Source organism: Alligator mississippiensis, chromosome 1, assembly GCF_030867095.1.
Source record: "Alligator mississippiensis isolate rAllMis1 chromosome 1, rAllMis1, whole genome shotgun sequence".
Taxonomy (NCBI): Eukaryota; Metazoa; Chordata; order Crocodylia; family Alligatoridae; genus Alligator; species Alligator mississippiensis.
In genome coordinates, this window is record NC_081824.1 from 177249435 (window position 1) to 177320778 (window position 71344).

A 71344-nucleotide genomic window follows, 5' to 3' on the forward strand; every position below is an offset into this window, starting at 1 on the left:
AATATTTTCCAGATTCAAGAAGCATAAATCAAAACATGAGTCTCTGTTAAACCGATTAAAACAAACCCTATCCCTGAGCATGTTGATGTGCACCCATTGCTGTTTCCTTACCTTTGCTCTTCACAGAGCCATTTTTAATGGTAAAAGAAAAAGACCAGGCAAGAAGCAGCAGCTTGAAAACCAGCAGGCCACAGGATTTGGCACCCAACTCTGAATACTCGCAATTGCATCCCTTTACTTTTGATCTAAAATTTAAGTGAATTCTGCTGTGTCATTCCTTCATTCCAGTACTGCAGCTATGCTTGAGGACTGATGTACAACATGGTGAGGGATAATAATCTGCCTGTTTGGAACCTAAGTTTAATATCTATGCTAATGTGGATGCAGCTCTGTCAAAATAAAAATGCTTGTAATGGTTTAACTTGTTCCCTTTTGAGAAGAATCATAGACTAGTAGGATTGGAAAGGACCTCAGGAAATAAATTAGTCTAACCCCCTATACAAGGCAGGATTATTTCTGACTAAACCATCCCAGATAACTGGCCTATACTGGTACTATAACGTGTCTTTATCATTGTGAAAGTTGGAATTTAGTTAGAAGATTTAATTAAAAAGAGGAGTTAGACTTCAGAAGAGAGGCATGTTTACTACTGGGTGAATTGTAAAGCCAGTGAGCGTTATGCTTTTTGTGCACAAGGGACAAAAAATATAAAGAGGCAGACATGCAAGATTTTTTTAAAGTGTGCGTTTTAAAATTTGGAGTTTTTTCCAGGAACATTCAAATACCCTTGAAAATTCACACACCCTTCAGTGGCACTTTTCACTTCTCATTATTTAAAATAATCTGCTGTTTCAGGTGCAGAGAGCTGCTAAGGTCCTATCAAAGGCAAATACCTGTGGTAACATTAACCATGAATCCCTTAACTGTGCCTTTACAATAGTATATCAAACCAAGGGCATGTAGAGCCTCAGAGTTGTTGCTGTGCTGTACACTGTGGCTGCTAAGAACTTTTATGAGCTCATGGGAGGTAATTGTGATCAGAGACTTTCTTTTAACAGCATAGGAGGTCATATTTTGGTTCTATGCAGGGCAGTGCCAGACATGCAGCTAGTTACAAAATAGTGCACTGCTTCCTGCCCCTCTGCATTGCTGTGCTCTGCTGCTTTACTTTCATGCCATGGGCAGAACTGGGGGTGGGAGTGGGGAGCACATAGCAATTCTTTGGCCCAGAGGCTATACTGCACACCAAGTACTGACCCAGGATTTGATCGTACAAAGAAGGCCGAACACCTAAAGCGCATCCTTGCCTCGGTCTGCCCAGGGGTTACAGTTTAGGAGAGATGCCAAAATCTTAATCTGCCTTCCCTAAAATGTTATTAGAAAGACATGTCACCATTTCACTCTGCTGATGTGCTGTGGATGGGGCTGATGGTACTACCTCACCAGCTTGATCTTGCAAGGCTTTGCACAGTGCATAGCCAGAAGTTCAAGTTTCTAAAGCTCCAGTGGAAATATGTGTAGTTTTATCATTGAAATATAATTGAAGTTCAGCACTAGGCTGATTCTTCTCCAGTGAGCAGTAATAAATATCAAATCATTCACTACCAATTCTCATATTTGCAGGTATGAGGAATAAAATGTTACAGGGTGCCAGGAAAAAATGAGTGTGTCTGAGAAAGCGTGGATTTAAGTGTCATCTTTGTCATAGTGAGGCCCTGAGACGTATGCTTTCCTCCAGAGAATCATTTCTGTTCACAGCAGTAGTCACCTGGTGACCACTGCTTGCATTAATGTGGGCTAGGTTCCCCGGAGTGCTGTATGTTGCTCTGATTTTTAATTTATGTGCATCACTCTTTAGTTGTGCCTAACACGATGAATGTGAGAGGCAAGAATTTTTTAGAGTTATTTATTTTATTGGACCAACTATGTAGCTGGGAGAAAGTTAGACAAGTTTTCAAATGCAAGATATTCTTCCTCTGGTCTCTGATTATAGGAAACTAGGCACAGCAAGTGAAGCACAGCATGGGGGTGGGGGTTGAGAGAGATTTTCAGGTGCAGCAGACACACAATTAGCAAAAGAAAAGAATGTGATTACTGGGAGATTGATCCCCCCCCCCCCCCTCCATTCCTGCTTTTGATAGGGCTTAATCTCATAGTCCTTGTATAGAAAGTATTCAGAAGCTGGATAAATGATAATGGACCATAAATTCAATATCCGTGTTTAGTCCTTGGTTCTTAGCGTCCAGCCAGCTTGTGATTTTTTGTTCCCAAGTTCACCTTTTAAAGGTGTTAGGTAGATTTCCCTTGAGCATGTGGATAGTGAGGTCAGGGAGGGGTGGTTGTTCTGTGAGAAATATGCTTCTAATGGTTTAAGTGTGTCTTCATCCTTTATATTTTTTCTGTGAGAGTTCACTCTGGTGTGTAGTTACTGTTCAGTTTCACCCACATAGTTGCCAGGAGGCCACTTAGTGCATTCGATCAGATACATCACAAGCTGGGAAAGGCGTGTGTGGGAATCATGGATTCTGATGGTTTCTTTAGCAGGGGGAGTAAAGAGCGGGTGAAGTCAGTTCTGGAGTGGCCCCATTACCCACACAGGACCTCCTTTTGGGGAAGTATACAAGGCACACGCATCACTACAGCTGACCTCCTGGGGTTTTCAAAATCACTCTAATTTTGGTTTTTTTTTCAGTTTAGCAATTAACTAAACCTACTGCGAAGTTTACCACTTTCTTTGAAAGAAAAATGGACTGATCAGCTTTGAAAATCATGGATATTTCTCAGACAAGCTGTGCAGGGTAGCACTCACACCCACGCTGCTCTACAGCCCTGCACCTAGACTGCACTAAGCGCCAAGGCGCTACTTTCTCCCAGTGCCCCAGTAGCTCCTTTACATAGCTTTTGTACTTAAGTAGCTCCCTCCACTAGCAATGCCCCTGTGTGGTTGCCACAACCTTGCTTAGGACCCATGTGGGTGGAGGCTATTCCTACCAGCCTCTGGGGTCAGGCATAAGTGGGCCCCCCACTACAAAAAGGATGTGGACAAACTGGAGAGAGTCCAGTGGAGGGCAGTGAAAATGGTTCAGGGGCTGGGGGACATGACTTACGAGGAGAGGCTGAGGGAACTGGATTTATTTAGTTTATCGGAGAGAAGACTGAGATGAGATTTAAGAGCAGCCAACAACTACCTGAAGGGGGATTTGAAAGAAAATGGAGCTGGGCTGCTCTCAGTGGTGGCAGATGATGGAACAAGGAGCAATGGTCTCAAGATGCAGCAAGGGAAGTTTAGATTAGATATCAGGAACAATTTTCTCACTAGGAGGAAGGGTAGTAAAACACTAGAACAAGTTATCCAGAGAGGTGGTGGTGGAATCTCCATCCTTTGAGTTTTTTAAGACTTGGCTAGACAAAGTCTTGGCTGGGTGATCTAGCTGGGGATGGTGCTGCTTTGAGCAGGGGTGGGTCTAGATGACCTCCTGAGGTCCCTTCCAACCCTCCTTTTCTATGATAAGGCTTCTCAACACCAATGCAACCCAGGCTCTTGGAGAGCTGCCCTTCCCTCAGCAACATGGCTGGACTGTGGGGAGCAGCTGGGTTACCATGCTGCACCCGCCCTGGCTTTCCAAGCGCAGAGCTGCCTGTTCCTGTCAAGCAGTATAGGGAGAGGTGGCTGAGGGCAGCTGCAGGCAGAGGCAGCAGCCCTAGAGTAAAGCACATGCAAGGCTCCCCACACTTAAAGTTACCATATTTCCAGCTCCAAAAAAGAAGACACCTGTTGCACAGGGGAGAAGGGGGCATATGATTGTGGGGGGCAGTGATGTGCTGGTGTCCTGCCCCTGCCCATTCTGTTGCCCCTCACTCCCAAGCCACAGGCCACCTAGGCCCTGCTGCTGCCCCCCTCACTCCCCACCTGGAGACTGCTGGCCCTGCCAGAGCCCCTCATTCCCAACCTGCAGTACCCTGCCCCCTGGGCCATGCTGGTGCCCCTCATTCCTAAGCCACAGCCCCCTGCTCCCTCCAGCCCTGCATCTCCCAGGTGCCCCTCTCACCCACACAAGCACAGGCACCAACCCGTGCTGCCGGCCCAGCCACACAGCTCCCTGCTGCCTCTAAAGGACCTCCCTGCCCCCTTCCCCCACTGGAGAGGCAGGCACATCCCCTGCCTTCCCTACCCTGCTGCAGCCCCCCTGCCCAGACAGCTCCCCCCAGCACCAGGAGCCCCCCCCCCCATACCCTTTCTCTCTGGCCCCACTATGCCCTGGGAGCTGCTCCCACCTACCTGCCTGGCTCCATGCCCAGCATGTATGTACCCCCTGCCTGCAATTCCTCCCTACTACCCCCAGCCGCAAGCAGCGCCTTGCTAGGGTGAGCCAGAAAAAACTTGGAAGCTGAGCTGACCAAAATCCCGGACATTTGATCATATTTAAAAAAAAACAATACATAGGACAACCCAAAAAGAAGGCACCTGCAGAAAACCCAGATAACCCCCTGCTGGAGGAGCCCCAGGGACTTTCTCAAGCGAGGGATTTAGGAGAGGCCCGCGGAAATCAGCTCCACCCAGCACCCCCACCCCGGGGTGGGAGAAGCCCCCAGGGCTGCGGGCAAGACAGGGCCAGAGCAAGCTGATACACATACAGCTGATTGGTGGGCGGGGCAAGAGGCGGGGCCCATGGGAACGGGGCGGGGCCACAGCACACAGGCGATGACTGACAGAGATAGGGGCGGGGCCTACGAAGGGGGCCCCGCGATGACTGGCAGAAAAACGGGGCGTGGTCTGTGCTTGCGGGGGCGGGGCCACAAAAATCTCACAGGCGATGACTGACAGAGATAGGTGCGTGGCCTTCGAAGGGGGCGGGGCCACAGAGCGACCCGATGGCGACGGACAGGGAAAGGGGGAGCGGCCTGCGCGGGCGGGGGCGGGGCTACCGAGCGCCCAGCGACTGCTGAGCGGAAAAGAGGGCGGGGCCTCGGGGCGGAGCAGACAGAGCCCGAGCGTCTCAGCTGGGGCCTGGCAGAGCCGACGAGACTCGCTGTGGCCGTTTCAGGTAACTGCCGCTCCGCCGGGCGGGCCCCGCCACAGCGGGCTCCCGCGGAGGAAACGGCTCTGCGACCCCCACCCCACCAAGCCCCAGCCCGGGCCCTCCCGCAGGGCGCTCGTGCGTCCCTTTGCGGTGGCGGCGCTGGGGGAGGGGCACCCCTCCCCCCGCGAGGTAGTGGGCGGTGGGGGTTCGTGAGGCCGTGACGGGGGTGGGGGACGGAGGGGTGGGGCGAGCCGGGCTCAGCTGTTTCCTCGTATTTGTTGTCCAGCCGCTGGGGTTGCTGGGAGAACCTCGTTCTGGGAGCGCCCAGCTGCCTTCCGATTGGCCGCCGCCGGGCACGTGACCAGCACCAGCTGTCGGGCTGCCTCCCCTTCCCTCCCGCGCTGCTGCTGCCTTTGTGCCCCCCCCCCCCTCCCCCCCTTAGGCTGCAGAGTCGCTCCCTCTGGCTGATGCCTGAGTGGAGGGGGTAGGGGAGGCCTTGCTGATGGGGTCTCTGAACCCCACAGGGCCGTAATACCACTTCCCCCCTCAGAGAGCGGCACAGCTACATGGGGCCAAGTCGTTATCCCCACAACCCCTGCCTCCAAGGATGGCTGTGGGGCCATGGAAGGAGCCGGGAAGCAACAAAGCAATTGAGTGGCGTTAGGAATGAATTGGCCCAGGATTTGTTTGGCAAGGGGGGATGCTGGCTGGGGCAGGGGGCTGCACTAGGTGGCTGCCCTTCCGGCCTTGCTTTCCTGTGAAAATGGGCTTGAAAACGGGTCCCCTCTCCACCACTGGCTGGTCTGTAAGCGAAAGAGGTGGCAGGGCCCTGGGAAGCAGAGGGCTTTCTAAACCTTTCCTTGGCTGTTTGCAAACTAAAGCAAGGGCTTGACAGTCCTGCCAGCTGGACCTGCTGTTAGTGCTTACTTCCCTTTTTCTAACCCACTGAGGGCTGAGTGGATAATTTTAAACAGCAAAATTGGTTGGAGAATCTGTTATTTTCTGTCCTTTTATTTTGATGGCTTGCGCATTAGGACCACAGGAGAGGAAGCTAGTTTAAGGATACTTGGGAAGTCATTGTTCCTGTGTGCAGAAAGTAGGAATACAGGCAGGCCTTCTAAAAATGGCAGATGGGGAAAACATACTTTCTACTACATAGTTGACAACTATCACTTCAGTGATACTTGGTCTTAAGTTTTAAAACAACTCAATTTTTTATTTTATTTTTTTAAACAAACATTTATGCTTCTTTCTGTCTTACCTTAAAGTCTAACCAGTTAGTCTCTAAGGTGCTACTCTGGCCTACCTGCTGCTTGACTTCAGACTAACACAGTTAACCACCTTTCTGTGCCCCCCACCTTTTCTGATTACAGTGATGGCAGGTATTTTGCTATATACTTGTATGCTCTCCTTTTTTCTTTTTCCCACCCCTCCCATACTTACCAGCTCTATTTATAACCCTGCTCTAGTACTATAGGTAGTAGCACATGTCTGTCATGTAGCTGTCACTTGCAGAAGTTAATGGAAGGATGTTACAAAAATGTTGAAATAAAGTGCAGTCTTCCAAGCAAATATCTTTTGCCATTTTGAACTTAAAATGTCCTAGGGATACAGGAGGTCTCAACCCCCCACCCCCACCCCAGTGATCCTGCAATGGATTCAATATGGATGAGATCTCACTTCTGTCTAGAAATTAGTGCAACTCCATATTGGTGCAGAGGTCTGCATGCACAGAGCTGGTTATAGGGCAGTAGTTTTCAACCTACTTAGATGCAAGGCACCCCTCTGTAACTTGTGGCTTGAACAGCCCTCCATTTCAAAAACTAGTTTACTTATTACAGGGCTTATCTCCTTGTAGAAGGGTCAGGCAGTAGCAGGGTGGGGGAAGGAGCATCAGCCTGAGCCTGACCTTATCTGCTCACATCTGGAGCCTGAGTCTGCCCTTATCTGCTCACACTTGATCTCATGGCCCCCAGGGTGACCAGGTACTCTGGTCGAGAATCACTGTTACAGGGCCTCAGAGATTCTTCCAGGGCTGTTAGTTGGGTGTTTTATATTCCTGCTTTTCAACTCTTCATTTAAATATTAATAATTCATGTCTTCTTGAAGATTTGTTCCATCTGTCATGAGATGTTGAAACAGCCTTAAATAAACCCTGTGTCCGTGTTTGATAGGTAACTTCTATAGTTGAAGTATTTGCTCTGTTTGCTATTGGAATGATCTCAACCATCTGATTATGATGACTTACTGCAGTAATATCATCTAGCTTTGTCTAATGGATCTGAATAACAAAAAAATCTACTTTATTGTGGATTCTTGGGGCATTAAATTGGTTATGCTGGTTGTTTATCATTACAGGAAGGGGGGTGTGTGGGGAGGGAGGCTATAGTTGTATAGTGTATTGTGCTGTATCACAAGTTATGCTAGACACGAATAAGGAAGCCAATATGGTTTCAAGTAATATGTTATGCATGGTTTTTCCTTAAGAGAGACACTTTATTTTAGAATGGCATAATTGACCAAATGTTTTTATCTTTCATCTATGAAACAGAATACAATGGTATTGTATTTGACTTAGTTCAAATTATACTTGTTACAGAACATCTTGCAACTAACACGAATTAAGGTTAATATTGGATTAACCATTTATATAACTAACATTTTGCAGGTAAGCTATAACAGTGGATAGGTAAAGGGGCTCATTTTGTAATTGAGGGAACAGCATGTAGGAATCTTACTAACCATTACATAGCTACGATCTCTTTAGTCCTGACAGAAAAATATAAATTGTTAGCCCATATAGTGGTTTACAAATGGCAGTCATCAAAATGTCACTTATAATCTTAACCTCTTTTTTTCTCATATTGTCTCCTAAAAAATCTGTACAGACTTGTCATCTTTGTTACCTTCCCTTTCTTATTTTTCAGAGTGTTTAACATATGTCTACAAGTCTAATTTTCCATAGATCTGATTCTTTGTTACTAAATGGGCTGTGGTCACTGCCTTTAGGTGTGGCTTAGCAGAAGGAAAGATTCGCATGATGGAGTTCTGAGGTATATGTGAATAGCACAAACTAGAAACGTTACAGGCTGTCTCTGACAGGCTTATCAAGTCCTCATCTGTCCTCACTTTACTAGGAGTCCCCACAATGTTATAGCAATACTTCTGAAGTTAATAATGTTTTTCTCCTCTAAAATTATCAGTTAGCAGTTGAACCTTTTTTGGACCCAGATGTTCAATTGTATTTTGGTACCAAAGTCTTAATAAATGCCCAACTCCTATCCAAAGAGCCCGTCTCTTTTTTTTTTTTTTGTCTCTCTCTCTCTTTTCAATCTATAAACTTAAGGCATCCTAAAATTATTCTAAGACCTTCTCTGCACTGGTGTGACTGAATCAGGGCAGTCTCCTATGGTGTAGTGTATTCTCAGTAGCTCTCCTATTCAGGTGGCTGTTGTACACTACAGGCATTGTAGATTTTTATGGATCCATGAATCTCTTTGTGCAGGTCAAAGCAAAAGAGAAAGATCCCTGAATACGGGAGAAATGCCAGGGACTATGCTCTGCTGTACTTGGACTCTTGGCAACCTTCTCCCGTGATATTTGTTTAAATTCTGTATCTGCTGTCAGACAGCCTGAGCCTGAAGTTCATTTTGATGAGCGCTGGTGGCAGTGTCTTGGAAAGTAAGAAATAGGCTTTATTATTTATCTAAGAATTCTTGAATTGGGGGTTTCTTTACTGTGTTGTTTTGCTTTGTAGCTTAACTAACTTTCCTTTTCTCTTACCTTCTCTAGGATGGTCTGGACTTAGTTCCACAGTGAGTATGTCATCTGAGCCTCTCTGTGGTTGTGTGAGCTTCACCCCTACCTAGGTAGGATGAGGCCCTTAGGGTATGTTTCACTTCTCAAGGGAGTAATGTCTGGAGTGACATAACATACGAAGATAAATTTAATATAGTTGGAGATATGAAGAGACAGCATCTATCTTTGCTGCAGGTCCTTCATTTGGCAAACCTCTCTTGTTTCCACTCAACTTCAGGAGAGTGGTAGATAGGGCTGAAGCAACATGCAGATTTGCAGGGACAGTCCTCTGTAGTAGTAGGGTGACTAACCTTTGCTTGTTTATAGGTATAGTCCCACAGTATATTTCCTGAAAAAATTGTTAATGGACTTAAAAAATGTTAATAAAGCTTTATTTGGCATTATCTTTTCCTGTTGTCTGTTGCTTGCAAGGGTGAACATTGATGGGAGGTATGGTCAGAGCAAGTACCTCCAAATTACAACCTGGGTGGTGTTGATGTCATCGTAAACATTGTTACCCAAAGGACAGTGAACAATGGAGTAAAGCTTTGTAGGATTGCTTAGAGAAGACTCATTGTACCATGCTGCTATCATGTTTGTACTTCCTCTGGATGCTGGCACAGCACCTGTGTAGAGTGGTGAGGTAGTGAAAGAATGGGGCTTAGGAATACTGTCCTGTGAACACCTAAAAGCCACATGTACCAGAAGTGCTTTTACAAAATTGGGAGTGAGTAATGTCTCCATAACATCCTGTAACCAAGTCCAAATAGTTAGATGGTATTACATAATGATCTGTAATAGGTATCCCAAAATTGCCAACCAGGGCAATGATTGTGATGGTGTTCTTTATGATGCTGACTACAAAACGGAAGCATGTGCAGTCAATCCATTTCATAAGTCACTGTCACTACCAAATGTGTGGATTGGACAAGAAATTAAAAGCTTTATTTTCCATTAATGGCTAAGTAACCAGCCGCTTCTCTTCTGTTTAAAGCAACAATTTAATGTTTGATCTCTATTTTAAAAATGCATATATGTTGCACGAGGACAGGCCAGTTGGGATTTGCTGTCTTGCACTCACTGGAGGGCAAAGAACAACTGGAGGCCATTAGGCTGCTTTGAGGAAAGGATGAGGGAGTGAGATGTCTTTACCCATTCTCCAGCATCTGTTTTTTTGTTGTTGTTTGTTTGGGTTTTTTGGGGGGTCCTGCCCTGTGAATACCACAAATATCTACATCTCCCACTCTCTACGGCTTGCTCAACCCACTGTTTACCCATATGCTTGATTTCTGACAGTTGTGCTGCTGCCCCCAGGGCTCTGAATATCAACAGAAAACTTGAACAGCTTTCAGAGACCAGTTATAATCATTGGCACTGTTTCTTTGTAGATGTGGGGAGACAGTGTTGCTTTGGTTCATGGTCATCTTGTATTGGAAAAGTTTTTTGGTAACTGGAGGGTTCAAACTTTTAATGAAGGTTTGAATTCTTGAGAAACCAAACTCTCATTCACCATTGTTATCTGATGAAGTAGGTTGCCACCTGTGAAAGCTTGTGCCTTTCTGAACTAGCTAAAGCAGGATGAAACCCTAGAGCAGTGCTTCCTAAATTTTTCCTCATTATGACCCCATTTCCTCAGCATGGCACCTCACTCTTAACCCACAGCCCCCTACCTCCACAACCCCATCTGCTGATTTTTGTGACACACTTCCCCCCCACAATTGGGGTTGCAGCCCACAGTTTGGGAACCGCTGCCCTAAAGATTCCAGCTTCTGTCATTTAAGTTTCCCAATAGCTCTTCAGAAAGACAGTCTGTCCTGACTTAATGCAGCCCATAAGGGTCAAAACGTGGGCCTTGGGGCTTGTCTACATCTGTGCTGGTCTGGAGCCCTGCCCCTGCTGCTGTCATAGGTAAGTTGTCTGACCTGCCAGAAGTCCTTTGAGCCAGATCTGGTCTGAGGGGCCAGATAAATAGGACAGCCCTGTTTTAAGAGAGAGAATCCAGTGTGTCCTACAATGAGTTGTTTCAGTGTCCAACACGGAGGATAATGAACTCTTCTTTTTTACCTTAGTTTTACTCTCATTTTTTTCTAGTTTCAGCTTTCATACATGGATTTATATCTTTTAGTTTTTTGCTGTAGTAAAGAGACTTTTATTGTGAAAGTTTCCCTATAAAGGTACTTGAGTCACTTTTAAAACCTCTTGGATCCACTAAATGATGCCTTTCTGCAATCTTGCTATAAGTTACCATATTTATTTGATTCCAAGATGAGGATTTTGTTCCCCATTTAACATGGGGAGGGGGAAGCCCCTTATCTTGGAATCAAGTATGTGGCAGGGGGGTGGGGGACAGGTGCTGCAGCTCTGGTCCCAACCCTGAGTCGGGACTGGAGCCATAGCTGCTTCCTGCCAACCTTCCACCCACCTCCTGACCTCCCTCTCCCCCCGGCTTTACCATTGCTTTGGTGCCAGCAGGCTTTGTCCCCACTGCAGCACAGGGCATGAAGCATAGCCCCAGCCTGGCACTAGCAGTGGTGCCAGCTCCTGTGGAAGGGTAAGCGGGGCAGGGGTGAGGAGAAACAGGGGCTTGAGGCTGCAGGGGAGTAGACACAAGGCTTAGTAAGCGTGTATGCAGGGGAACAGGCAGTAGGAGGCAAGCTGCCTGCTTCTACCCTTACTGCCTTCCCTCACCTCCTGCCCGTCCCCTACCGCTGTTTCCTCTGCAGTGGTGGGCACAAATATAAGATTATTCTCCAATAACGAAATTCTATACATGGAAAATTATAAGGAATGTATGACTTTTCTATGTATGCAATCTAATTATTGGAGGGGGTCCATCTTAAATTTGGCATCATCTTGGATTTGGGTAAATAAGGTATGTTTTCTAGAACTTGAATCACTCTCTTAATCCTTTGCTGAGCCCTTTTTATATTTTCATAATATTTTGGGCACAATATTTCAGTAATAGTTTCTGTAAATACTGTATGCAGAAGTATTGCTGCCTCCTCTACTTCAACTTCATATTCCTGTCATTGATTTGTGTTTCATCTCAGCTACACAGTTGTTTGAATGTGAGCCTTCAGCTGATTATTCACCCTTAAGTCTTGACATCATAGGTAACAGCATCCTGGAAAGCAGGCCATCTTACAGTGTAGGCTTCTAGAAGTTTAATTTGCTTTTGGCTATGTTCAAATGCATGTTTCTCAAATGAGCACACCTTATCAAGTGATCCTGCTAGATCTATACAACTGACCTGTTTCCATCTTTATTTTCCTTGCTTCCAATTCCAGTCACATACAAACTTCACTAGCAATGATTTTGTATGTTCTTTCAGTTCATTGATAACAATCCAGAGTAATGCTAGAAGTATCCCATTAAATGAGTATTCCCCATTTAAAGGCTTTTCATGAGCTTTTGGTTAACAGGTTTGTAATCTATCTAGTATTGGTCACCCTTTAAAAGATGAATGCTACTTAGGATCTATGAGAATTTCATGTGGGAATAAGTCAGCTCACCTTTATCACCCATATTTGTGACATCTTCAAAAAGAAGTTTACCAGTTCCTTTTTACCAGAACTTTTCCCATGTGACCATATTTGGACGTTTAGTTATGCTATCATCTTTTTTAACTGATTGTGTATGGTATCTCCCTCTTCATGGTTTTTGCCCAGGGTCAATTCCAGGCTAACTAGCCCTTGGATTCCAAGGTCATCTTGATTATGCTAGTTAAATATTGACAGGATATTAGCTTTTTTTCCTAGTACTCTGGAACATCCTTGTTGTAAGAAGTTTAGTGGAAATGCAACAGGAAGGCTTGAGAGAGCCTATTGGCCTTTTCCATTCTCTTGGCTGCAAGTTAGCCAGTACCTGCAAATTTCAAAATGTTCAGCTTCAATTGTTCTGTAACATCCTCCTGAATGACTGACTGAGTAGAAAGTGTCTTGTCTTATCACTGCCAGAGACATGAATATCTAATCCTGCTTATTTCCATAAAGATAACAAACAGTACTCATCAAATATTTCTACCTGTTGTACATTCTTATTAATACATTTACCATTCTTGCATGGTATCTGGCCTAAGCCGTTGTTATATTTTGTTTGTTCTGTATAGTTAAACATATTGCAAGAATTCAATCTTATCCTTCAACCCTGCCAGCCATAGATTTAATTAATACCTTTTAGCATCCATTAGCAGTTTATTTGAATTTCATCATTGCTTCATGCCGTTAGGTTTGGCACCCTTTTTCCATTTTGTTTAAAAATGACTTAATCTTTTATTGCTTTCCTGTTCCGTCTTAGCTAGGAAAGAGGGTATCTCGCTGCCTAAATTAAATCACAATGTTGAACTACTCGATCAAGGTAGAGAGTGGTTTTGATTTTTCTTGAAAGAAGCTCAGCATATATGGAATCTGAAGATGCACAAATCTGTCCTTTTTGTTGCCTAGAGTTACGTGCACTTAAATAGAAGATAAAGGACTTTGAAAGGGTGTGTTGGATTCAGAGAACATATATTAACATGTTTTATTTAGATACTAAAATCATGTGCAATGTGTGCTGCTTTATTTTATCAAATCTTACCATACAAATTAGCATTACAAGGCAACTTGCCTTTACTTCCTACTACAGTGATTCTTGTAGATGGGAGTGGGTCTCCTGCATATTGTTTGTTTGGTCTTGGCACCCTGGGGTGCCTTGAAATTCTTTCAGGGGTGCTGAGGGGTACCATGCAATGTTAGATCTGGTAGGTGTACAAACATGATTCACAAAATAGACTCAGATTTCAAATAGGAATTCATAGGGTTAAAAACATTCTGACCTGTTGAGTAATTGTGACAAAAGAATTGCTCCCTTATTTTTCTGCATTCAAAAACACAAGCGTGAATTTAAGAGTTGGCATTTTCCAAGGGGTGCCTTGTGTCCGAAAAGCTTGAGAACCACTGTCCTAATCACCCTCTGTCTGTGGAAGCATATTCATTCAGTTAGCGATTGCACCCTTGAGAAACTGAAATAGAAAAATATTGAACTTAAATCTTTCTGTGTACATTCAACATAAGATTCACAGTGTGAAGTCAGACTATGGGCCAGATCCTTCTCCACTTACTAGACATCAGAGTCTCTAACTGGATTGCTATTTTTGCAACTTAATTGTAACCCTTCCCAAAAAAGGCTCAGAGCAGCAAGAGAACAAAACAGCATAAGAGGAATTAGCATATCCAAATAAAACAGAGACCACTAAATAACATCTCAGATTAGCTTTGTTTGCTAAATGCCTGCCCTAATAAAAAGGTCTTGTAGCACTTCTGAAAGATGTCCAGGCTTGGGCACTCGTGGGTCTCAAGGGAGGGAGTGCCAGAGCTGAGGAGAAACTCCTGAGAACAAGCTCCCACATCTTTTTGCCAAGTAGATGAAACATACTGAAGGCACTTGCAAGAGGTTGTTCCTCGCTAACACAAGGGATTGCAATAGGGTAGAAGGGAGAAGGCAATCCCTTAGGTATGTAGGATCTAGGGCCTAATAAGTCCAAACTGGCACCTTGAATTTTGCCCAGAAAGCTATTGGGAGTGCAGAAACTCTAGAACTGGAGTTATGTGGTCCTGCTAGAGTTCCCTGAAAAAAATTAATGCAAAAAAGTGGGTGGGTCTTCTTCCTCCATGCTTTTATCTGCAATTTAGTTTTAAAGCTAAAATGAAGGTTCACTACAAAACAAGACACCATTTAGCAAGATGGAAGAGGGTTGCTCTTCATTGCTTAAGTATCATTTAGATGCCTAATAAGTGAAATGGGATCAAGCGGCAGCATGTGTCCATCAAATTAAAGTGGTAATAATCAGTCTTTGCTTTAGTAGAAAATGAAACAGCCTTCCTTGCACCTAATGCATCAAGTTTATTATACTGTGCTTTACATAGAAGGAGAAAGATATTCCTTTTGGATATGAAGCACAAAGCTATATTGATCTGAACTTCTATAAGTGTAGTAATAAATCTTTCTTAAAGGAGAAATCAAAATTGGACAACTTAAATACCTTGCACAAGAAAGACTATCTTTCTTATGGGACATGATCCGATTTGATTGTATTTTTGCTGTCATTTTAAATATGAAAATATCTTGGTAATTTCAATTGGCTTGCTTTTTTTAACCCGCAAAAAGGACCTTAAATTAAAAGAATTGATCAGATGCTTCAGTAACAGTGCCCTAGAAATTCCCAAGGTTGATCTGTATAAATATTTAAAGTTATTTTAAATGGAAAGTTTTTATACCATCCGTCTCCTTGTAAAACCTCTGGAGAAATGAGTTGTTTATATGAAAGAGCATCTGAATTTTAACTTGGTATGTGAAACGTAGATGGTGCTGCGTTCTGCAACAGCCAGTAAAGTCTATTGTGTTATAGCAGTGGTTTTTGACCTGCGGTCCATAGACCTGTGCGGGTCCACAGACTATGTCCAAGGGGTCTGTGAAAGATGACTGTGATCCATCAAAAGTATGCGAATGCCCACATTTACAATTCAAAAGGGTCTGCACCTTCATTCTAAACTTCCAAAGGGGTCCACACCTCCATTCAAAATATTTTAGGGGTTTGCAAATGAAAAAGTCTCTGTAATGCTGTGGGTTTCAACCTAAAAAATGACCTGGAGGGTGCTTTTGAGACCACTTATAATAGCAGTGTGTTAGTATGTGGTCACACATGATGAGCTTGGGGAGATGACAAAATAAGTATTGAAAAACAAAAGGTGACTCAGAGAAATTTAAACTGTAATTCATTTTATGATCTCGAGTTAGGTACAGGCATTCAAAAAGCCCGAGGCAGAATCAGTTTAAGTTGCATGATTTTCTGTAAGCAGCATAGTTTGGATTTGTGGCAAACAGAACACACGTTGACCCTTTTGGGGTGGGGCAGGGCAAATCTTAGACTGGGTTCTGCCATTTTAAACCAGTTTGTGTGCTGAACTTCTGTTTAAGGTATAGACCAGTTTCCAATCACTTATGCCAGTAAAAGCATTGGTCTCCAACCTTTATAAGTAAGAGATCATCTTTTGGCATTTAAAAGCAACCCAAGATCTACCATGCACTGCCACCACGCTTCCCTCCACCCAGCAGATAAGTCTGTGGGGAGGGAAGCGGGGGCAGATCGAGGCAAAGGGAGAAAACATTATTTGGGGGCGTGCCACCCCAGCAGGTAAGTCCTACCCGGCTGGTGCCCCACTCAAGTTACCCCTGCTCCAGCTTCTGCGGCACTGTCCCTCACGGCGCGGGCCTCTGTCTAGCCCCTGCCCCTTCCCTCCCCTGCAGACTGACCTGCTAGGCTAGGGTGTGTGCATGCATGCATGTGGGCACTCAGCTCCCAACCCAGCCTTGGATCGACTCCAAAAGGCTCCGAGATCTACCAGTGGATCGAGAGGCACTGGTTGGTGACCACTGAGTAAAAATATAATGTCTGTACTTGGCCTCGGTGGTGTAGCTTCTAATGTTGACTAAAATGAGTCTCATGGATTATGTTGGAATGGAGTTTGGGGGCTTTGCTAACAAGAATGAATTCCTGGGGAAGGAGAACAGACTTTTGAATACATAAGCCATGGTATCATAAAGCTGTGGTTGCAGTCTGTATATGTCTGAGTTACTGCTCTTTTCTTGGCATATTGCCTGCTGATGTACTTCATTTGTCATAATGTACTTCTCATCTTGTGCATCCTGTCTCTTCCCCCTGCCCCCCTTGCAGTTGTTCAGAACATTCCAGCTTTTTGCCTGGCTTATATCTTGTCCTGTGGCAGCAATATAAGGAAATGACCATCGACAATTACGTGCGCACAGGCTATGCTGTAAAATAGCTGGTTTAAAGAAGACAACGACTGTCTAGAACTGCTGGAGGGCCATGTTGAATTTCCTTTGTGTTTATATCAATTTGAGGAGACTTACCAGCAGTGTGTTGCAAGTCACATTCCCCTTCTTGGCATGCCTTGTGTGTGTGTGTACTTAAAATATCATACTAGTAGGATGAACGTTTGTAGAAGAGAACCTTTTCATTTTGGTGAGGCTTGTAATCTCTCTTTCCATCAAGGTTGAAGAATAAAGAGTGAATGCCAACTGTAACTGAGTGCAGTAATTCATATGTACATTTATTTATATGTTCACTAACTTGAATTGCCCTGCAGAATGCTTTGGCCTCCTGTCAGAAAGGAAGCCTTCTGTGAATTTTTTTGCATGAATGAAATATTTCTTCTCTTGCTTTTAGGTTCTGAGTCTAGATTTAAAGAAGCTTAATAAAATGGGCAGAATCTTCCTGGATCACATTGGTGGCACTCGCCTGTTCTCCTGTGCAAATTGTGACACAATCTTGACCAATCGCTCAGAGCTCATATCCACACGCTTTACAGGGGCCACAGGAAGAGCCTTCCTGTTCAACAAGGTCGGTAAGAAGTCAGATGCCTAGAAAACCCAATCTGTCAAATATTAAAGCTCACTGTGATTTAAGGATTCCTGTTTCTTAGTTAAAATTGAACACCAGGAGATCAGAGGTTTTTTGGACTGTCTTCAGATTCCCATTGGAAAGTTGCTGTAAACTGTTGAAGTGTTTTTGTTACCTGCAGTACTGAAATGCTGGGGGAACAGGGGGTTTGTAAAGTTAGCATCATCTTGCCAGAGTGCATGCAATTAAACTTTACTCCGAGTTCTCTAATGTATGGGTATGTTAATACACTTGAATTTCACTTGTCTTTATGTAAGGGACTGCACTCAATCTGACTTCCTACTAGCTCAGTATATTTTGGCACTATTATCCAAATTCCCTGTGGAAGAAACCAGTTGTGGCTTTGACCTGCAACCCCAATTTGAATTGCTTAATGTATCAAGCTCTTTAAATTTAAGAATCTCTAATCAAATTGTCATAAGTATTGTTCCTCTTCAGCAAATTATGTACACTGATTTCACCTGCCTGGTTGTTGTAAAAAGTTGAGATAGAGGTACCTCTTTTGGTTCTTGCTCAGATAAGACATGACACACGTGTAATAATCCTAATAGGTATGCTATCAAGTTTGGCTTTTTCAAGATGTTATTGATCACTAATCTCTTTCAAAGGTGAGATTTTTCAAAAGCACTTAGATGTTTACCTTGTCCCCGTAAATTTCCTAGATGGTTTTGCAAGAGGCAAGGGTTTTTGTGGGTGATGTCTTTTATTGGACCAATTGCATAGCTGAGATACAGTCAGACAAGCATTTCAATACAAGGCATTCTTTATCAGATCTTCATTAGGTGCTTTTGGAAATCCCATTTTTGAGTATTTTTATGTACATTTTCTAATTCATAATCCAATGACTAGATGTTTGCCCGATTTTAAAGGAGGCAGCCATCCAATTTTACATGCAAAGTATGGGGGCCAGCTGCTATTCTTAAGGGATTAGTGTGGTGTGGGGCCCCCCCATGCCTCTGGCTGAAAGGCCCTAGTGGCCCTGCCCCTTGCTGCTGATTTGGAAGAGGGCTCTGTCATGAGTCCTCATCCCTCACTGCTGATTTGTGGAGCAGAGTGGGGCTGCGTGACTGCCAGCACTCAGCCCATCATCAGCAAGGGGCAGGGGCGATGGCCATCTTGCCTGCTTGCTTTTGTGCTGACAGCCCTGTTCATGGTGGGCTGCACGGCCAAGAAGACTGCTGGCTCCCAGTGGAGAGCTAGCAGTTTATTTTTAGTAAGGCACGTGTCTTCCCCTCCCCCCATGGATTTTGTGGCAATCCCAATTTTGTGATTTCTGCACAATCGTGATTTGGGTAGGTCCCTACCAATGACCAAAGTCATCCATTTGCTGTGACCACCTCTATTATGAAAAATGGGTTTGGTAACTCAAAAGGTGACTGGACATCAAGGATGGTTCCATTAATAAGCTGTCACATTGTGTATTGTTGTGATCCAACTGGTAAGCCTTAGCTGGGCTAACCAAGCTGCACTCCTGGTGCCTCTTGTGTAAGTATCATATTTGTGTTTGACAAATACTAAAGCCTTAAAACATCTATCCAAGATAAGTCCTAAACAGCTCTCCATTCAGGCAACAGAATCGCAGCCTGTTGGTATAATTACGGCCTGTTGCATTTTGGCTGTTAGTGTACATAGTGCTATAGGATTTTTGCTTAAACTAATTTCATTTTTGATGGGTACCTATAATGTTCCTAGCAATTGCAAAACAGTTTAAAGGTTCTTGCCTTGGTTAGGCTAAACCTTTCTATTCTTCATGCCCTCAATTTTTCCATAGGTAGTGAATCTGCAGTACAGTGAAGTTCAGGACCGCGTCATGCTTACTGGCCGCCACATGGTTCGGGACGTGAGCTGCAAGAACTGCAACAGTAAACTGGGCTGGATCTATGAATTTGCCACTGAAGACAGCCAGCGCTATAAGGAAGGTCGTGTCATCCTGGAAAGGGCTTTGGTCCGAGAGAGCGAGGGATTTGAGGAGCATGTTCCGTCTGATAATTCCTGAAGAGATTTCTGTCTTTCTGGGTTTTCTTCACTGAAACTTAAAAAAAATTAAAAAAAAAAAATCAAACAAAAAAAAATCTACTTGCATACACTGTCACCTTAGCATCAGAGTCGGATTCATGAACTGCGGAGTGGGAAAGATGTGAGAATTTCAGATGGAACTTTCCTTTCTTTATTCCATTTACTTTGGTTTTTTACTTTCCCTCCAACAGCTGTTTGTAGAGAGAATGTTATGCAGATGCTGCAACTTTTTTTTCCTCTTTACATATACATCTCTTAGATCCAAGACCTGTCTGCAGATATGAAAGGGCTGAAAGGAAAATAATTGGGGATATTTCTTTTGTTAGAGATTGGTGGGTTTCTTTTTTAGCTTGCATAAACTCTGATATGTCACCAGAAAATATGTTAATCCTCAAGGTGACTTTTAATTTATTTTCTAGCGTTTGAGTTATCTTGAAACTTTTTCTTTACCCAGTCCTTTCATCTGACTTGCTAGTTTAAGATAAGATCCAAATTTATGATCGAGTGCTAAAGGTTCAGTGTTGGTATGGCTTGTGCTGGCCATTGTGCCATATTCTTGTTGAAGTTGATTGGTAGCACAGAGCCCATTCTTTCTTGTCATTCTTGACCCAAAGATGTTACCATTCCTCATTTAATCGTAAGGTCCCTTTCACCACATAACTGGTGTTGATTGGAAACTATCTTTGAAATAGGGCAAAACTGCTTGGCTCTCTTTCTTTTAACTAATGTAACTTATAAGCATAGTAATAATTTAAAGTAATAGTTGTATGTTTTAGTCTTGTGTTGCTTTAACAATCAGAAGCTGTGTTTGTAATTAGAGGGGTCCTCTGAGTAATTACTGTTGCAGCAGTAATTTTTTTTTTCCCCCTCCATCTCTTAACTAATTTTGTTCAAATAGACAAAGCTGTAGCAAGCTCTTGGTCAGGTAGCCTTTGTTTTTAACCCAAGACTTTGTATTTAAAACACAGCTGCTGGGGTGAAGGAGGAGAATGCCAGCATGTGCATTCATGCATATGATCTGCATCTCCCTAAATGACTAAACTTTGTTTTCAGATGCTGCTTCTGGTATCAAAACTCTTAACTCTCTCTGTGTCTCTACTTTTGCACCTTGCCATTGTCATGTTTAAACCTTTTTATCTTTTGGAGCAGCAGAACATGCTTGCCTGGTAGTAATTACTGACTATTCTGGCTTTCTCATTGTAGAGGTCAGTGGTGTCTAAACAGTGAGATTTTGCTTATGCAGTGGCAAAAATGTTGTCTATTTAACTTAACTCAGGGGTGGCCAAACATCGTGACTTAGGATTTCGCTGACAACTTGCTAAGAGTCCAAGGACTGCACCTAAATTTAATGTTGCAATTACGTACAGTTCTTTATTGGATTTGGTGTCTGCCTGAATTTTGACTTTTCTTTATAGACAAATCAGTTGCTAGTAGCTCCCCTAACAGACCACGCAAGTGAAACGTGGTATTTATTTCCTGGAGCTGCCACAGAAAAGTGGAGAGGGGAGGAATGGCAGATATAGGCCCCAGCCTTTCGTAATCATCGTTTCCCCTTGGCCATGCTTCCATATCAAACACAGTAGAGTGGAGATGGCCAATATCCTGCATGGATGTCCTGATATCCTTCTTTTGGCTGCTGGGCTGTATTTTGGACACCCCTGTCTTAAAGCTGTCATCTACTAACTTAAAAGTATCTTTATTTGAGAACCATGCCACTTTTGAAAGAGGACAGTGTCAACAGTGTACCAGAGCTATGTTTGAATCAAGTTTCATAAACAGTAGTGTACTTGTGTCTCAAATGAGTCAACTCTTACATGATTATGGTAGAATCCTCCTGTATTGTAACTTCAGTCCTTCACAAATCCAAATGCTGCCATTAGCATGGTCTTCTGCAGTACTCTTCATGTACTTCTGGTGTTATAGTACAATAAAGTATGTTTTGTCCTGAAATGTCTCTTGCCGCTTTTTGTTCTTTAGATCTTTGTGTATTTGCAAAACTGAGTATTTTGGAGCATTCAGTAGTTGAGCTCATGTCTGAGATTCCACAACCTGAGACAAAAAATAAATCCTAACTGCTCTTATCAGCTGCTCATGATACTAGCACTATGCGTGGTGTAGGAGATACAAAGCACAACTGCAGAAATAGTAGAAAATTAAAATAAAATAGAAATAAAACAAGCAGGATGTGATCTTTTTAATGAGAGGACTGCATACCACATTTCTTCTGTCTTCTGGGAGACAGGATGCCAAGGAACAGACAGGCTCAGTTCCCACCCTTTCCCACTGTTAGATTTTTAAATGGTGTGAGAGAGAGAGGGATATATCTTGAGCACGTGCGTGCGCGCACACACACACACACACACACACACACACGTATATGCACATTTGTATTAGATATATAATAAAAATATGGGATTCCAAGAAAATTCTTGCTTGCATGTATGAGCTATTTTGTGCAGAAACATTCTGTAGTACCTGAGTATATAGCAGGGGTAGGCAAAATGGTAGATCCAGCTGGCAGCCAGACTCCATTTCCCAGCAGCCCCTGCCTGCATCTCTGTAGCCAGTTTCCATGGAGATCCCAGGAGGGGTGGGGCCATGACAGTGGGGCTAGGGTTTCCAAGGAGACCAGCCCAAGCAGCACTGGCAGCGAGCTGCTTCACGGCTGGTGCCAGGATTTTGCAGTGGTGAAAGTGTGGTCTGGAGCCAAGGTAGAGCTGCGATGAACTGCTCACACCCTGCTGGAGCAGAGCCCTGATTCACTTTCAGCATGCCTGTACTCGGGGCATGAGGGCAGCAGATCACGGCTCTGCCCTAGCTCTGGATCATGCTGTCAACACCACAAAATCTCAGCCCCAGCCCTGGAACAGCTCCCATCTAGCCACATGTCCGGCCAGCACTGCTTGGGCTGGTCTCCATGGAATCCCTGGCCCTGCACTGTTATGGCTCTGCCCCTTCTGGGGTCTCCATGGAAACCAGCTACAGTGACATGGGCCAGGGCTGCTGGGAAGTGGAGTCAGCTGCAGGCCAAATCTGGCCGACAAGCCAAACTTTGCTCGCTCCTGGTGTATAGCCTCTTCATCCAGGCATAAGACTTGTGAAATACAAGACTTGTAAAATGGAAGTCAGCGCATTTCCCTATGCACTGTGATGAGACCCTTATTAGAATGAAGGGATTAAGGCTAAGTACAGACAGTCCAAAATCCCAAGGCTGAGTCAATCCAATCTTTGCACTTTAGTCTAAACTGCAAAAATTAAACTGAGAAACAGTTGGACACACATTTACCTTCGATTCAGGAAATGCAGCCACATGCCTGCAGTGGCTCAGGCCAGAAGCTAGGAGATGCTCAAGCATGGCTCTCTGGCACTTCCTCTTCCTGCTGCTCCTGAGGTCTCTGGGATTTGCAGTCCAGCATCACAGCAGCAGGACACTGCAGGGTTGCTCATCACTACTTCTGCTTCCAGGTGCCTCTGGGATTTGTAGTCCACAGTTGCAGCCAGCAGTGACTTTCAGTAGGTTTAGCAGGGCAGCTCTGTACACAGGGAAGGAGGGTTTAACCCCTGGCCCCAGACCCCAGCCAGGGTTTGCCTGGGAGGGGGGGAGGGCTGTCACTTCTCTTCCCCTTCACCACACCCCACCTCCTTCTCTGCTGGAGCAGACAGCACAGCCTAGCCCAGGGCCAGAAAGCATGCTGGGGGACTGTGATTTAACTTGAACTAGGAAGGGATCTGGGACTGAAGTTTCATAACCTGGTTTGACCCAAATCAGTTAAGTCTGATACTACATTCAACCAGGTTTATCTTAAACTAGTTTCAGCCATTTTGAAACTGGTTTATATGCACTGAACTTGTGTTTTAGGTTTAAACCAGTTTCTGATCACTTAAACCAGTTTATGTGAAACTTCTGTCCCTAGCTTAAGAGTCTTCAAGTCTCAAGCAGGATTAAAATTGTATTCCATGTATTTTGATTTACTCTTTGACTCTACATGTTACGTCTTCTACTTCAATAGTGCTGTGATAGTATTGTTGTCTGCAAAGACGGTGAGTTTGTGCCCGGTGCGCTTTTGCCAACAAACACACAGGGGTGGAGGATCCAACTTAATCTTTATTATTCCAAGTCTGCGCAGAAAGGGGGTACTTGGCGATTGTTCGCAAAGCAAGCACCCACCCAACCTAGTTGGCGTTAGCCTTATATAGTTTTCTCTCACCCAACACGCTGTGCAGTTACTATTGGTTGCTTCTTTTAGCCCATGCGCACATTACCTTAGCCACAGAACATGCCCGTACTTGCCTACGTGGCATCTTTTCTCAGCAAGCAATCTCTTATCTTACATACACCACACCCCGCCCAGTGTCAGCAAACTGCTTCATGCATTTAGCTAGATAGAATTAGAAAAAGCGTACATCTTGCGTACATCAGTCTTGAGGGAGTATTTTTGTTTCTTCAATGTTGGCTCTTCCTCCTCATGATGGTGACATTCATGTGCATAAGAACATTTCTACAGAGAATTCCACCAGTGAGTAAGGGTCAAGAGTTAGTATTTTTTCTTTGGCATGCGGAGTTTGTGTACAGTCTCACTGTACAGTATCTAGGCTATTAATAAAGGCAATAGTTTGCCACAGATTTAATACAATATATTACTCTAGATGTTAACATTTAAAACCCAGGTTGTGCCCACAGAGCAAAAAGATATGTGATTGGGAACCTTAACTCATGCTTGTTAGCAAATGGCTTGTACTCTGGATGCTAGCATGTATTGAAGCCCACGCTGTTATGTCTTCTGTGCTCATTATCCGTGTTAGCTGAATTTTTTTAGCTAGTACATGCTACAATCTGCATTTCATTTTGCTGTAAACCTATACCCTTAAAATAGTAGTTCTCAACAATTTCAAACTCAAGGTAACCTCTCAGAAACCCCTCTTTGTTTTTACTTGATTTTTTGACTGCAGAAAAATAAGAGACCATTTATCTGTTGCAATGAACTCAGAAAGACCATACCAGGGCAGAGCATTTTTAACACTGGTTCCTATTTGAAATCTTTGAGTTTATCTTGTAAATCATGTTTGTGCACCTAACAGTGCTATTGTTGCATGGAACCCTGTGTCACCCTTGAAAGGATCTCAAGGCAGCCCAGGGTGCTGCTGTACCCTGGCTGATAATCACTATTCTAAAACATCGCTGTAACTCTATTTGAATTGCTACATACTGGGCATGTCTCCATGTGCACATTTACTGCTCAGTAACTTAAATTATTGTGTAATACAGGTGCATGTCTACACATGCACACCTGTACTGCATAGTAAATATGGTGATTTACACCGACTTGAGTGTAAATTTGATACCTGCATCAAGCGGGTACCAAATTTATGCCCAATGAGTTACTGTATGCCTTGCTGTACGCCACTATACACCTTACTGCACAGTAACACTGTGTGTGGACTGACTTCGGACTAACTTTAGTCCCAAGCCAGTCCACACACAGCATTAATGCACTTTAATGCCTGCATGTGTAGATGCTGGCCTATTCCCATTTACTGCACAGTAATTTACTGCACAGTAAATTTAAGATGGCATAAATGCATGTGTAGACAAGCCTTCTGTCTTTGGCAAAACACGGCCTTGTCCAGGAGGGTTAGAAAAACAGCATGCTGTGCTGTAGTGAGTGACGGTGCTAACATTTGAATTCAATCTTTTCAGTGGGCATTCAAAACAGGATTTTTTTCCAGTTTACCCCACAAATGATGTGCAATCCAGTGGCTTGTTCCTCAATCTAAGCATTGAAAACAAACATAGTAAAACAGGAAGGAAAAAGTCCATGTACAGCTGACTTCTTGAGCAAGAATCAGTGCAGATACTGTACAGTTTGCAGAACTGCTCCTAGCTATAATCCTGTCCCTCACTTCTCCTTCAAGAAAGGATTCTTACCTGAACTCTAACCTACCTCGCTAGTTGCAAACCTATGAGCAGCTGGTTGTCCCTTATCTAGTAAATGTGAACTGAGATGATGTCAGCCAGATGGCTTGTGTACTGCAGTCTTGTCCAGTTTGATGTTGGATGTCATTTTAGGCCACTAATGTAGTAGACATTTTTCTGTTGCTGTGACTTAGCATAACAGCTTTTACTCGGATGTGAACTGCATGTGCTCAATAGCTTGAAACTCAGCAGCTGGCTGGTGCCATTGCATCTGCAAGCTGTCCCCCCCCCCACCCCACCCCTCCCCCCCCCCCAAAAAAAAAAGTTTCAGCAAGGAAACTGCAAGGAAACTACAGAGAGGAAGAGATTAGTTCTTTTGCTGTGCCTGTTTGCTTCAGCTTTCCTGGTGGCATTGGCCTGATAATAGCTGTTCAGTGGAAACAGGGCTAAGACTGCAGTCATTTCACAGAAGCTGCTCAGCAGCCTGGAGCTGGTTGCTGATTTGTCTTTTGTCAGTATTGCTTTAGCTTATATATATCCTTTGAGGGTTTTGTGCATCTGCTTCTATATCACTTTGAATTCTGACTTTTTTGAAGCAGATTCAAACCAGAATGAAGACCTGTAGAACAAGCAAGCCTCTACTATACAGTAAAGTTATACAATGCGTCTGGTTCCTGGGAGGGTCACAGCAAATGGGACTGTCTGCATAGGACAAAATAACCCATTCTTTTAAACAATCTCAGCAAGGGTTAAATAGCTGATAAATCATTTAAGCTGGAGTTGTTTAGGGCACCCCTACCAGGGAAGAAGAGGAGGAATCTGACTGGGTAAGTGCTGGTCCTGACCTGAAGGATAACCTAGAAAGGAAGAGCTCTCCCATGGCTTTGCAACAGCAGCCTGGAAAGTCAGAGAGGTGGGACGAATTGTGCAGCATGTTCCTGCTTGTGCATATTTTAATAGTTGAAAGAAATTTCTGACAAGGGAAAATACATTTTGTTTATTCAGTGAGCAGCTTTCACAGCTGCCTTACTGCGGTAACATGTAAACAATGCTTTGAGTCCTTCCCTTACCCCATCAACTTTCAGATGCTGTATTTAGTTATGAGCATGCAAGTCACATTTGGTCATTTCAAGGGGACTTTGCCACTTGTAGGATTGCATAGGGGTCTAGCCTTCACAATTGGTGTGGGGACCAGCTCATATCTTACTGTCTCAATCCTTTCTCCTGCCCTGTGGCATAGGGAACATCAAGGGAAAACCATGTTCCAGCCCTGCTCTCCATCCTTATCCTATTTATGAAGAGGATTGCTGGTGGCCCAAACTGTCTTCTGAAATGGCAGTAGAGCTGCTCACTAACTGACAACATCCTCTTCTCCCTCCCAAACTTCTGCGTAAGGATGCTTTAGGAGTAGGATGCTCTTTATGCAGACCTGGACACAGGCATGGGTGAACTGGGCAGTCACCCAGGGCCTGGACAGAAAGGGGGCCTGAAAATGTGGAAAAAAAAATACAAATTCAAAAAAAAGTTTTAATATTGTGCATGTGTGGGACTGGGAATGTTACCAATTGAGAACAAACTATTTAAAGACATTGACACCATAGATGCGATAAAGACTTTTGCAACAAAAAAATCATTATCTCTGGCAAAGGGGGGCCCGATACTAAAAGTTCACCTGGGACCACCAGGAGTTTAGGTACGGCACTATGTTTATGTAATCACTTCTCCTATTCCCTATTTTTCTAAACAGCGTTTTGTGAAAGATGCTAGTCCAATTCCCCCACCCCCACCCATGCCTTAAATTGAAGGTTGAAGAGCTTGGATCCCATTAAAACAACATTAGTGCTTTAGATAGATGTTTTGTGATTCTCTTGCCTATATGAAGAGTAAAGACTGTGAGCAAGAGTTAACTTCTGGCAAAGCACTTGTACCCATGTTCCTGAATTTCAGACTTCACTCCTCTGCTTTGTCCGAATTGGTTAACTTCTGTTGGCAACCAGAGCATACTGTAAAACTTATCCAAACCCTGTTCTGCTAAATGGGAAAGGAGTGGGCAGCTTTATTGTTATATCATTATTGTTTGGCTTGTGCTTTATGGAATTGTTTAAAAGCACTGACAAGTTCTAATAAGCTCTCTTTATTTTGTAATACAAATGAAATAAAGAAATTGGTCTTCCTGGAATTTGACTGACGGGTACCAATGAAATGGCAGAATCCATCCAGCAGAGGGGGAATATGTTGAAAATGAAACTGAAGTGAAAGACGAAGGCAAACGCCCATCTGCAGAGAGAGAAAAAATGCATTTAAAAGGCTTTACTTTCAAATCCAGACAGGCTGACAGAGGGCTCTTGGGCCTATGGGACAAAGTGGACACTGTGAATCTGCTCCGTACAATTTGAAAGGCACCAGGTTCTGGAGAAATCTCACAGGTATGACTGCAACTATTTCTGTGTAGTTTGTGCAGAAACAAGTTTAGAATGAAACTGAATAGGAGCTATTTATGAGATCTTAAGAATATGCTGTCCTTTCATAAGCTTAAGGGACTTACGACTTTAGAAGACACAGCTTGATTGTTTCCAGTTCTGGTTAGAATCTGCCTTCAACCCGGAAGAGAAAATGGAAAACAGTTTCTGGCCTCTACATATTGAGATGACTAGGGGGTGGGATTCCCAAGCTGTAGCGTGAATTATGCTGCTAAATGTGCAGTTATTTCCTTTGTTCTTATTTTCCCCAGAATGTAACAGTATCAGTATGTTTGTTGGCTAAGAAAAGGTAAAACTCAGTGAAGGGCTTGACTTAGTAAAGTTAAGCCACACGCCCAAACCTCTGCAAAGCAAAGAAGGGGTGGGATATTCAGATCTGGAGTTTGATTCTGTCCAGGATAGAAACTAAGGTCTAACTTGGCATTCAGATATGGATCTGAATCTCTCAAGAGTTTCACAGTATTTGGATCTGGGATTTTGTTTTGGACTCATCTACAGCCTGTGAGCCACAGATACATATTTGAGTGATATAAACCAGGGCTGTCCAACTTATAAGTGGAGGACACATACCATGTGGGCTGGGAGCTGTCATATGCCCCCCACATCACCTTCTGCACCCCTCCACCCTTCAGCTTCCTGACTACACTGCTCCTGGGTTCCCCTGATGCCATGGGCTCCACCATACCACTCCACCCCCCACCCCCACTCCAGGACCAGAGCAGGAAGCAAAAGTTAAGGCTGAGATGAGGAGCCTGGAGCCTCTAGCTGCAATAGCAGCCAGAGCAGTAGTAGGAGCAGTGACTGCTAGGCTCTTCTCCCCAGCCCTGCTTTGGAGAGCTACATATTGCTGAGCGGTGGCTCTCATGGAGTGCAGTCATCCTGCATTGCTTGACAGAACTGTGCTGATCTGTAGGCCTGTGCAAAGCGGCTAGTATTCGCTTCGGATTCAGCTGATTTGGGGGACAGTGATTCAATTCAGTGATTCAAATCGTGTCCCAAATCAATTCGGCCGAATCTGATTCGGAGATTTGGCCGCTGACGAATCTCCAAATCACACGGGCCCCATTCTCCGCCTGCTCTCCCAGCCCTGGCAATGGCTGCCCTGCCTGTCCTAGCTCCTGGCTCTTTGGAAAAAAAAAAACCCTGACTCACTGGCTGCTGCACGGCAGGGAGCAATCCCCACTGCCCCACACTGTGTGGGGGGCTCTGCACGAGCCCCTTGACCCCTCCCCCACTGTCCTAGCCCCCCCTCCCCCATGGATGCCCCGCCCACACCAACTCTGGCCCTTTAAGAAAAAAACAACACTGAATTGGGCCAAATCTAATCAACACCCAAAGCTTCGCACAGCCCTACTGATTTGGCTTCTCTGAGGCAACCCACAACCTTCCTATTCCTGGTCACATTTGCTCTAGGGAGGAAATGAAAAAAACATGATGAACAAATTAATGGACAAAATAAATTAATTCCTTACAAGTTAGCATTGCCTCATCAAAGTGGCCTGGTGCTAGACCCAGTCCTGCACTTGGAAATGTTGGGAAGGTACTTCTGAGTTGGTACTGAGGTAGGCTGGATGAATCATTTGAAACCAGAAGGCACCTCTTGAGTTGTCTATTCTATGTCCCCATCATATAAAGGGATTAATTTAATGATAATCAATAAATCTGAACTCATTGGAGAAAGATCCTGAATGTGATTTCTTTAAAATCCAAAATCATTAAAAGTTGAGTATTTAGGTTCCAAAGTCAAACACCTGAAAGTTAGAGAAAGTGACATTCATGGTTGATTGTACAAGCTTAATTTTGCCCCTTTGTGCATCCATCCTATGTATGGAATGACTTGGGGGTCCTTTGGAAAAAATAGGATGTGATCATGTAACGAAAGACTGCATCACAATGCATATACACCAAGGGCCTGGATTCATCTAACAGGGAGAACCTTAATACTGCCATTTCCTTACTTAGTGCTTGACTTCATAGTGGTAATAATTTTTATTGTAGTTTTGATACTTGATTTCCTAGGAATCTTTATAGAGGACAAATGTAAGAACCAATTTCCTTATGCATCTATAACTGTTCACTTTCATGCATGGCATTCAAACCATGTCTTTTTAAGTACTGTAGCACAGGTACCACTTAGGTTACAGGGCCAGCTAGGACCTGGTAGCAGTGGGAAGCACAATTCCATGCTGCTGCTGCTGCTCCTGCTGCTTCTGGTCAAGCAGGGGGTGCCTTCCCATGGCAGTGCAGGGCTCCCAGGGGTGAGGGAGGCAGCCCTAAGTCTGCAGCGGGCAGCCCACATCCACCCCTGCCCTGCACACAAATCTGGGGTAGCATGTGCTCCCCATGCTCCCCTCAGGGCATGCACCCAGTAGTTAGGAGCTGACCCCCTTCCCATGCCCCACACCTCCTGGATGAGCTGCCTGTGACTCTTTCCTGCTCCATGCACCACCCTGGCAGGGCACCGCCCCCAGTCCCTGCCCCACTCCCTCCCTCACCACTGGGGCCTCAATCTGCCCCCCCCCACCCCATGTTCGCTCTTCCCCATAGACTTACCTTAAGGGAGCTGCTCTCCACCCTGCCCAGCTGTATTCCCAGCCATGTGCATGTGTGCAGGCACACACGTGCACACGGTGCCCCCTGCATCCTGCTCCTGCAGCCCCAAGCAGCCTATTGCAGGCTAGAACGCCTTTAGCCTGCAAGGGGAAACCTCCCATTTCCCACAGATCCCTGCATGACACTGAGAATCCAGGACAAATGCTGTCCCAGAGTCATGCAGCCCGGGACCGGGACTTGAGGACAGCCCATTCCAGGACTGTCCTGCCCAATTAGGGATGGGCAGTCACCCTAATACAACCTGGCAGGCAAAATGAAAGCTGCTCAACAGTGGTCTTTGGGGGTACCGACCCTCAGATCTGGTGGTATTCCTAGCTGCACATCTTTTAAATCACTTTTATCAAACACATTAAAACCTCAAAAGGCTGACTTGGTGCACAGGGCTTTGAGAATAGTTACAATTCACATCTGACCATTTTTACATCTTTTCTTTGATGCTTGCTATAGAATTTATGCACCTTCCCAGATGGAGTATGCACCAACAGTGGGGTTTTCCTCCGGTATTTAGCCAAATTGTACCCAGTAAATTTTTCAGTCACTTAAATCATGAGAGGCAGGTTCAACTTTTAATTGATGCTGCTGCCCACACAAGTACTACACCCAGGTCCATAATCAGTTTCCTTAACACAACCCAGTAAATTAGCGTTATATGTCACATATAAATACTAATGGGACTCCCTGGGAAGTGATAAATATATTGCACCAGGCATATAAAGAAGATTGCACACATTACCACCCAGTAAATGCCATTTTACAAAACAAACAGTGCCTTTAACCTGAAATTCTCATATAAACTGCCACTTTTTCCTCCAAGGATTAGGCTATCCTTCCAATCCGAGTTGGACAGAAGTGTCCTGGTCTGGGATCCACAGACAAGCTGAATTTTCAGATGGTGTATCCCCAACAATTTCTATTACATCCACATGATATTCATATGCATTCAAACTCTTAACAGCTAAAATAAGCCAACCAACAAGACAACACAAAACAGACAAGACAATCTTTGTTGTAGTAGTAAAGCCGTGGCTTAGATGAGGAAGATGCTGGTGATTCTGTTGGTGGTAATGAGGTCTCGTGGTTCATCCGCCTTCCTATAAAGAAACATAAAACAAAAAGCCTCCCCTCCCCCACCCCTTTAATGGGGAAGTTATTGGTAGCCTTTAATTTAAGCTAGCTCTTTAATAATTTCACTTTTTGTCACTCTTACTCCAATCATAAAATGATAGGATGGATTGTGATGCATGGACCCATTTTAATTGGATTTCCTTTCCCTTTGGCTGTATTTTAATTTGACATACAGTAGAACTGGCCTTATTTGCCATTCTGACAGGTCCAGCTCTGATAAAACACAATGCATGGGTTTGTTTGGTTGTTTTTGATTGTTTGGGAGCAGGGTTAGTAAGCCTGGTACATGACCAGGTCATCAACTTTTCATTTGACAAGCTTTTCATGTGGCCCATAATGTCTGTCCATCTGATTACATTTTACCTCTTAAACTCAGGCATCTGCATTTTTCCTGCCAGTCATGATTTAGCGAGGAGTAATTTCATGGGCAACTGCTTTGTTTTCACAGACCTGTGAGAATCCAAGGCAATTTTACGTTCCAATCTCTGCCTTGTTAGCTTAGCTGTTTGTAAAATGTGGTTCACCCATTTCACCTGCCCCAAGCTCTGGGGAATCTTAATTTCAAATGTCTGACAAGCCCTTTTTATTAAACTGAATTACCTTATCAGCTTGGTATAAGATAACCAAATTCATTTATGCAAACCACATTTATCCAGGTTTCTTTTTTTTCCTTTTCATTACTTAAATCGAGTATTTTGTTCTTTTCATTACTTACAATTTTACATTACTTTACATTATTTATTTTCTTTCTTTATTTTATTTTACATTATTGTATATTACTTACAATTAATTACAAGTTACAATTACTTACAATTTTCATTACTTACAATTCATTACTTACAAATGAGGCACCCATATTAATTAACATTGTTTGCCTTGCCCCCCCCCACCCAGTTGTGTCAAATTTTGACCTGCACAAAAACAGTTCAGCTATTATACTTAATAATAAGTATAATGCCAATGACAACAAGGGTTGAACTGGGGGTGCCAGACAAGTTAACTTTTTCCAAAGGAGAGCTTGATTCCCCTCCTGGTTACTCTTTATAGCTTTTTGCCCCTATTTTAGCCTATTTTTAGTTCCCTGCATAATCTTCTGTGGCTGCTGTCTCTTCTCATGAGACAGACCATTTTTTGGGCTTCTGGGGAAGAAGCATGGAGGAGGAGGAAATAAAAGCCTGACTTCACTTTCCCTTTAGTATTTAAATGTGACATATAATGCTAACTTACTGGGTTGTGTTAGGGAAACTGATAATGGAAAGTAAAGAGCACTGACCTACTCTTTACTTCAGGGGGAACTGCTGCAGAATCTTTTGGGTTTATACATTTTTGACACAATTTAATCAAATCGCCCATAGTATAGTGGTTTCCTTCTCTCTGCAGATTTACTGCCCTCAGCCAAGCAGTAGCTGCTTCCTGCTCAAGCAGCTCCAGTGCCTTATTGACTGCTTTTAACTGATCTGAGGCAAAGGGCACCCATATCTCTGCCTGTTCTACCTGATGGCAACCTGAACTCCTGAATGAGTTGTCTCTTCCACAACTAATCAGCACCATAGATGCTTGCTCCTATATTTTCCTTAGCTCCTTTTCTCTTTTATCTCCTGAGAAGAACTAATTCAGCTTAAATTCTGGGTGGTTACAACTTGAGTGTTTTGTTTTCCAGTTCTCTAACTCTTTTGCAAGGCTCACTACTTTTAACTCTTTCTCCTCCATGGCTGCTTGCAGCCAACCAACTTCCTTATGTAAAGCCTGACTAACCTGAAACAAAACTTGAAATAACTCTTTTACCTTATCCTTTTTGGATGGATTTGGTTTGATTGCCATTGCTAACAACTCCCAGGATTTACAAAAGTTTACTCATGCATGACCCACAAACTTTGTCATCTACCAAGGTCCCTTGAATTCAATCTTCAGCTCCTCTACAAACTGTTGCAATACAATAGGCATCTTATTTTCAGAGGCTGATGTAGTACTAGAACTTGTCATGGTTGTTAAACAGCTTGCCCAAGCCCGATATAGCTTCCCTATCATCCCAATCCAGGAATGAAAAAAGGGGTAGCTGGGTACCAAGTTGTGATCCTCATCCCCCGGCCTCTGGAGATTACTTAGCCCATTGGCAAAACCCCTTGTGTGATACCATCATTTGGTCCCTGTCCTCCTGCTGAGCTCGCCAATTGTTGCCAGTACAATTCTTTACCAGGGCATCTCAGGATTGACATGGCCACTTGTTCGATTTGGTATCAGGCAATCTTTATTCATAATCCCCAGGCAGACATACAGATTTCCTCTCTGTAATCCAACCTGGCAGGCAAAATGAAAGCTGCTCAGCAGCGGTCTTTGGGGGCGCCAATCCTTGGATCCCTCTCTGGGTGCGTGATGTGCCTAGGTGTCTTCTGACCCAAGTTCCAGAGGCAGCCAACACAGCAGCAGCGTCTCTCACCCCAGGTTCACAGTATGCTCATACACCCACGCATACCTGCTTCCTCTTTTTATGCTTTTGCTTTTGCAGCTTCTCCGTTACTAGCACCAGTTTTCTATCAAAGTTTATATTTTTACCATATATAGATTTTAAAACAGAAGGTGCACAGAAATTCCTGCAATTGCCAGTTTAGCATTTAATCTATAGCATCCTGCTTCTGTCTTGGGTCTAGTCTTGCTCGAAACCTTAGCATGACTTAAAATCTCATGCTACAGTGCCCCCAAAAGGAAGAGGAATGATGGGAAGCTGGAGGAGCCTTATACTAAACCTGAGTAGGGGGGAGCAGAGGGAGTTCAGCCTGGCATGCTCTCATCTTTTCCCCCCCACCACAGCAGGGTGGACTCCTGACCACTGTTGTGCACCAGTGGGGCTGGGAACCTCATGACCTGTGTGTTGGATTGGTAGGGCCAGCAAAGGAGCTGTAGGGACTAGTCCAGTTCTCTCTGCCTCCTCCTGTTACCACCGCCCTAACAGCTCATATGTGTGTTCAGGGCAGCATCTGCTGCTGCTGTTGCTGCTGCTGCTGCTGCTGATGATGATTTAGTAGTAACGGGCATCAAGCTTCAGGACTTTTAGGGATTTGGCAAGCTGCCAAACCTGCCTAAGGCATGAAAGTAAGAGGTTTTTGTTTAATATTTTCCATCTAATAAAGGGTGTTTTGTGCAATTTCTGAAATGTTATGAAATCTTAATAATTGGAAAAGCAAAAATGGAATTGTGGGACATCCTCCTGGGTCATCAGCTAGACTGAGCACTTGATGGACATGTGCAGTCCTTTCCCACTTGAACAGTTGGAGCAACCATGTAACAATAAAAGGCTATTATTCTCTCTTTGAAGCTGTTGCTAGGGGATGCTGGGGCATGCACTTTGTTAGTAACACTTGCAGCTGTATGCTGCCAGCAAGGGGAACCCTGAGACCCCGGATTCCTGAGTTCCAGTCCAGGCTCTGTGGGGAGCGTTCTCTAGTGGCCGCAGACCCTTTTGCCCCTGCCCTATTTTCTGTAGTCTCTTCTGTCACTTTCTGTTCATATCCTCAATGTTCATGCCTTTTTCTCCTTTCTTCTTTCAACCCCCTGTCCCCCACCTGCTGCCAATTTCCCTATCGCTTATACCTGTATTCTTTCTCCTTCTGCTCCTTTCCCCCATCTTCTGCCCTGTCTGCTTTCTCTCTTCCTCTCCATTTCAACCACCTTTTCTCACCTTACTGCTGTTGAGTCGGGCTTTTATCTTCTCCTCTTCCATGCTGCTTAGACACCTGCCAGGGGATCCTTAAGAACACAGGAAACAGTGATGCCCATAACAGAGATGCCCCTACTGCTGGGGAAACTGCAGGGAAGCCTGCAAGCTCATTTGTACTGAAGGATAATGCATGGGCCTTCTGTTTGGCACTTTCTTGCTGTCAACGGTTGGGGCATGCCCAGTGTAAATGGATTCTTTCAAGAACATGGCTGAAAAATAATATGGTAACAGATCTCTACTGAGCATGTGCAATTTAGGTTTCTTTTTATAAGAGGTTTATACCTGGGCCAAACTGGGACATCTTTTAAACAGCAGCTGCTAAAAGTACAACTCAGAGTAAGAGTTTTGAAGCGATGGGAGCCCAGGAAGGGTGGCTGTGCCTTAAGGAAATGATCCTTTGGGCACAGAGGGAGACGATCCCGATGCAGGGAAAAAGGGGGAAAGGGGCCCAGAGGCTTCCTTGGCTAACCAGAGAAATCCAGAGCAGCCTACGGGCTAAAAGGGGGGCATATAAAATGTGGAAACGGGGAGAGATTACTAAAGAGGAGTATACCTCCTCTGCTCGTGTTTGTAGGGAGGCAGTTAGACGGGCCAAATCTACCATGGAGCTGAGGATGGCAACCCAAGTAAAGGATAACAAAAAATTGTTTTTTAGATATATAGGGAGTAAAAGGAAGGCCCAGGGAGGAATAGGACCTCTACTAAATGGGCAGAAGCAATTGGTGACGGACAGGGGGGACAAGGCTGAACTCCTCAACAAGTTCTTTGCCTCAGTGTTCCTAAGTGAGGGGCACGACAAGGCTCTCACTGGGGTTGTAGAGAGGCAGCAGCAAGGCACCAGACTACCATGTGTAGACCCTGAGATGGTGCAGAGGCACTTGGAGGAACTGGATGCCTTTAAGTCGGCAGGCCTGGATGAGCTCCATCTAAGGGTGCTGAAGGCACTGGCTGACGTCACTGCGCAGCCGAGTATTTAAACACTCATGGCGCACAGGCCAGGTCCCAGAGGAATGGAAAAGGGCCAATGTGGTCCCCATTTTCAAGAAGGGGAGGAAGGAGGACCCAGGCAACTATAGGCCAGTCAGTCTCACCTCCATCCTTGGCAAAGTCTTTGAAAAAATTATCAAGGCTCACATTTGCGAGAGCCCGGCAGGACAAATTATGCTGAGGGGAAACCAGCATTGGTTCATAGCAGGTAGATCGTGCCTGACTAATGTAGTCTCTTTTTATGACCAGGTTACGAAACGCCTGGACGCAGGAGGAGGGGTTGACGTTGTCTACTTAGACTTCAGGAAGGCCTTCGATACAGTATCCCACCCCATACTGGTGAACAAGTTAAGAGACTGTGACTTGGATGACTACACAGTCCGGTGGGTGGCGAATTGGCTAGAGGGTCGCACCCAGAGAGTCATGGGTGATGGGTCGGTATCAACCTGGAAGGGTGTGGGCAGTGGGGTCCCACAGGGCTCGGTCCTTGGACCGATACTCTTCAATGTCTTCATCAGCGACTTGGATGAGGGAGTGAAGTGTACTCTGTCCAAGTTTGCGGATGACACAAAACTCTGGGGAGAAGTGGACATGCCGGAGGGCAGGGAACAGCTACAGGCAGACCTGGGCAGGTTGGACATATGGGTGGAAAACAACAGAATGCAATTCAACAAGGAGAAATGCAAAGTGCTGCACCTAGGGAGGAAAAATGTCCAGCATACCTACTGCCTAGGGAATGACCTGCTTGGAGGCATGGAAGCGGAAAGGGATGTTGGAGTCCTAGTGGACTCCAAGATGAACATGAGTTGGCAGTGTGACGAAGACATCAGAAAAGCTAATGGCACTTTATCGTGCATCAGCAGATGCATGACGAACAGATCCAAGGAGGTGATGCTTCCCCTCTATTGGGCGCTGGTCAGACCGCAGTTGGAATACTGTGTGCAGTTTTGGGCGCCGCACTTCAAGAGGGATGTGGATAACCTGGAGAGGGTCCAGAGAAAGGCCCCACGTATGGTTAAGGGCTTGCAGGCCAAGCCCTATGAGACTGGGGCACCTGGACCTCTTCAGCCTCCGCAAGAGAAGGTTGAGAGGCGACCTTGTGACTGCCTAAAAGTTCATCATGGGGGCACAGAAGGGAATTGGTGAGGTTTTACTCACCAAGGCGCCCCTGGGGGTTACAAGAAATAATGGCCACAAGCTAGCAGAGAGCAGATTTAGACTGGACATTAGGAAGAACTTCTTCACAGTTAGAGTAGCCAAGGTCTGGAATGGGCTCCCAAGGGAGGTGGTGCTCTTCCCTACCCTGGGGGTCTTCAAGAGGAGGTTAGATATGCATCTAGCTGGGGTCATCTAGACCCAGCACTCTTTCCTGCCTATGCAAGGGGTCAGACTCGATGATCTATTGAGGTCCCTTCTAACCCTAACATCTATGAATCTATGAAACTCTGGCAGCAAAGACTCTTTTGCTTCAAAACATGGAAGTGCTAGAACTTATTAGCAAAATGCTTTTAAGAATGTGTGTGTGTATATATATATATATATATATATATATATATATATATAAAATCTTTTTTTTTTTACTGTGTCCAGTTTTGGGCCCCCCATTACAGAAAGGATATGGACAAATTGGAGCGAGTCCAGCGGAAGGCAACGAAAATGGTGAGGGGGCCTGGGGACATGACTGATGAGGAGAGGCTGAGGGAACTGGGCTTATTTAGTCTGGAGAAAAGACTGGGGGGCAATTTAATAACAAGCCTTCAGCTACCTGAAGGGTAGTCCCAAAGAGGATGGAGCTGGACTGTTTTCAGTGGTGGCAGATGACAGGACAATGCTCTCAAGTTGCAGCAAGGGAAGTTTGGGTTAGATAGGATTAGGAAGAACTTTCTCACGAGGAGGATAATGAAGCACTGGAACAGGTTATCCAGAGAGGTGGTAAAATCTCCATCCTTGGAGGTTTTTAAGACCTGGGTAGTCAAAACTTTGGGTGGGATGATCCAGTTGTGGATGGTCCTGCTTTTAGCAGGAGGTTGGATTAGATGACCTCCTGAGGTCCCTTCCACCCCTAATTTTCTATGATTCTATGATATGGGCACAACATTATGGATAACATTATAGTAACATTATGGATTCCCCTAATCTCATTCTTACCAATACTGAATTGCTGAAATTTCCAAACCCAAAACAGCTTGAAGCAGACACCCAGCATAGAAATCTTCAACCCAAATGGTTAACTTTTGAGAAAGGAATAAGCAACTAAAACAGTTCTATAATGGAAGGCAGCTGGCAACTTTTTCTACATGCACTAGTACTTATACTGCTTACAATCTCACATACTCTGCATGCTTTTCCAGAGGTGAGTACTAGGAAAGAGCTCAGCTGCTGAAAAACAAGCCATGGGAAGCAAAATAACCCTCTCTAAGACTTCTACCCTTTTATTTCCTCTGAATTAAGATCTCTTTTCGGCATATACGAGACCTGTTTTTAGTGAGATCCTTATATAAAACCTAAAAGAGAGAGAACCATATGATCCTATCTGCAAACTGTAAAATTAAGAATTTTTTAAATTCTTTTTTTTAGAAATGGTCAGAAAGTCAGTGAACTATCCCTTTTTCTTAATCTTTGGAACACTCTAGGCCTGAAGTTCCCCGTGCTTGCACTGGTTTTACATCGGGGTGGGCAATTATTTTGGGTGGAGGGCCGCTTACTGAGTTTTGGCAAACCATTGAGGGCTGTATGACAGGCAGCCAGGGGCAGATAAATATTAATTTTCTAAATTTTTAGGGTCCCTGCGGGCCAGATAGGATGGCCTGGTGGGCCACATTTTGCCCACCCGTGTTTTACATGGTGTTACCCATTGACTTCAGTAGAGTTACCACTCTATCATAACAGTAGGAGTAAAAGGAGACTGTCTCCCCCTTTTCTATTTGTTTCCAACACAGAAATCACCAGTCCTCTCAAGGCATTGCCCCAGGCTGCTAAGTGTGCAGAGAGCCATCATATTCATCCTTGTGTATAAAAGTTATTAATTAGATGTTTAAATCTAATGGGCAAGCCTATAAATCTGTAAGTCAGTTGGCTAAATATGTTGGTGCCTTGTTATATATCTGTGATTATTATTCTCCTTTTGAGTTCGGGGTGTTCAAAGAAAAGGTTATATGTTGTGACTGTCATTACCAGGGTTCTGGGTGTGTATTGTGTGTTCTCTTTAAACCTACTTGGTTGAGTAGGTAGTAGGTTGAGTTAAACCTACTTGGTTATTTGTAATTTATATTGTATATAATTAAATCCTGTATATAGTTAATGATATGTTTGCAAGGCTCATCCTCTGCACAAGGAGACCCCCTTCTCAAGGGGAACCTGCGGCAGTCACTAGAAGGGCTGGGTGAGGTTGCTGGCTGCCAACTGGGCATCCCAGAATCCCACTATTTGGTGATGGCCATGAGCCTGTTTCTTAGATGCACCTAGACAGTCTCTTCTGAGTGTGTGTACTGGCCTGTTGCAGCTGTAGATTTTTTTTTTTATTGTAGTTAGATTTTTAAGGGGGTGACTTAGCCTACACAGCATAAATGCTATAATTTCTTGTAGATATCTGAGCCTCATCTGAGTCCTCAGACAGACTGAAGCATCTTGTGATTTAGGGGTATACTACCTAAAGAAGAATCACTTTAAAAGATTGTAAGAGGTACCAGTCCCTCTCCCTACTGAGCTTGATATATCCTATACTGCCAGGTTTGACAGACACTGCTGCTATAAATAGTAATAATTCATAGCACTTATATAGAAGCTTTGCATCCAAAGATTTCAAAGCCCTCTACACAGCAAGGTAAGTATGAGTATCCCCATTTTACATAGAGTGTAGCTGATGTTCCCAGCTCACAGGTGTAAGCTAGTAACAGTCTTAACTGTAAATCCAGTAGTCCTGATTCTCAGGTACGTGCTCTAACAATGAAATCACACTGCCAAAAGGAGACATGACCAAAGGGTAAATAGAATAAGAACCAGCTGAACCTGGTTCAATGAATTGGTTTGGCCTATAGAGCAGTCTTTGTTGGGCTGGACTTCTGCCCCCTCACCTCATAGGCTGGAGCACAGCAAATCTAATAGCCTCCTGGTTGGGTCATGATTTTGCTCCCTTTCTTTTGTGGTGTTCCTAGGCTTCCTGTTTCTTTGCATTGCATGTTGAATAACGCATGGTTGAGCCTCAAAGCTGTTCAGATTTTCCATGTATTATGTTTTCTGGCTTTCTGCTCCGCAGTCCAAGAGAACAACTAATTGGGAGCAGTACAAGGTTTCATAGGAACAGCAGACAGGCTACTGGACCTGCCAGTTAGTTGTTACACACTTCAAAGTGTTCAGGTTTCCCATTGTCTTTTATTTACTCCTTTAGAGACCTGTCTCATGGGTGACTGATCTGTTTGTTCCTTAGAAGGACTGAGTGAAGCTTCGGTCCCTGATTCGATTCAGTGGAGATTCGGCCCAACTCGGTGGCCGAATCTCTGAACCTGAAATGAATCAGAGGACCCTTTAATCTCCCTGAATCGAATCAGAATCCTCCAAATTTATTTGGAGAGATTTGGAAAGATTTGGTGATTTGGACATAGACATAGCTATAAATATTTTTTCTACATACCTCTAGGTAGCAGGCAGGTCGTGAATACTGCGATGCTGGGGGCATGGAGCATCCCACAGGAGTGTGGGGGGCTCCCTAGTGCACTCGGCAGCAGACCCAGAAGTGGACCAGCAGCACTTCTGGTCCACTTCTGGGTCCACCAGGGAGCGTGCAGAGGGGTGCCCCTGCACCGCCACCCCCCACCTCGGCTTGGCAACTGGTGCCTTCTGGGTCTGGGGGGGCACCTCAGGTCTCCCCATGGCCGACTGCCAAGCTGGAGGGGTGTGGGGGGCCCCCAGCATGCTCCCCAGCAGACCCGGAAGTGGACCAGAAGTATGCCCAGTCCACTTCCAGGTTTGCTGCTGAGCACGTGGAGGGCCCCCCCGCACTCCTGTGGGACACTCCATCCGCCCCAGCATTGCAGCGTTCAATAGCAGCACTGATACTGATGTAGAAAAAATATTTAAAGCTGTACCTATGTCTGAATCACTGATTCTCTGACTTAGCATCAAATCTTCAGATTCGGATTCTGCCAAATCAAATCAGGGACACTGATCTGAATCAACAAATTGAATTACTGTCCCTGATTCAGGCTAAATCCAAATCTGTATTGAATAGAGCCCACTTCGCACACCCCTAGCCCATAGGTGATACTTTAGATACTTGCTACTGCATTGACGACTCTGTAGATAAATCACCCCTAGGGAAATATATCGTATGTAAGAAGCAACCTCTCTGGAGGGTCTCATTGCATGCAGCTCAGAATCGCTTTGATGGGTTTGCAGAATTGGGTAAAAAATAATTAGACACAAACACTGTGATTCTTTGTACCTTTTACTGAGACACACATAAGCAGCAGGAATTTGTGGATGCCATAGTTCACTTATGAAATTAATTGAAAAGCTGAAAAGGGTTTCCATCGGGGATGGGGGTGGGAAGAGCAGAGAAGTTGCACAAGCCAGGATACTACAGTGCAAACAAATAGTGTGGTGGACATACCTCCACTCTGTGGACATGGTCCCCCTGCCTCATTTCTTCCATAGTCCTTAATTACCCTCTTCTCTAGCTGAGATTCCCCCACCAGCCAGTTCACTTAAATGACCTCTATGTGGCTGACTGGAATCAATATTCAGTTTTAAATAGAGGTATTACTTGTGTAGCAGGCAGGAAGGCAAGCAGAGTAACAGATTATTTACCAAACAGGGTATGTATCCCAGCGCAGTCTGTTCTTGCTTTCAAATACCCTTTTTGATGAAAGCATTTTATGTTTCTGAGTTACTCACATTTGAATACTTCTCCTAGCACTGAAGAGCCAGACCTCCAGCTTAATGTAAACTGTTATAGCTCCAGTGAAGTCAACAGAGCTGTGAAGCTATAATTCATCCAAGGAACTCCCCAAATGGTCAGTTCATCTGTGCCGGTCCATGCGTGCTTGCTTTGAACGTGACCCATCAGGATGTTTCTAAACTTCCTCAGTTTCTAGGACGGCATTCTACAGGTTGTTTTTTGGTTTTTGTTTAATCCTTTATATTCTTGAAGGCTACTGACTTGCATTAGGTGCAATGGGGAAAACAAAGCACGACCTCCTGCTGCATGTCTTGGAGGAGCTGTTAGAGGAAGAGATAAAGAAATTTAAATTTAAACTCAATTATATGGACTTGAGGGAAGGTTATAAAAACATCCCCAAGGGACATCTGGAGAAAGCTGATGTAGTACAGTTGGTCATTCTGCTGATTGAATACTACCAAGAGGAGTATGCTGTGGAGGTGGCGATCAATGTGCTGGATGATATCAATAATAAGATGCTTGCTGACTGGTTAAGAAAAGCATCAGCTGAAGGTGGGTGTTGATAATATCTATCTCCAGTATTATTTCCTATGAAGAGAGAGAGAGCAATAGCCTGGGCTAGATTCTGTGTCATAGTGCAGCTGCTTCACACTGCACTGTGCTGGTGCAAAGTAGCCTTAAAACCATGGGAGATCACTCTAGTACAAGTCAACCCTTTCCATGACACAGAGTGTTGCCTTCTCCCATATAAGCACACAGCAGTGTGGGTATTAAAGCAAAAACAAACAAATCCCCAAGAAACAAAACCGTAAATAAAATAAAATGATATAATTCCATTGGGCTCATGATTTTCTTCTTGGAGAGAGGACGAGAGAGAGAATGCAGCATACATGATGGATTTAAGTCACCTAAGTCAATGCTCACTGTTCACGGTGATGAAGGGTGGCATTTGAACCCACTTACTGTATAGAGTAGCTCCCTTTTGGCTGCCAATAAATAGGGGTGTTTAGGGCTTCTGAGCATACAAGCAATTCCTGAAGCCCACCTTGAACCTGTCCTGCTGAATTGTACTGAGCATACTTTAAACACAGCTGAAGATCTGAGCCTGAGCTCTGCATGTCTCTCTAGAGACACCCTAGACATGATATATATCTTGTCCTGTCATATCAAACAGACATCCTCCAGGAACCAAGACACAAAGCAGTGTGGAACACCAGAGTCATGTCTGCAAAGGTCCCAAATGTTGGTAAGTCACTGCCCTGTTGTCATATGTATTTTTTCATATTTAAAACTGTATGGGCACGTCTATACATGCCCGGGACTGTGCATTGGGTACTGCTCAGTCATTTAGTACTTGCTTTAGCTAAAGCAAGTACCAAATGACTGTGCAGTACCCACTGATACTGCACGGCCCTGGTGACACAGTTATTTTTAGACGCTACGTTCCTGTAACTCGTCACTACGGTGACATAGCGTCTCAGGTAGATGTGCCCTATGTGAGTGAGAACTGGTATTTTTAAAAACATATTTTTGTTTTAATGAGTAACAGCAAACTGACATAAAATACGGAGCAAGTTCCTTCACAATAAAGTAGATGGAAAGTCCTGCATCCACTAAAATGTTCAGGGCATAATTCTGCCTAGAGTGAAACTTTACCTTTTAGTGAAGAGGTTCAGTGGGAACAATTAACACTCCTCTAAGAGGGTCTAGTGGATTTAGATGTGGTAGATATTTCCACAGTATACTTTGTCTAGGTAGAAACCAGAATCTAATTTGGGAAGACCTCTGAATAGTGTGGGAACTTGGAGTCACATCCAAGCTAGCTCTTAAAATGTTTTCTAAAATACTGGTTGCCCAAGTTGAATTGGCACATTTAAGGATTCTTAAAATAGATTAGAAAGTTGATGAACTTTTGTTGTCTCTTCCAGACCACAGGGGAAACTATATAGCTTCCATTAAGGAACAATTTAGAAAACTAAAGGATTATAACTCTAAACCAGGAGAGTGGGTGTCTTTGGAAGACCGCTACACAAAGCTCTTTATAGTAAAAAAATACCATCAGACACAAGATAAAGAACACGAGCTGCTGTCCAGAGGCAAGAGACACACTGAGATCATGAAGAAGCCAAGAAATGATGAGGACTCCCACATTACCGTGGAACACCTTTTTGACACATTAGCAGATGGCACAAGTACCAAAAAAGTGATCTTGCAAGGAGTTGCAGGGATTGGCAAGACCTCCACAGTTTGCAAAATTATGTATGACTGGGCATGTGGAAAACTTTACCAAGGGAAATTTGATTATATTTTTCATTGGAGCTGTAGGGAGCTAAATCAAAGAACAGAAACACTGAGCCTTGCTGAATTAATTTTACAAAACTGGAAATATCCAAAACCAGAGATAAAGGAAATTTTATCTTGCCCAGATAAAGTCCTGTTCATTATTGATGGCTTTGATGAACTCAGGTCTCCCAAAGATAATGAAAATAAAAGTTTATCCTGTGATCTGGACACACCTCACTCAACAGCGGCAGCTGTGGTAGAAAGCCTCCTCAGCTGGAGAAGCCTTTCAGAAGTATGTCTGCTTGTCACAACAAGACCCTCAGCTTTAGAAATGCTGGAGACCCATCTGAAAGCTGACCGCTGGGCAGAGATTATGGGCTTCTTGGAAGAAGAGAGAGAGGAATACTTCAAAAAATTCTTCAGAGATGAAGAAAAAGCAGCCCTTGCTTACAGTTACATCCAAGACAATGATGTGGTGTTCACTATGTGTTTTGTTCCCCTTATTTGCTGGATTGTCTGTACAAGCTTGTGCCTCCATCTGAGTTCTATTGAAGACCTTGTTCAGAAGGTGAGCACCACCACCCAAGTATTTACTCATTTTGTGACTGTACTATTGCAATCCCATGGTCGCCCACAGACAAATACACATCTTTTCCATAACCTTGGATTGCTGGCCTACAGTGGTATGAAAGACCAAGAAGTGCTGTTTGAGGAAAGCACGTTGAAGAAGTATAACTTGGAAATGTCCAAAGATACATCAACTTTTCTTACACAACTGCTAAAAGGAGACATTATTGTGGAAACTGTCTATAGTTTTGTACATTTGACCATACAGGAGCTGTTTGCTGCCTTGTTCACCTTCTCAAACAAGGAGGCAGCTTTTGAGCTCTTGAAAGAAGCCTTCATAGAAAAGAAAAGCCATTTGAGCTTAACCATTCGCTTTCTCTTTGGACTGAACAATGACAGTTCATTAAAGCCTCTGAAAAAGTACTACACAGTCACTGGTACAGGCATCCCAATGGGGGAGCTGCTGAAGTGGACTAAGAAATCATTTCTTTTTTGCCAAGGACAGGATGGTCAGAGTCATTTCCTTCTGGAACTGTTGCACTGTTTGTTTGAGATACAGGATGAGGAGTTTGTCCGAAATGCCTTGGAAGATGTCAAGGAAATGGTCTTCCTGGGGAACAACCTAGGGCAAGATGACCAGCAAGTGATTCTTTACAGCCTGCAGCATGCTAAAGAGTTGCATAGACTCACATTGGTTCAATGTGAGCTGAAAGAGAAATATGTGATAAAACTGCTTCCTTTGTTGGGGAAATGCAAACAGATCTAGTAAGTACAAGCAAGGTGATTGACAAGAAGGTGACTCACCTTGGTGTGAAGTGAGGATTATTTCTGCTAGCAGAGTTAGCTGTGGTAAAAGAGATCAAAATTAGCCCACATAGTGTTGGAAAGGGAAAACCCAGAGCAAAATTTGCTCTGAAAAGTCATCATAACTTGGGATCACATGTGAATTATAAAAGAAACCTCATGGCTTGGGGTGAGTTTTTCTTGAGAAACAGTAAGCATGGAAATCTTCAGTGGCATGTTTAGAGTCAATTTAAAACCATTATCCAGTTATCCCTCTCCTCTTCCTCTGTCCCTGTTCCTATCCTTCATTCTGACCTAATCCAACCTTCTGCAGTTTCTCTGTAACTCTACCCTTCTCGGTCCTGAAGCCCCAACAGACACCACAATTCCCATACCTTAACTTTGCTAACTTTTTGGGGGTTTTGTTTTGTGGATTTTCCAAATGTGCTGTCCTTCCCCTCCCAACCTGTTCCCTCACCAGCCCCCTACTACTCCCCCACCTTTTCTGCTCCTATCATAGCAATTCCGTCTCCTTGAGGAAAATCCAATGATCAGTTAATAAACTACCTTCTGTAGCATGCCCCTTTCTGATATTTCCTGTGTTTGATATGTATTGTACACAAGATATAAATTCCACGGGAGTTTATTGCAATCAAACCTGTGATGATATCCATTTCTTTAACTTAAAACAGAGCTTAAAAGCTCCTTTAGGTTAGCTGAGGATCAACTCCTGTACCTTCCTCTATCGACAGTAATCCTTCAAATCTGATTTTCTCCCTGTAGTTTGTCTGCCTCTGGACTCTCCTTGTCCACTGTGAACACGGTGTGTGCTCATGTTTTACAAAGTCTTAGAATGACCAGGCTGCACTTGGTGTATGAAGAAGATGACAGGATGAACTGTACAGTGGAAGCAAGCCGTGAGAGAGACCCATGCATGTAAACGCAGTTATATTTTTTCTCACACAGTCCAAAGGATAAATGTAAAGGGAAACTGTTAGCTCCAAACATTACAGTGTTTGCTAGACAAGATACATCACTTCAGGTGCTGACTATAGAATGCTTAGTTATTGAGGAAGCAGCCAGAGAGGTCTGTTTTGTGGGGGTTTTGATGGCCAATGGGAAGAGTATTGAAAGAGGCCAACAACTATATACTGTCCAGTTCAGCAATTTACTTTACCTTATTAAGGCCATTGCTTAGTCATGTGGAATGAATTCTCACTACATTGCAAAAGGCCGGTGTTTCACTGGTTCTCCCAAAAATTCCCTGTAAGCCCTATGTTAAAAGTTCACGTAAAACTCAGTTGTAGCCTAGACACTCATCACAGGGGTTAATGTGACCTCAATATTTTCCTGAGTTCTTATCAGAGGTGCTGAATATGTGGAGGCCTGAGGGCCCTGGCCCCCCTTGGGAAGACGGCTGTCACCTGAAATGCATAAAACTTTCCACATGTCCATCACCTTAGCCTCCCCCACCACCCCCCCCCTGCAAAAATAAAAAGTTGGTGCCTATGATTCTAATCCATCTGGGAGGATGGGCAGGTCCTTTCACATCACCTTTGGTTTCTCTTCACAGTGTGATGCACCAGTTCCTCACATGTCTCAAATCTTTGAATTGAATGAGTATTAGCACAAGCATTAAAACCAGCAAGCCATTACATTTCAAATTGCCCAGATGGAGATTTATAGTTTTTGCCATTTCTCATTTTATTTTCCTACTCTATCAAAAGCCACAAACCAAAATAATCTCATTATGTTTTCAGAATAACTTTTGATTACCTCCCTGAAGAAACTGTCACTGCAATTTGTGACCAGATTATTCCAGCTCATCCTGGCATAGTTAGACTTGATGTGAATGGGATTCAGGGAAGGCAGGGATTCCTCACTGCCCTGAAGTATAGTCTTCTGGAGTCAGAGTGCAAACTGGAAACACTGGGGTGAGTAGTCTTCTGTCATTTCAAATCTCAGACAGGATCACCAGTTGTTGTGTGACCAGCCACCATCTTCTTAAAAAAACCCCCAGCAGATTCTTCTTGAAAACAGACTTGGTCCACTTCCATCTATTTCCATTTCATGGTTCAGGGGCACAAGCCCATGGTCTCATGAGAACTAGGGGAGTCTTGCCATGTGTTCTGATGCAACTTTACTTTCTCCTAAGCTTCAACATTGAGAACCCCAAACACGAGGCTTTCCGGAACATCTGTGAGCATCTTGCCACTCACCATAGCCCAGGAAAATTTGCCTTATTTAGAAGAGGTTCTGAGGATGATATACATTTTGGATATGAGGCAAAGGATGAGGAAAAGAGTGACGACAGGTATGCTTTAAGCAATTCTTCTTTGACCTATTGAAATAATATGTAATACGAGGGAGAACATGGGGACATCGTGGGCTAAATCAACCCCTGAGAAAGCAAGTACAGTTCCATTAAGTCAGTGATTCTCAACCAGGGTGCAGAGAGAGCTCCAGGACTGTTTCTTCCCTGCTCTAGGTGATCTGCATAGGGAGCCAGGCTCTAGTTCAGCCAGAGACAGCAGCAGAAGTGACAGTAGACAGGTCCCCTCATCTCCTAGTCTCCCTGGGTGTTCCCCACCAGTCTGGGAGCAGGTACAGGGAAGGGGAAACCATTTACCATTACTGGTGTCCCTGACTGAGCCCAGCTTCCTATGCTGGTTGGGGTGAGGCAGAAGCAACTCTGGAGCACCTCCTGCCCCTGGGCCAGATAAGGACAGCAGCAGCAGTGGTGAGCAGAGATGGGGGCCTATAAGAGGGGAGGGAAGACTTGCTGAGCATGGAGGGGAAGGGAAAGGATGCCAAGAGCAGGGGCAGGTGTGGATTTTTACCCGGTTAGGGGACTTGAAAGAAGCTTCTAGCTCCTGCTTCCATGATCTACTGGCCCTGGTTGCAGGGAGGCTGGGAAGACTGAGTGTAGCCACCTGTAAAGCATTGGTTGCTGCTTCTGCACTGCTCTTTACAAATCTGGATCTACCTGTGGCAGAGCAAATGCAAGTTGAACCTGACCTTGCAGGTGAGGGTTCTAACCACCATGTCCCTAATGAAACAGCCTTGTTTTGACCAGAAATTCCATTATAGATCTTATACACACTTCCCAGTGAAACTTTCTATGAATCTGCCACGTTATTATGAACCCAAAGTTTCAGGTTTGATGAACCAGTATTTCCCAGCAAAAAAACACCATTTCAGTGAAAAATAAAACTAAATCTGCAGATCTCTACCTACACCTCCACTAATATTTTCAGGGAGCCTGTAGAGACTAATGGATCAACTCCTGGGCAGGGACCTGGGACACCTGGGTTCTATATCCAGTTTTGTTGCAGCCCTGCTGACAAGTCGTTTAACCTTTCTATGCCTTAAATTCCAGAATCTATAGAACAAGACTGATAGCAGCTTCCTTAAAAAAGTACTTTGAGAACTAAAGATGAGAAGTCACATGAAGAGCCAGGCACCATTATTGACCATGTACACCCTTTTATATCATAAAGAGACAATGGTACCCTAATTTTTCATTACAAGGCTGCTTTTGGTCTAGCTGTCAAATCTACAAACATAAACTAAGACCTTCAAAACTTGTACATGTGGTCTGGCTCCAAAGTACAGTTTGTTCTGCTGAATGTGAAGTAACGTGAAAGAGGAATTCGGTAGTTAGGAGGCATTAAAAACTGGGACATTCACAAGAGTTCAGGAACTTTTCTAATGTTTTCCCTCCCAAGTATCCTTTAAACTAAAGAAAGTGGGGAGTACGGGGTACCTGGTTTATGCAACTACACAACAACAGGAAAATCAGTTTTGAAACATTTTTCAATGTTTTTTTGTTTTGTTACCAACAGTTTGAAAAATTTCGTCTAGCCCTGTTTGTTTCCTGGTTTCCATCCAGTCCAAATCTGGCAAAACAGAATCCAAGTGTGGTTGCTTAGGCCCTAATTATAAAGTTAGTTACATTTGCAATAGTAATATCAGAATGGTATATTGGATTTGATAGGCTTAAAACAAAAATCATAGTGGCCTGAGGAAACCCAAAGTCAGATTTAGTAATCGTTACAGCAGAAATGTCAGACCATGGAGTTGATGAGTGTAGTGTGGTGCTTCAGAGGCTTTAATGGATCTCAGGGGTTAAGCACAGGTAGTCAAAAAGCCCAAGGCTGAATTGATTCAGTCTTTGCAAGTTAGTCTAAGCTGCAGAGATTGAACCAATAAGTAAATGAACAGGCATTCACTTTTGATTCAGGAAATGCAGCCACATGCCTGCAGTGGCTCAGGCCAGAAGCTGGGGGGGGGGAGCTAGAGCACGCCTGCCAGCTACTGCCAGAGAGAAGGGAAGAGAGAAGTCCTCCATGGCTTTCCGCCCCACTTCCTGCTCAAGCAGAGGGGGATGGCCAGGCACCAGCCCAGAGCTAGCTGGAGGGTCTGCCTGGAGTGGGGTGGTGCACCTGCCCAGCTGAAGGGGATAGAGGGGGGAAAGGTAGTGGCACTGAATTCATAAAAGCTTGAACAAGAATAGTTCTTTCTCTAAAGTGAGCATTAAACATAGCTCTGATATGTGTTTGCTTCCTCTTCCTGCTGCCCCTGAGGTCTCTGAGATTTGCAGTCCAGAATAACAGCAGCAAGACTCTGCAGGGTTGCTCATCACTTCTTCCTACTTCCTGGTGCCTCTGGGATTTATAATGAGCCAGTGAGCCAACCACTGAGGCCAGTGAGCCAGCCCTTACTGCTCCAGCTTGGGAGCAGAGGGGCTGGGCCAGCCCTGCTCTCTGGAGCAGACAGCCCAGCCCAGCCCAGGGCTGCAAAGCATGCTGAGATGCTCGAGGACTCTGATTTAACTTGAACCAAGAAGGGGTCTAAGACAGAAGTTTCATAAGCCGGTTTGACCTAATTCAGTTAAGTCTAATACATTCAACCAGGTTTATCTTAAACCAGTTTCAGCCATTTTGAAACTGGTTTACGTGCGCTGAACTTCTGCTCTGTTTCAGGTTTAAACCAGTTTCTAATCGCTTAAATCGGTTTATGTGTAGCTTCTGTCCCTAGCCAGGAAGCTCACCAGAGTGCTGATGAAAATTCTGGAAAATGATCATGTGCAAGAGATGGGAGGGAATGTAGAGTAACTTAAACATGATTTTGCAATGGGACAAGGTAGTGGAAAGAAGACAGTGCAATTTGGGTGTTGTCTATTTAGAGGCAATATTTTCTGTGATGTTTCAGACACTGTCTTTATTTTGATTTGCTAACCACATCAACATAGGGCTATTTCTCTTAAATAACAGAACTTCTTTGGAGCCTTTCATCTAATCATCTTGGAGTGGTTTGATTCATATGTAAATTACTGTAAAAGATATATATAGAAGCACCACTTCTAGCACTTTCTTCTCATAGTAGTAATTTTTTAAAATTTCATTTTATCCAGACTTCAAAAGAAAAAGAAGAGCAAAGGAAGAAAGGGAAGGAGTGGGACACAGCCCCAGTGTTTTCCGTTGACATGGTTTTTAAAGAAAAAGAAAAATAGAGAAGATGGCATGTAAATATTCTTTTTCCTTGTTCATGTTTATTTCTAGAACTATTTTCATTAGTCCAGTGTAATAAGATAAAAGGCACTGAGTTTATTTATTCATAAAGAGGCAAAGAGAATAAAGCAGTGAAGTGTATTGTAAAGAATAAATTACATTAACTGGAGAAGTGCTTGAATCAAAACTCTGGATCCACAACTGTGAAAATTTCAGGGAATTTCAGTCCCAGTTCCTAGTTCAATACCTCCATCTCTGTATTAAATCCAGGATTTGAACTGTGAAAAAAGTCTGGATCCAAATTTTGTAATTCAGGCCCATCTCTGAAATAATGAAAGAAAAGAAAGGGGAAATGTGTATGTCGTTATTTCGCTAGGCCAAATTATCAATAGCTTGTGCTAGTGTTCACAGTGCGGTAGGTACATTCAAGACACAGAAGAGAGGATGATCCCAGTTCTGAGGGGCTGACGGACTAGGGGCATCCAAACAAACAGGTATGGGAGTAGTCTGTTTATATTTACAGGATTCACTAAGAGCAATATGGCCTGTTTGCACACTAAGAGGGACTTAAAAGGTGAAGAAGATGAGGGCCTTGCTAATGAGTTTAGGAAGACTGAGCTGAATAGGGAGGTGAATGTGTGAGACTGAGTGGACAAAGGGAGGCATTTCAGCCTAGGAGAAACAAATGTGCATGAAGTCTTAGAAGAGAATTGTGACTCGTCTTGGGACTTCCACACACGCTCTGTTTCTGCCTCTGCACTGCATTAATATTGGTTGCTCAGTTTGAGATATTGGAACACCTACAATTTCAGTTGACATGAATGGAGGTGGTGGGTACCCAGCTGCTCTGAAAACTAGGTGTGGAATCCCCTTCCAGTTTGACACGCAGAATGAATGCCCTCTTGTGAAAATGTTGGTTCTAAATCCTTTGTGCTTCTGTTGTTTCCCTGGCTAGTACACATTTGTGTAACACTCTTTAAAAACCTCAGGTGTAAAGCACCAGTCTCTCTCTTTCTGGTCATTGTTTTGCAATTAAAATCTGCTTTTCCTTATAGCGCAATCCTCTCCTGTCTCCCTAAAGAGTACATTGTGGACACCGTGCTGTGGGTCACCTCTAAATTCACACCAGTGACCCTAGTCATGGATGACAATTCCATTGATGACGAGCTGATGGAAACAATATGTGAGAAACTGAACAATGCTGAGTATAAACTTCAGTTATTGAGGTAAAGGGGATCTATTGAGGCTTCTTCAAAATATTAAATATAGTAACACAGGAATGGCCTGAGCAGTCCTCCGTTTAGTTCAGTGTCCTGCCTCTAGCAGTGGCTAGTATCAAGATCAGAAGGCTATGCAGATATCCATTGACTGAGTATTTAGCCCCCAGTCTCAATTTCATTAGGATCAAATGCAGCAGATGCTCACTAGTAGGACTTAATGAATTTTTCATAATGAGAACTCCAGTGGCTTTGCTTGTGGGGAAGTGAGGGGGTTAGAAAAGATATGTCCATGTGAGTACCACATATTTGATAGATCAGCCAACCCTTTCCATTGTGAAGGTCAGTTGGACAGATCCATAAAAGGACATAGACATTTTTGTACCTTATTTGCAGGTTCCTAACTTAGAGGTGCCTGCCCCTTCCCCCTGCCCCCACCCCCAAGTGAAATCCAAAGCATTAATAATCCATATACAGCTCCTGGCAAGAGAAGGACTTGAGAAGAAGGTCTTAAGGCAAGAAGGACTTAAGTCATGTGAAAAGGATGAGTCAAAAAAACCTCCCCACTGAGCAAGGAGCTGCCTAAAGCTAGCCAGCAACAGCATAACTAGGGGTAGGTGAGCACAGCCCCAGCCCCAGGTGAAAACTCAGAGAGGATGCTGGAATGGCAGTCCCCAAGGAAGCCTATGCTTTGGCAGCAGCTGCTTAGTACTAGCTGGGACACCATGCTGCTTTAGCATCTGGGGGCTTTGTATCCTTGGGACAGGTAAGACTGACATCCTTCTCCCCATCTGAGACCCATCTCACCACCTCTGCCCCTCTGGCAGAGTTTTGCCCAGGGTGCAAACCATGTTAGCCATACCTCTGCTAGGCAGTAGAAAACACCAAGCAAAAAGCAATGTTGAACTCCCAGCCCTCTCAAGAGCTTAGGGATCTGAGTCAGGGATGCAGAAGAAGCACCTGCAACTTCTGGGGTCCAGATCCCAGAGCCCCCTCCTGAGGGTAGCACCTACAATCCTCTTAGAACAAACTAAGCAGCAACAGCAATGGTGCTTCCTCACATTTTATGTATAATGTCTTAGTGGTTGCAGCACTCTCCAAGGAGGTGGGAGCTATGGGTTTGAGTCCCTCAGGCTGAGGAGATCTATAATCTATGCCTCCCCAACCCTGGGTGAGTGCACTAACCATGGGGCTATTGTATAAAAAGTCACAGGTGCACCCAACTTCCTCCTCCCTTAAAGTGGCTGAGGCTTCTATGGTTTGTGCAGAAAATATTGTGCATGATGCATGCTGTAGGTAGCCTACTCCATCAGGCCCCTCAAGAGGTTTAGATGCTGTACTACCTAGTTTCTGCATCCAGCTGGGGCTTCAGCTGAAGCCATTCAGGCTGGGGTAGATCTGGACATGTTCACAAGGGAGAACTGTAGGTGTTCAGGGAACTTTCATGTCAGAAATGAAGTCACCTTGGCAGCAGCTAAGGAGGGGCTGTTTAATGGTGAACTTTGACTTGGGCATCTAAAGTCCTCCTAAGTCCTGTTGTAGGTGCCAAAGACCTTTTTTAGGTATGTCTCTCTGCCTCTAGCTGACTTTCAATCCACTTGTTTAACCTTTTTTCCTGGTATCTTTCTTTTTAAAGCCTTAACTCTAACATCCTAGCCCAGGAAAGCATGACTAGCATCTGCTCTCTCTTCCACTGCAACACAGCAGTCTCCCTGAGTCTGCGGTACAATCCTTTGGGAGATGAAGGAGTCAAAATACTGGCTGCATGCCTGAAGAGCAAAGGGTGCACCCTAAAAAACCTGAGGTACAGTAGGAGAGATATGCTGGAGTGTAATTGTTGACATGACAAATGAAGCATTGTCCTTCACACTGGCTGGATTATCTGCTGGCTGTACAGTATAATGGCCAGCATTATACTTTACAGGCAAGAGTACAGCAAGTGCTCAGGCACATGCTTACCTTTAAAACTATAAAGAGATCCATTGACCATGCTTAGTAATACACTTAAGCATGCACCTTGGTACATGGTGAGGGCCATAGCTTAAGAAATTGAGGGTTGGATTCACCAGTCTGATAAGGCAGTGAAGTATCTGGATATGTCTAGTGGAGAATTCACTGTGTACCAAGGAACTCTGATGTGGAGGCCACTCTTCTTACACCAACATGTGAAGCGTAGGGGTCAGGCACAGGTAGGTTGGGGAGATAAGTGGGCGCAAATGGCAGAGTTGAGCTTGGCTAACCCAGTCTTTTGAGTCCTAAATAGAACAACTGCATCAGTTCAGCTTTTCTTTCATGATTATTCCAGTTTGTCATCCACGGACCTCACAGAAGACTGTGTCCCTGCCATCGCCTCTCTGTTCTCCAAGAAGAATACCCTGATACAACTTGACCTGAGCTTTAATAACCTTAGCAACAGTGGAGTGAAAACCTTGTGCTCTGCCCTGAAAAATAAGGAAAGTCATCTTGAGGAACTAAAGTATGTCCAGGCTCCATTATATTTTTTTTCTTTTCATGACGCCGTAAGTAAAGCAGCATGGGTTCTATGCAAAGCTATGGTATGCTCTGTTGTTCTTTGTTTTCATAATCCCCTAAATGAAGAAAATGCTAGGGGTGCACCAAGAGAGATGTTTTGGGCCGATACTGATGGACAATTTTTAAGGAGCCATATCAGCTAATACCGATCTGAGTGCCAATATGCAGCCAGGCAGTGTGGAGACCAGCGTTGGACTGGTAAATCTGGTGTGGGGGAAGAGGGAAGGGGAGGGAAGAGGCATGGGGTGGCAGTTCGAGGACCCTGCAATGAGGGAGGGAGTGAGGCAGGGTCAGGCACTATTCAGCCAGGGCAGGGCAGGCGTGGGACAGAGCCTCATGCGGCTTGTCCAGGGTCGCGAGGGGTAGGGGGCAGGGGGAACAGCTCCCACTGCTGTGCGCACCTTGGGAGGGCATGAAGGGGGGCCCTCTTATCTGTGCAGGGTGGGTCAGGATGCCACTGTGGGCTTGGGCCTGGGCTATGCCAGGCTCTTCCTGGTGCAGGCCGGGCTGGGCTGCCCTGTGATCAGGGTGTCCAGCGGCGGTGCTGGGAACAGGCCTATGGGGGGAGCTGAAGCCACCCCAAAATTCACCATAGCCCTCCCATAGTCCCCTCCCAGCGCTGCTGCTGCGTGTCACGAGTGCAGCACAGCCCGGCCCAGCCTTCCACCAGGAAGAGCCCAGCGCAGCCCCCGGGCCTAGCCCACCCTCCCCACCCCGTGTGCAGATCCGGGGGCACATGCACCCCATACTCTCCCAGTGTGCGTGCAGCGACGGGAGCACCCCCCCCGATGAGCTGCTTGTGGCTCTGTCCTGGGCCCACCCCACCCCATCCCAGCTGAACAGTGCCTGCCACAGCCCCACTCCCTCCTTTACCCCAGGAGCCTCGATCTGCCCCCCCAACACACACACCCCTTCCCCCACTGTCCCAGCTGCCTACGGAGGGTTCGGGATTGAGAGTGTGGTTGTGGGTAGAAAGGTAAGAAAGGTTTATTGACTTAACAAAAACACGACCACACGTAATATAATAAGACAGACAATGACAGACGATAATAATTCGCGTCAGCAACTTATCAGCAGTCCCCTCTGATGCCTGATGTATGACAAGTGTCTCTTCTGCAAAGCTCAGTGAAGTCAGGCATCCCCAATCAGCACTGTCCAAGGAGTACCAGGAAGGACCCTGGTATTCAGTCCTCGGGCTCCTCGAGATCCACTGGCCCACTGATCCAGGTCAGCAGCTAATTAGTCCCTTTCACAAAGCTGCATCTTCCTTCTAAATGATTTCCGGATATGCCAGCCAATTTATAACTTCTGAGCTATGCTGATAGCTTACAGCCATCCAGATTCTCCCATTATAATTATTCTTAGGACTGACCAGTAACAGTACAAGCCTTGCATTCTTTTGATAAGGTTAATTTTAACTACGTCACAGGGCTTAGTACTGCAAGGCTTTGTTAAATTTACTAGGCCTCATTACATACAAGGCCTCACTATATCTTTGACTTTAATTATGCTCTTAACAACATATAGCTTAATATCTGAACAAATACAGAAAAACACTTGGTCTAATCTTCATAGAGCCTTCAGCAAGTACTTTTATCACACAGACATAATTTTCAGCTGTCACACCCCATCCCTTCCCCCACACCAGGCTTATCAGCCAGATGTTGGTCTCCGAGCTGCCAGGCTGTACTCCTGGCCTCATGCATGCTGCAGCTGCACTCATACATGGGGCATTTATCAGCTACATTATTGACGGCATCAGGCAAAAAAGCCAATTTCTGATACTTTCAATTTTCCCTATGTCAGTGTCAATCCAATATGGGACCAATGAATCGGTACACCTCTAGAAAATGCCTAAGGACAAGAAATCATTAGACAGACCAGGCATGAGATTGCAAAGCATTTGGAGGAGAGAGAATCCATCTGTATAACAAGACTGAGATTATAGGTGGCATGTAGGAGATGTGAGGATATGTGCAAGAAGAGAGGGCCTCCTCTGGGTGGTCTCCAACAGTAATCCCATTTTCAAATGTTCTGTTTCAGAAACTTTTCTGTTTTCCTCTAGCCTTGAATACAATGGTATCACTGATGACTGTGAGCGGGAGTTCATCCAACTAATTAAAAACATCCCGTCCCTGAAATACCTGTGTTTGGATAATAATGAGTTCACGTCCACTTCTGCAAGCCGCATCTTTGGTGCATGGGACAAATACCATGACAATGAGGAAGAGGTGCAGGATGAAGAGTGACTGAGGAGCAGATAGTACACTCAATTCTCTCCTCTGCTGGGAAGAGTGGTGCAGAGCTAAGTAATTTTGTTATGTGAACATGCTGCTAGTGAATAAAACTCCTGGGATCTTTACAGTAAACTCCTTTTATACACAGCTAAGTACAACATGATAAGCAACAGTGTACCCATCCCCTCTGCTGCTCAGCTAAGGGGTTTCTTCCCTGACCTGGAAAGAGCATCTCTAGGGAAGAGATGATAACTCAGAACTGTAAAAGTCATTTTAAGGGTATTTAGGTGCCTAAATTGCATAGGTTTCAATGGAAATGAGATGCTTAAGACCCTTTACAAATCTTGCCCTTTGTTTGCATCATCTAGTCTCTGACTCTTGTAATGAGACTGACATGAGGTGTTAAGTGCAGGTGATGGCAGAGAGAATGAAAGCAGCAAGAAGTAACCCAGCTATGCAAGCCCAGAAACAGATACCCAAATTCTCAAAAATCACCTTTGTCAAGAATAAAGTCTCCAGATCCAGATCTTTCAGAGAGGCAATATGTGCAAAATACGGTCAAGTCAGAGCTGGAACAGACTTGTTGTTCATCATAGTAGAAGAAACTAAGGAAAATAACTCCTACTTCTAAAGAAATAGTTACTTATCTTTTCCTAATCTGAACTATGCACACCACCATGAATAGGGCCAAAATTCATGGATAACATATGAATGCTGCCTGGTGTCACCCTCTGTGTATGGTCTAAAATTGAACTGTGTCTGATAGGGGTGGTCTTTGTGTCATTTGCTTATATAATACTTAGCATCATCCTTCATAGTTGGACTGCTTCAATAAAAAAATGTATGAAGCCATGCAAGAATCTGTTCTTTAAGCTGTAACACATCATATGCATGTGTGATCCTTGTGATCTAGTATTTCTAACAGAGGGGATCAAAGAATGGGAAATCTGGCATTTGGAGACAGAAAGATAGTTAGATATCATGTCCTCCTCTGACCTAACAAAATATTCTCAACATAAATTATGTTAAGTTTAGTATCTAGAGAGTTAGTTTGTTTGGTTTTTGAGGGTGTGGGGGTTTCTAGGAAGGATGCTGTTGTCTTGTTGCAGTTTCATTCACTTAGAAAGCCATGAAGTTTTTCCAGAGCAGTTTATCCTTGAATGTAATGGTATGAGTTGATAACAGCTCCTGTGGCTGATACCTTGAGCATATGGGAACAAAGCTAAGAGGCCAGAACCCAGGACCAAGCAGCCAGGCCCTTTAAGAGAAACATGGTGCCACTAATCCCAGCCTACCACCCTACAATTGACTGCCCAGACTGGGCAAGGCTAAACTGAACCTTCATCAGAGCCTAGCCCTCTACCCACTCCCTGACTGATCAGGGTCAGGTGACCTTCTGTTTCCCCCATACAGTCTAAGCAGAACCAAGAAGTGTCTGGGTAACAGGGCTCAGTCTAGATTGCTTTGCTCTACCCTCCAGCTCGCTCTGTGCCTCCACTCTCTGCATGCTCTCCTGGCTTCTCAGCCCAGCTATCTCTCCAACTCTGCTCCCTGCCTGATCTCCCAGCTGTCTGACTCCGCTTGTTCCTAGACCCTGCTGTTCGATTGACCTCCTGGCTTCCTGACCTGCCTCGTCCCTGGTTTGCTCCTCTTAACCCTGGTTGGCACCTCGATTCCCCAAGTGGCCTCTGACCTGGCTGTCTGCAACCTGGTATAACACTTAGTTTGAACTGGTCAGTTAGACTACTCAAGGAGAAACACCCTCAAAATTGGTATTTGATATTTTTAGGTTATCCCAAGGATTTTGTACCCTGTGAATGTTTCATGTAGCATGGGAAGATTCCATTCTTATGAAACTAAACTGAGTCTTTAATACAGAAATTCTTTGTAGACCTGCTCCAGCTGCAGGTTAGCACTCCTAGCAACGTACACACAAGCTTGGACTCCTTGTTTGTCCTCCAGATTCTCTTTATTCTGCAATATGTGTTCCTCTCAGTTAGTTAAAGTTACTATAATGACAATTTCTGAATTTTTGGGTCAGAAGAGCACTGGTGATTGCTTAGTCTGACCTCCTGCATAACTTGGGCCAAAAAAATGCATTGACTAATTCCTCCCTCCAACATGCTGACCTTACAAAGAAACCAGCAAAAAGTATTTACAAGAGAAAAAAAAGTTTCTATGTTTTAGCCTGATTGAGATCCTCACTGCTCATACAGATTATTATTATTATAGTCTCTGTGGATCAATACTTTGTGGGACATTTGAGGCTTTATAAACTAGTATGTGGGATTAGGCCTAAAACATACTGGACATGTCTACATGTGCACTTTAATGCGTATTTGCCTATTTTAAAGCACCTTAATGCATCACTTAAAAACCATGCTCTTTATTGAATGTGAATTAAAGCAGGTTACTGCGCATTTTCTTAGTACCTCACAATGCAGGGTGCATTGAGGTTGCTCCGACACACTGTAATTATGTACAATTAATCGAATCTGTTGAAGTGTGGTAATTACTGCACACCAGCAGACTCCAGCAGCATGTATATCAGTCTCTCCCTGCTGAAAAATGGCATTTGACACTCTTTAATTAAAGTGTGCCCGCCACTGTTTTGCAGGGCAGGGACGCTTATACACGTGATGCTCCGGGCACTTTAATTAGAGTGGCCCTCAGAGCTGCTCTAATTAAAGTACTCTACCGCCTCCTAGAGCACATGTATAAATACCCAGAGGTACTAGATTTAATGCATATTAACTAAAGCCCATTAATGCACATGTAGACATGCCCACTAAGGCAGCTCATTTCTAATTCAGGTTGAATAATTAAAGGCCCTTCTAGACGTACTTCACAAGTTTCAATAACAAGCTAGTAATTTGGTGTGGCTTCATAGCAATTTTATAAACACCTCCTCTAATAGGGATCTAAATTAATCTTTCTACATCTCATTAGTTTAGCTATCAGAGAGCTTTTGCAATTGACTTTTCAGCCACCTTCATTTAATTTAAAATATAAATGCAAGATATTAATACATAATAGATGCAGTTTTAATTAGTAAATCACTACATCTCAGAGATATTATTCTATTATACAGCACCCAACTTCTGCTTCTAGGGCTCTTGGGACTGTTTGAATGGTGTTTGTTTGTTGTAAGGTTAGGAGCAATCTAATATAGCTTTAGGTTTATGTAAAAGAAAATCAAACCTTAGTTTGCCAAATTAGGAAGTTCTGCTTAGCAAATGAGTGATTTTATTTCTTTATAAAAACTATTTCTCCCTATTCTATCACTTAGTTTTATAACATGGCACAAGTACTACAATGCAAGAGAGATTTATCATTACTGTAATGATAATCATTAAGTTTTAATGAATAATCCTGAATCAGTGTAATGCATCATGTTTCTAGAGTGTCCTTCATCCCAACACACTTGACAAACAACATGCCAACATCCTGTTCTTACTCTGATTGCCATTCGCTTCATTTGTGTCCTTGTGACAAGAGGCTAGGATTGGGCAAGGTGTTGCATGGGAGGAGCGGCACAGTCTTTCAGGAATGCCAGTCAGTCAATCACAGAACCCAACCTAAAAGAACAGAGCTATTTCTCAGACTGATGTTGAAATCCAGATGTAATGGGGGTCCCTCCCCCTGTTACTTGGCAGGCAGGCAGCAGAGGTAAAGGACTGCAAAGCCATAGGCTGCAAAGCCCAGTCAGCAGAGTCAGCCTTCTAACTGCAGGCAGCAAAATCCTGGAGGGCTGGTGAAGTGATTAGCAACCCCTATGCCCAGCTAAGGAGGTCTGCTGACCAGAAATGGTGGAGCCAGTCTGGAGATATCCCCAGAGCTCCAGGGCTAGAGGGGCATTCTGACCCTGATTTCTGGAAAGGAAGGAGCTATGCAGAAAGGTCTCTGTGGAAGGAGCTAAGTGGTTTTTTGAGTTATGTCTGTTTGGGTCTGTAACAACCAGAGGCTTGGGAGTGACTGAACTGGGGTGGGGGCACATGGGGTGCCTGGGAAGCACTTGGCGTTTTGAGCCCTACAGAGGCCAGGGGCCCAGTGCTGAAGTCAAGATCAGGGTACACGGCCTGGTGAATGGAGTTAAGAGTAAAACCCCCGAAGTATGGGCATGGCTATGAGGAGGCTGGAAGCCACGATTAGCACTAGTGATGATGTAGAAAGAATTGATTAGTGGGCTAGTTAAAAGATCTGTGAAAGACTGCATATTTGGGAGGGTCAAGTAATGGAAAGAAGACACAAAGCCTCCCCAGAGACTCTGATAGCCGGCTGCCAGGGGCCCAGAGACTAAGAGTAAGAGGAGCAAGCAATCCCCATGAACTGAACTGAGGCAGAAAGAAGAAGAACCTAAGGAAGCCATGCTGGTAAGGGCAGTCTCCCAAAGTAACCAAAGATATGGCAGGTGAAGTAGCAGCCAGACGGAGGGGGAGGTGGGGGGGAAGGGTACCCTGACAAGCCAGAGTAGGAAGTAGGATCTGGGAAACAAACTGGTAGAGGAAACAGCGCTGGTACCCAGTTATATCAGATCTTGTAGGATCCCATTACTTTCAAATTATAAGTACTGTTGTTTGAAAGTATCCCTGAGGCAGAAGAACTAAGGACAGGAACAAAGCAATTCCCTAAGGAGAGACTGGGAATAATTTAGCTCAGGTTGAGATTTTGTCATCATTACAATTGTCAATAAAGACCAAATCTAGGAAGGGGGCAAGTATGATTGCTCTGTTAGGAGCAAGGTGACAGAGACTCTCGCTTAAATGGACCCTACATACATCCCCACTGAAATTTGGCTACTCTGGGAGTACTGGAGAGTAGCCACCATGACAATCTGAACAGAAAACATTGCACAACAGTGCAGAGAGGAAACATTGTGACTTCAGAGAACCAGGAAATCTGCTACTGCAAGCAATGTTAGAAGATCTTAAGGATCTGGATTAAAAGAGGTCAGACATCCAGAACAGAAAGCAAAAGTATGCAGCACCTTAATTTATGCATGAAGTTAATGACTGACATCTATAAGAGCAGGGATAGAACCAGAGGGTGTGCAGTCACATCCCCCCCCCTCCCACCTTTGGCTGTGCTACTCCTAAATTCTGGGTGCGGGGGTCTGGTTGGGCATGCTCATCCCCTCCTTTCCCCTTCTGCTGAGGGAGGGAGGGAAAGGTTGAACAGCAGCCTTCTTCACCCCTGGGCTCTGGGGCTATGCAAAAGCAGGGGCTCTTGCCAGACCCTTCCCCAATCTGCTGGGGAGCTCAGAGTTCACTGCTTGTGTTGAACTCTGGCAGCAGGTTTTGCTCGCTGGGAAGTCATCTCAGAGCTTGCTGCATATTCATGGAGCGGCCAAAGAAGTGTATGACTGCACCCTCCTTGCCCTGTTCCTGGATCCACTGCCTTGCCCTGGGGATTTGGGACTGCGATGCCAATGAAAGTGCATGTATTTGAAAGCACCCAAGCTGTGAAAATTAGGCCTCTGGTGCTTATAGAGAGACGACAGTGCTTTATAATCTTAAATATCTCATCTGAAAGGCTGGCACGCCAGACTGCAGGTAGTTTCCTGCTCTGTCTAAAATACCTGAAGAGCTGAGTCACTGCTTCCCTGATCCCAGCCCGCAGGCTCTGGGAGTCTGGGGACTCCAGCTTGGCGGCTGAGACTCCCCCAGTTCCAGCCCAAACAAAACTCTCCCTTGGGAGTATCTGTCAGGATTTGCATACATGAAAGTCAAACTTGTGTTGACAGCAGTTTGGGACTATAACAGAGCAGTCTGTCCCCTTCAGAAGGGACAGGCAGCCCTGGTTAGGACATTCAGCTGTGGGGCCTTCTGCTACTGAGGGGATGTCCTACTGGAAGCTTAAAACCCCAGAAGAGAGAGCTGAGAGGAGGCAAACTGTAAGGCAGAAGTGTAAGTAGAAAGGAAGCAGGCTATGAGCTGAACAATTTGCTGCACAGGGGGGCCAGGCTGTTGTGCGGGGACCAGAGCCAAAGGGCTCCCCTCCTACCTCCCAGGACAGGGCAGAAGGGGTTGGTTTTGTTGGTACATTTGTTTGTTTGTAGGACTTTTATTTGGGAGGACTGGCTGAGGAGCTCCTCAGGGAGCAAAACCCACCTGCAGAATCCAGGAGGCCAGCAACCCGCTAAAGGGGCCCACTGTACACCAAACTAATGCTTTTCTATAACAAGGATAGGGTTAGATCTTCCCTCCTGTAGGAAAGTCACTGAGTGTGGCCTGAAGGTAGAAATGCTCAGCTGTTTTCTCCTCCCAGAACTTACTTCCAAATTGTTCCTACATCCTCTCCCCTTCCCTCCCTTCCTGTAGGATGGTCAAGAGGTTCCACTCCCAACCTTCCTGCCATCCAACAAAGGAGAGTGAGAAGCCTTTCTTTCTCCTCGCTGTGTCCCTACCCCTTCAGCAGCATCAGACCAATATGCTAAAATGCATGAAGTTGGCAGGTTAGTTACGTATGCATTTGCCCTCCCACCTCAAACTCAATCCCTTCACCTTCCTCCTGGGCCAGAGATCTTCAGGCCAAAAAAGGGTTCTCTGCAGGCTCTGGGGCAGTGCTGTGAACAGTTGTTGATCTATCAACAGGGATACCCTCTGCCTAGAGAACCAGGGTACCTACTGGTCCTCTGCTAGCAGTCGAGAGTTCCCAATACTGAGCTGCACCTACTGAGCACAAAAGGCATTTCTACATTGATTTTTAATGACTGGTTTGGGACCTGAATTAACAGGTCTGTAATTTCTAATCATGTTCAGTTCACTCTGCATTAAATGAGAGGTGTACGTGTCTTCATCTGCAGCATTGAAGTGATGCGAGTAAAGTCTATTAACTAAAGCTGTCCTAGAGTGAGAAGAGTCTTACATAAAGTACGTAACAACCTGTGCTCCACATTCCCTTCTCCCAGGAACCATCAGGCCTTCAAAGCTGTGCTTCACAAGGTCACTCTGTGCTCCAGACAAAGGTTACCCAGTATCTATCAATAGGTAATAGAGAAAGAATCAGGGCAGCAGGGAAATAAAACAAGGGACAAAATTTGGCTCCTCATGAGGCCAGTGTAAATCTGGAAGGATTACAGTAGAGTCATCAGAGTCACTCCTGGCTTATACCAGCACGCTTAGAAGTTACCAGATTTGCCCATCACTTTGGGGTGCACTCATTTATTAGGGGTACATTTCTGGGGTCTGTAATTCTATCTATATGCTGCTTGTGTTGCTTGTTTTTCTATGTGGAGCTGTATCTCTCCCTTCTGCAAGTCCTCACCCCCATGGAGCTATCTTGCAGGACTCAGTTTCAATGGGGCTGGTTTTCTCCAGCCACCAAATAAGTCACACACACACACACACACACACACACACACACACACACACACACATTAATAGAGCACGTCTGAGCCCGCTGGGTTGATCAACATGTATAGGCTGACACCTTTATATGCTGCGGACTCTGTTCATCAGGGCAACAATAAAATGCAGTCAGACACAAGCACATGGGCTAACAGAGCACATCTGAGTCAGGCTGAGTCAGGTATAGGAAACTTATGATGACACTAGTAGTAATAGCCATACAAGGAAAAAAGAAATAAGACAGTTACAATATTACACAGTTTCAACTGGGTATTTGGAGAAGTTTAGCTCAAGTTTGATCCATAAAAGTCAGATTTAGAAAGCTGTGCCTGGAGTAAGAGAGAGAGAGAGAGAGTGTGAGAAAGAGAGTTGGGGTCTCACCACTCCAAGGTTCCCAGGTGTTTGTTGACACGCGTACCTCTTGGCGTGATCAGTGAAAGTATTCCAGGCAGAAAAGAAGGTAAATTCCCAGTGGATCTGGTGAGGCTTTTTGGATCCAAGCACCAGAACAGACACTGAAGCTGAGGTAGGGGTTTTTTATAGGGGCTCAAGGGAGAACACTAGGTTATGGGTAAACAATGGCTTATATTCTGGATAATAGGAACTAATCACCCCTGGTGTCACTCTGAGAGCTCACAATGCAACAAGTAGATTCAGTGTTTTGAGGAGTACCAATAAAGGAGTCATTACTAGAATTAATCTGATAAATGCTGAGCTAGGTGTGTGCAGATGGGGGTTGATTGGCATTTGGAGCAGGGATCCCCCATCATGCAGTGCTCCCCTGCTTCCCTGGTCCCAGAATTCAGTGCGGTCCTTGCCTTGGACTCTCTGTTCTCCATCCTGAATGCTAATGAAGGTGCATGCCTGTCCCATTTCCCATGTAAATGAGGCCAGGGGAATTGCCTCACTCCTATCACCCTTGTTTGGAGGGGTTTAGGTGCATCTCCTACTGCATCTTCATTGTTTTTTGTAAGTCCTTCCTCTTTGTCTTTTGTAAGGGGGTGAGTCCTTTGCGAGTCAGACAGGCTGCGTACTGTGCCAGGGTTCCCCAAGAACACAGAGCTGACGGGTAACAGACAGCAGGATCTGGCCTGCACAATGTTCAATGATGTCAGCTACCCTGGGCTGCATTTTTGGCACATGGGTTCTGCTGAGCAGAGGCTGGAGAAGCAACACAAGGTGGAAAGCAGCCTTCATAGATGTTTTGTGTGCGGGGGCATTTTCAGTTCAGATGGTCCCCAGGTTTGGAGTTCATGAAAGACAAATGGGGAAAACAAGCATGGCAAGGATATGAGGGCTAATGTGGAGTGGTCCTTAACCTAGGGTGGGCAATCAGCTGCCCAAGGAACTGTGGGAGGGCACCACCCTAGGTACCAGTAATACCCTCCTTGCAGAGTGGGGTACAACAGGCTGGTCACCATCTCAGTTTCCCCCTTTCGGTGCTCCCCAATAGCTTCATCATAGGTGTAACATCCTCCCCAGGGCCTGGGTGCATTAATGCTCCTCACAAGGATACACACATCCTGCCTTTGTGGCTGGCTTTTAATCCTTAGGCCAAGATCCTTCATTCTGTGTCTGCTGAGGCTTTTCTCTAGCCAGATTGCCCTTCACGCTCTACCCTTCCTGGCAGTGTCCCCATTCCCTGCGCACCCCCAGGCCTTCTGTCTGTAAGCTTAGGAGATCCTCTGTGTAGGGCAGCTCAGGCAGTCCACATATGTGTACGTGTTCACTATAACTCATGGAGTTTCCCTTATCCTTCTACAAGCTGCTCTCTTCTCCTCACTCCCACAAGCCTAATATAGCTGTGAAATCTGCATGTTCTGTGACTTTGCTCACCTTCCCCAGGTAGAAGGATTGAGGAGGGTCACAGGTGGGACTTCCCCTTCACATGTGTGACTCTTCAGAGGCAACCCCTACTGTCTGGCTTATCTGTTGCTCCTTTAAACACCCTTTTAATTAAAGGGAGAGTCTTGTCCTGGCATGGTATGGTTGCCTTGCCTGTCCTGGCAAGGTATGGTTTGGGTTTGGGTCATAGGTCACCTTGCTAACCTCATCACCAGAAGCAAATTCCCTATGACCCAAACCTCACCTAATGGATCCAGAGACCATGCCAGGACAAGAAATGCAAAAGCTGCCAACACATCTCCCCCACCCCACAATAACTACACCCCACAAAAGAACCATCACCATTCCTGGATCTTACAGCTGCACCTCAAGAAATGTAATACATTTCATCCAGTGCACCAAATGCCCTGATGGAAAATATGTAGGAGAAACCAAATAACAACTGTGCACACTGAAAATCTATCAAACACAAGAATACCCAACTACCTGACTGACTGGCCTGTACCAAGAAAAAAACAAGGAGGGAGAGAGTGGTCACCTGGGCTGACCCAAGTGAGGGGCAGAGAGAAGGGGAGGGGATTTCTTCACAGCTTCAAACTAGACATAAGAAAAAACGTCTTTACAAGTCAAGTGCTGAGGGTTTGGAACAGGCTCCCCCCAGAGGTACAGTCACCCACCCTGGCAATCTTCAAAAAACATCTTGATGCCCATCCTGCTGGGATCATCTGACCCAAGTGGTCTTTCCTCCCCATATGCAGGGGGGCTGGATCCAATGATCTGTAAGGTCCTGTCCAGCCCCTAAAAAAATGATAAAAATATGAAACCTGTGAGTGCACACTTCTCTCAAGACAGTCACTCCCTCTCCAATCTCTCAATTCTAATCCTCAAAGGGAACTTACAAAACAACTTTTGTAGACAAGCCTCCAAACTTCACTTCATAGATCTAGTGGATACAAAAAATCATGGACTCAATATAGACATTGGATTTATGGAACATTACAACCTGCCTGACATCTGATTCATCAGGTACCTGCCAGACTGGACCTCTTACACTTTGATTCCCACCCGCCCGCCCCGCCCTTTTCCTGCCCTTTGTATTCCTAATTTCCAGCTATTTCCTTTTTCACAGACAGCCTCTTTTCTACCTTGAATTACTACCTCTGTAGGGTCTCCCTTACTCACCTTTGGCTTCCCCCCCACCTTTTCCCCCCCTCCCTTACCTACTCTACCTTTTGTTTTCCTCATTTCTACCTATTTACATTCTCACTGACATCCTGTCATACTTTTAGCTTCTTTTAATTCCTTGGCATCTCAGACCAGCAGACTCTTCCTATTCCTGAAGAAGGGTGATTGCACCCGGAAGCTTGCAAAGAACATTTTTTCCAACTACTCAGTCTAATAAAAGACCAGGTTCATTGTTTTTCTTTAGATTGCTACTAGTTCTGAAGTAAACTCATTTCCTCTGGTTAAAAAATGTTTCTGGGGCTTTTAATAGCTCAGTTCATCCACACAAGTGTGTTGGTTCTCTGGGGGAGCTGTGATGGCAGCACACCCTTCAAATAACAGAAGGCCCCTGTGGATTAGCATAAGATCTGGAGCTGAACTGCTCTTTGCCATGATAGCTCTTTGCTTCTCACAGCCAACTCATATATAAGGAAAGAAGCCCAACAACCCCCTCTGCTGTCCATATATGAAACGTGATGGATTCATGGCAAAGTTGGGTTTTGTGTGGCACACACAACTTTAAAAGGAGCTCTTTTCTTCCATGTGGATTTTAGAGGTTCCAATCTCCCTATTGGTTACAGTACTTTGGGAATCTATTTGAAAGTGAAATCAGATTATTTATATTCCTCCTTTATTCATGGGCACACAGAGTTTTTTTATTGTAGGATGGCTCAGGAGAACTGGCACATCTTCATTTTTTTGCTGTTGAAAGACAAGGACTTAATATCCCTTGGAACTGAAGGCTTTTATAGCCACAAGACTGGTAAAGCACAATCCTGCTGTGTTTTGTTTGCAAACTTTCATCAAATTGCTGTTTATTAAAATGTTCCTCAATTCCTGATTTGTCCAGTTAGAGACATTCTCAGGTAAAAATATTTTCCTTTGATCATGATAATGTTGTAGGTAATTAAAGTAGGAAGAACTCTCCAATTTTTCCTTTTGATTTTGTCATTTATGATGTTTGTTAACTTTTTCTTTTCACTCAGCAGGGATAGTGAAGAGTCTATTTCCAGGGACTGGCTCTGATATGCTATTGTGTTGCTTCAGTACTTGGGTTGCAAATCACGTGGAGGGGAACGTTTATCAATAAACAAATGGTTTCTATTGTAATTTTTTTTAAATAGAAAAAATTACATTAAAATTCATTTTTGCAAAATGTTAGTTTTCTATCAAAGAGATACCAGCTTTTCACAAGCAGAGAGCTTTCATTTAAATCCTGAATAAAGAATAAATGAGGTGATTGGTACAACAGCTATAAAGAGAAACTACAAACAGATAATATACCTTAAAGATCTATAATTTACAAGACCTTTGTGAGCTGAAAAACCCTGGTTATATGTAACTATTTAAAAAGCGAGAACTTGGTTTTCCAAGAAAATGGCACATCTTCCTTGAGAGAGAAAGTTATTAAGGTACTGACTAATTTGATGTCAGTGGAGTTACTTCAGATTTATAATGGTATCACTGCAAACAGAATTTTGTCTTCAATAATAATAGTGTAATAGAGTATAATACATATGTACATCAGGGGAAACGATACTTGTAAGACTGTTGGCATATTAATGAAACAGGAAGAGCATAGGCTAGGATATCTGTGGCTGTAAATCCCTATGATTCATCAGAATATTATCATAAGAATCATAGAAAGTAGGGCGGAAGGGGACCTCATCAGGTCATCAAGTCCAGCCCCTTGCTCAAGGCAGGAGCATCCCTAACTGAATCATTTGGGACCCTGGTTAAAGAGAAAGCTGTTATTTCATTGGATGGTTTGGACTATATTTGTTTAAAGTCTCCTGGTTTTTCCAGAATTCTGAACCCACTGAATATGCAAAACTGGACTACAAGTCCAGGCTGTTTGGTAGGACTTTTGACCAAGTTTGCTTCATAGATCTCAGCTATGATATCAGGTAAGATATAAGAACCTCAATAGAGCAGTGAGAGATTAGATAGACAAATTAATTGTATTTCTTCTCTGTCTAGTGTTCCTTAGGTGTCTGATCAAGACAAACGTTTTCGTACTATAAAATCCACCCATCTCTAGTCCTGCCTTTTTACTTGCTGAGTGGATTTTTAGTGCCTACTTTGTTGATTAGAGTTCAGTTGATATTAGTGAAACTTGTGCCACTAAAGCACAGTATTTAATTCCTCTTAGAACTAATTCCTGATAGACAGTCCATTGAAATAACTGCATATTCCAGGCAGGGTGAATGAGTGGAGGTCAGATTCATAATACTTCAGTTTCCAAATTCTTAAGTCAAAGTTATGTCAGCCCAGAGAAAACACTGAATTTCAGGCTGTTGCATACAGGTCAGAGTCCTTGATGTAGCAAGGAAGTTTCTCCAACCAGAAATTTCTGGAGAAGGATGGTAGGAACAGCTTCTGAAAAGTCCCTCCATTTGGATGAACCATAGTCCCTGTGGGAGCCAGGCGTCTGTAGCTTTGGGTTTAATAGGCATCAGTTACAGACGGAGGGCAATGGTATGCATGAGGCACAGGTGCTTTCCAGTTATTTTTCATTCTTTTCAATTTTTTGTGCATTTCCCCCAGCTCCAGAGCTAGTTGAATATTTTTTCAGTTTAGCAAAATCTCAAAATTCCAAAAAACAATAAAAATGAAATGTAAGATACTTGTGTTGCCTCTATCCCTCAACAGCTCCATTCCCCAACCCTTGTTTTCCTTAATAAGGACAATGCTAGCCAGTAGGACTGTGTGAGGCTTTGGACTGTGCTTCGGATCTGAAGAAGCTTCAGATGCTTCAGCTTCCGAAGCAGCATGTCCAGATTGAAGTGCTGGCTTCGTTAGGCTTTCCGAATCGGTTCGGAGATCAATGAAATATCTATATGTTGTCTTTTGTCTGATTTGGATGAAACCTGCAGGGGTGGTAGCCTCTGTGGAGTGCATGAAGCATGCCAAGTTGCAAGAAGATTGGTGCAGGGGTTCAGGAGGAACTGCACCCCAAATTCTTGAAAGCAAAACTCATGTCACGTGCCTGTGTTACACCACAGTGAGGTCAAAACTGCAGGGGTGGTGGCCCCTGGTGCAGCCACAAAGCCCGCCAAGTTTCAAGAAGATAGGTACAAGGGTTTGGGGGAAACTGCACCTCAAGCTGCGGACAAGTAAAACTTGTGACATGGGTGACACTGTGTGTGTTAAGGTGCAGCGGGGTGAAAGTTGCAGGGTTGGTGGCCCCTGCTCAGGCCACAAAGCCTACCAGCTTTGTGTGCATCTCTCTGGGGAAGTCTGTCTTCTGGAGTCCTACACCTCTAGCTGCTGACAGACAAAACTCATGACATGGGTGCTTGTGCAACTGACTGTCTCTGTCTTGGGGCAGTTGATTGTCTGTATTGATTATTTCCTCTCCTTAATCTGTGGTTTTTTAGGCGTTAATCATTTCTAATTAATTATCTAGTAGCTATTAGTAGCTAGGCACTGTTATTGAGCTGGCCCCTGAGTGAATCATGAGTGATTGGTAACTGGTAATGCAGTAGCTTAGCAGCCAGGCCTGCAGTAGTTCTTCCTGCACACCCCGCCCCCCCCTTCGGTGCCCCAAGACAGATGCAGTCAGTTGCACAAGTACCCATGTCACGAGTTTTGCCTGTCAGCAATCAGAGGTGCAGGGCCCCAAAACCCAGAAGCCCTGCACCTATCTCCTTGACAGCTGGCAGGCTTCGTGGCCACAGCAGGGCCTACCATCCCTGCAGCTTTCACCCTGCTGCACCTTAACACACACTGTGTCACCCATGTCATAAGTTTTGCAGCTTGAGGTTCAGT

At 44.4% G+C, this 71344-nt stretch overlaps 2 protein-coding genes across 5 annotated transcripts; both read left to right on the forward strand.

Moving 5' to 3' along the window:
• The first annotated feature begins 4939 nt into the window (after window positions 1-4939).
• Window positions 4940-21243, forward strand: YPEL5 (yippee like 5). Its single transcript, XM_014598122.3, has 3 exons — window positions 4940-5045; window positions 17044-17217; window positions 19049-21243. Exons 2-3 carry the CDS (start codon window positions 17077-17079, stop codon window positions 19271-19273), a joined length of 366 nt encoding a protein of 121 aa, XP_014453608.1. The 5' UTR covers window positions 4940-5045; window positions 17044-17076; the 3' UTR covers window positions 19274-21243.
• A 6198-nt stretch (window positions 21244-27441) lies between these two features.
• On the forward strand, window positions 27442-58007 carry LOC102569186 (NACHT, LRR and PYD domains-containing protein 3). 4 transcript variants are annotated; one of them, XM_014598178.2, is made up of 12 exons: window positions 27547-27633; window positions 42039-42575; window positions 43198-43269; window positions 43952-45638; window positions 46440-46592; window positions 47417-47590; window positions 47812-47970; window positions 51073-51183; window positions 52225-52395; window positions 54023-54190; window positions 54692-54862; window positions 56984-58007. In XM_014598178.2, the coding sequence occupies exons 2-12, from the start codon at window positions 42299-42301 to the stop codon at window positions 57165-57167; spliced, it is 3327 nt and encodes a 1108-aa protein (XP_014453664.1). In that variant the 5' UTR covers window positions 27547-27633; window positions 42039-42298; the 3' UTR covers window positions 57168-58007. The 4 variants fall into 4 exon arrangements, with proteins under 4 accessions (XP_019338632.1, XP_019338631.1, XP_014453664.1 ...); XM_019483086.2 differs by lacking the exon at window positions 56984-58007 and having other exon boundaries at window positions 27545-27633; window positions 42276-42575; window positions 54692-55187; XM_019483085.2 differs by lacking the exon at window positions 56984-58007 and having other exon boundaries at window positions 54692-55187.
• Window positions 58008-71344: the final 13337 nt, after the last annotated feature.

Excerpts from the sequence above, each read along its gene's own strand:
- YPEL5 (XM_014598122.3), top strand. The coding sequence starts at position 17,077 with ATGGGCAGAATCTTCCTGGATCACATTGGTGGCACTCGCCTGTTCTCC. Across the intron at positions 17,218-19,048 it reads GAGCCTTCCTGTTCAACAAG|GTAGTGAATCTGCAGTACAG; the intron begins GTCGGTAAGAAG and ends ATTTTTCCATAG.
- LOC102569186 (XM_019483086.2), top strand. The coding sequence starts at position 42,299 with ATGGGGAAAACAAAGCACGACCTCCTGCTGCATGTCTTGGAGGAGCTG. Across the intron at positions 45,639-46,439 it reads GGGAAATGCAAACAGATCTA|TTTGTCTGCCTCTGGACTCT; the intron begins GTAAGTACAAGC and ends TTCTCCCTGTAG. Across the intron at positions 47,971-51,072 it reads GAGGAAAAGAGTGACGACAG|ACTTCAAAAGAAAAAGAAGA; the intron begins GTATGCTTTAAG and ends CATTTTATCCAG.